The sequence below is a fragment of the Salvia hispanica genome, chromosome 6 (assembly GCF_023119035.1).
Source record: "Salvia hispanica cultivar TCC Black 2014 chromosome 6, UniMelb_Shisp_WGS_1.0, whole genome shotgun sequence".
NCBI lineage: Eukaryota > Viridiplantae > Streptophyta > Magnoliopsida > Lamiales > Lamiaceae > Salvia > Salvia hispanica.
Window position 1 is genome coordinate 12,086,493 of NC_062970.1, and position 61,947 is coordinate 12,148,439.

The 61,947-nt window shown below is 37.6% G+C and overlaps 3 protein-coding genes, 1 long non-coding RNA gene and 3 pseudogenes across 7 annotated transcripts; 5 read left to right on the plus strand and 2 right to left on the minus strand.

Annotated features, from left to right (window-relative positions):
• Window positions 1-10,369: 10,369 nt before the first annotated feature.
• On the plus strand, window positions 10,370-15,744 carry LOC125194698 (annotated as a pseudogene).
• Window positions 15,745-18,102: 2,358 nt separating this feature from the next.
• LOC125192625 (ran guanine nucleotide release factor-like) lies at window positions 18,103-33,557 on the plus strand. Of its 4 annotated transcripts, none has more exons than XM_048090250.1 (8): window positions 18,103-18,185; window positions 30,720-30,803; window positions 30,898-30,933; window positions 31,034-31,171; window positions 32,301-32,387; window positions 32,931-32,978; window positions 33,056-33,132; window positions 33,250-33,557. In XM_048090250.1, exons 2-8 carry the CDS (start codon window positions 30,729-30,731, stop codon window positions 33,395-33,397), a joined length of 609 nt encoding a protein of 202 aa, XP_047946207.1. In that variant the 5' UTR covers window positions 18,103-18,185; window positions 30,720-30,728; the 3' UTR covers window positions 33,398-33,557. The 4 variants fall into 4 exon arrangements, with proteins under 4 accessions (XP_047946207.1, XP_047946208.1, XP_047946205.1 ...); XM_048090251.1 differs by lacking the exon at window positions 18,103-18,185 and adding an exon at window positions 30,217-30,542; XM_048090248.1 differs by lacking the exon at window positions 18,103-18,185 and adding an exon at window positions 30,217-30,539.
• Window positions 18,477-19,113, minus strand: LOC125192627. The gene is made up of 3 exons (XR_007171439.1): window positions 19,080-19,113; window positions 18,954-19,001; window positions 18,477-18,722 (listed from the first exon to the last, which is right to left on the minus strand). It is a non-coding gene; the product is annotated as an uncharacterized LOC125192627 (long non-coding RNA).
• LOC125192626 lies at window positions 22,573-23,193 on the minus strand (annotated as a pseudogene).
• Window positions 33,558-36,640: 3,083 nt separating the features above from the next.
• On the plus strand, window positions 36,641-39,061 carry LOC125194700. Its single transcript, XM_048092941.1, has 10 exons — window positions 36,641-36,787; window positions 36,866-37,136; window positions 37,207-37,291; window positions 37,357-37,481; window positions 37,560-37,644; window positions 37,758-37,878; window positions 37,965-38,125; window positions 38,203-38,323; window positions 38,402-38,634; window positions 38,711-39,061. Exons 1-9 carry the CDS (start codon window positions 36,641-36,643, stop codon window positions 38,519-38,521), a joined length of 1,236 nt encoding a protein of 411 aa, XP_047948898.1. The 3' UTR covers window positions 38,522-38,634; window positions 38,711-39,061.
• A 3,197-nt stretch (window positions 39,062-42,258) lies between these two features.
• Window positions 42,259-44,955, plus strand: LOC125194701. Its single transcript, XM_048092942.1, has 4 exons — window positions 42,259-43,123; window positions 43,215-44,423; window positions 44,517-44,698; window positions 44,902-44,955. Exons 1-4 carry the CDS (start codon window positions 42,259-42,261, stop codon window positions 44,953-44,955), a joined length of 2,310 nt encoding a protein of 769 aa, XP_047948899.1.
• A 106-nt stretch (window positions 44,956-45,061) lies between these two features.
• On the plus strand, window positions 45,062-46,067 carry LOC125194702 (annotated as a pseudogene).
• The last annotated feature ends 15,880 nt before the right edge of the window (window positions 46,068-61,947 follow it).

The window sequence follows — 61,947 nt, forward strand, 5'->3', positions numbered from 1 at the left end:
TGCTGATGTCTAAGCACTTTGTTGACATGGAGGCCAACATATAACACTTAGCCATCTCATTCGCCTTGTGCCACCGTCTATGGGCATCTCGCGCGGCACTGCGTGGCGTGTAGCTTAAACCTTTGAAGGCCGAGGAGTAGTGAGCACGAAACTTGGCTTTTCATCGGCCATGGAGAACGATGTCCAAATTTTGTTTTCCATTCTATGTAATTTTGGCCACTCGAGTTTGTTTTCTTTAAGAATTGCAGAAAGAGGATTAAGAGACATGTTGACGATTTATTTAGTTTGCACTGCAAAACAAAATATTTACTATTTGTCATAAACTTATGTGAAGAAATTGAGTAGATTAAACCATAAAACTTTTCAAATTCTCCACCAGTGTAAAATTAAAATTTTGTACCCTCGACGCAGAGGTCAATACGCATTAAAATTTTAACATTTTTACTGGTCACAACACCGACGAATAGTCCAGAGACCGCAGCACGGCATGGCCGCCAAATATGAGAAGTCTACCTATATGAACTCGCTATTTCTTAGGATTATTGTCCCCACAGCATGGGTGGCGATAATATTAGAAATCAGCTTCATAAGTTGTGGACCAATCGATGGAGACCATATACAAACTTAGTTCGTAATTATTGCTTAGATATTTAAGTTATGGTTTTTCATTAATTATCCTTAGCCTTAGTGCAGATTAAAGGCTTAATTAAATTCTGTTGGTATTTAATTTACTGGATAATTAAATCTTTTATAATCTTTTAAACATCTTATTAAAGGATAATTTATTAATTACTAAAGTTTAATCCATATTCATGTCTTCTATAAGATTTATCTAAAATAAATAATTATTTATATCTTTTACGGACATGAATAAATAAACTTAAATTAATTCCTTATTAAGATTGGGAAGAGAATATATTTTATTATTTAATGAAATCCTACATATCTATCCTTATTAGGATTCTAGATATATAATATAATTTAGGAAACTATTTAATTAGAAGCGCATGCATAAATCAATTACATAATAATCAGATCTATTTAGCGGATTATTTAGACAAATTCTATTCGCGTAATTATCTCACGTATCATGCTGATAACTCAAATAATAACATGCTTTAAATTAATATGAAACCTAAAACATGTTGTTCTAAGGTTTAGCCATTATACCTTGATGATTCTCCAAAGAATCGAAGATAGCTAGCGCCTTCTCCACGTGAAGATCTTTAGTACAAAACCACGGATCTTCTGACTGGTTCCCGGACTGTGAACTGATATCAGGGTGGGCTGATCTCACCAGCGCACTAGGACTTAAATAGAGAAGACAGAAATCCTTTCCCACGGAGGAGAAAAATTCGACCTCTACTAGGAATAGAGAGGGCCGAAAATTTTGAGAGAAAAACAAGTGTATTTTCTGTCTCCTTTATTCTCCTATTTATAATAAGTCACATATTGGGCCCAGACAGGGATCTATGGAAGGCTTTGGATATGGGCTCCTCCAATTAGCTTTTTACTAATTAAATTAAACCCAATTTAATATAAGCTTAAAATTGGAATATTACGAGCAGCCACTACAGAAGTAATACTGCACTCCCCATCCAAATCCGAAATTACAAGTACTTCGGGTTTCCAATACTTTATATTTATTTCCCGCGCTTAAGATAGAAACATCCATTAATTAATTATTGTCTGCTATGGACTTAATTAATTAATATCTTATTTATTCCAAGAGAGGACTCAGCAAGAAAATCTTATTTATTATTCATAGAGTAATTAAACTCCAACTAGCTAGGTTCCGAATAATAAAACCTTATTTCAAGCTTCTCTTGAGGATGTTATCAAACGAGACTCACCTCGCGCACGATTCAACATAATAGCAATCCTAGCACCGCTAGATATTAATCACCACTACCCAATATACCAGGCTTATTGGGTTGCGAAAAACCCGCACCATTTGGTAAGTCAAAGTAGTGCATAATCAATACCGTATGCTCAATGCTAACGTACATTGATTGAGAAATAATTTACGAGACCTCGTCTTTCAGTAGATAGCATAAAGACTGTCTCGCTGTTAGATCCATTCAGTGCTATACCACACCAACGTCATCTTATTTCAGTAAGGCTTAGAAATAATCGGACTGACATTGCAACCTTTCACGATAGGTAGTCTAAGCCTATCTAGGTTGTGAAATTATTCTTTTTCTTTGTTTAGAACTGACCGTGTTACCTTAAAGTGGACGACGCCCACAACCGGTCTACTAAAACAAAGACTTAGACTTTGTTAAATTACTTATACATTTAAATATGCAATAAACATCCATTAAATGTAAAATATAACAACATTATGACAAAAATAATCTGTTTATTCATTTGGAAAATAAAATGAGAGTTTTAACAGTATTCAATCACTCGAAAGGTGATTTCTAGTATACAAACTCTAACAATCTCCCACTTATACTCAAAACAGCTTTCGAGTATACAAAAAAATGTGCACTACGTCTAATTCTCCCACTTATACTGAAAGCGAGTTGAGGTCTCGAGCGAGTCGAACTCCCATTCCTTCTACATGGCGCTCGAACGGTTTGACCGCCAATGCCTTAGTAAAAGGATCTGCCAGGTTGTTCTCTGACGCAATCTTGACCACTTGTATGTCTCCTCTCTGCACTATATCTCTGATGATATGATACTTCCTCTCAATGTGTTTGCTCGCTTTGTGAGCTCTTGGTTCCTTCGAATTAGCCACAGCACCAGAATTGTCACAATAAATGATGATGCTCTTGGGCAGATTCGTAACCACACCTAAGTCCATAAGAAAGTTCTTGAGCCATACAGCCTCCTTTGCAGCCTCCGAAGCGGCCACATATTCGGCTTCCATGGTAGAGTCTGCAATGCATTTCTGCTTTACACTCTTCCAAATTACGGCTCCACCTCCTAAGGTAAACACATAACCAGAAGTAGATTTCCTCGAGTCCTGATCAGCTTGAAAGTCTGAATCAGTATATCCCAAAGGGCATAGCTCGCCTGCTTTGTAAACTAGAACATAGTCCTTAGTCCGTTTAAGGTACTTGAGTATGTTCTTTACTGCAGTCCAATGTCCTTGGCCAGGATTTGATTGATATCTTGCTACCATGCCAACAGCAAAGCAAATATCAGGTCTTGTACAAAGCATAGCATACATGAGACTACCAACTGCCGAAGCGTATGGTATCCTTCTCATCTCTGCTATCTCAGATGCTGTCTTGGGACACATCTCTTGAGATAAATGGATGCCATGTCTAAAAGGTAAGAAACCTTTCTTGGCATCTTGCATGCTAAAACGACTAAGTACAGTGTCGATGTAGGGTTCTTGGGATAAGCACAACGTCCTTTTCTCACGATCCCTAAGGACCTTGATACCTAGGATGTGACCCGCATCTCCCATATCCTTCATCTCGAACTGGTTAGACAACCAAGTTCGAACTGATGACAACATCTTTTTATTGTTTCCAATTAGAAGAATGTCATCTACATATAAAACTAAGAACACCACATTCCCTTTTTCTACCTTCTTGTACACGCAGCTTTCGTTAGGGCATTTCTCGAATCCAAACTTATGAACAGTTTGATCGAAGCACTGATTCCATGATCTAGATGCTTGCTTGAGACCATAAATGGCCTTCTTAAGCTTCCAAACCATGTGCTCTTTGCCCTTGACGGCATAACCCTCGGGTTGTTCCATGTAGATGGTCTCCTCAAGACTACCGTTCAAGAACGCAGTCTTAACGTCCATCTGCCACACATCCCAATCCATGTAAGCTGCTATAGACAACAGTATCCGGATCGATTTGAGCATGGCCACTGGGGAGAAGGTCTCGTCGTAGTCGACACCTTCCTTTTGGGTATACCCCTTAGCCACTAGTCTTGCTTTAAAGACTTTAACTCGTCCATCGGGTCCACGTTTACGTTTGTATATCCACTTGCTCCCAATGGCAGTACAGCCTTCGGGTAGGACGGACAAATCATAGACGTCTTTGTCTATCATAGATTGTAGTTCCGAATCCATTGCTTTCACCCATTCGCAATGATCGATATCCGCCTGCGCCTCTGCAAAATTCCAGGGATCTGGTACACTACTGTCCGAGGAGTGATCCATAGATTCTCCCAAACCAATGTACCTTTCGGGCTCATGAGAGACCCTCCCACTGCGGCGCGGCACTACAATATTAGGTGTAGAAGTTGAAGGTTCGGGAATTGGTTGTACTATAGGTACTTGTTCTTGGTTAATGGAACTTGTGACTGAAGTAAGCTCTTCAAGAGCTACCTCACTGCTGGGTTTATGATTCATAACAAAGTCTTCCTCTAAGAATGTCGCGTGAGTACTCACAATGACTTTCTTGTCTCGGAGACTATAGAATTCATAAGCTTTCGAACCTTTGGGGTACCCTATAAACAAACATACCTCTGTCCTTGAGCCCAGCTTAGTTGGATCCTTTTCCAAAACATGAGCTGGACACCCCCATATCTTGAGATGTTCTAGATTGGGCTTACGCCCAGTCCACAACTCATATGGAGTAGCAGGAACAGATTTTGACGGTAAATTGTCTAAGATATGACTTGCGGAAAGCAAGGCATGTCCCCAAAACGAAATGGGCAGTCGTGCATAACTCATCATCGATCGGACCATGTTTAACAAGGTCCTATTCCTTCTTTCAGCTACGCCATTCTGCTGAGGTGTGCCCGGCGCAGTCGTTTGGGATTCAATTCCCTCTACTGATAAGTAGTCCAAAAACTCGGCACTGAGGTACTCGCCTCCGCGATCAGATCGCAGGCTCTTGATACGTTTTCCATGATGCGTCTCAGCATAAGCCTTAAACTCCTTGAACTTGTCAAAAGCTTCAGACTTAAAGCGCATCAAATAAACATATCCAACTTTCGAGTAATCATCAATAAAAGTGATGAAATAGCGAAAGCCGCCTCTTGCCTCGGTTGACATTGGTCCACACACATCAGTATGAACGAGTTCTAGTGCTTCCTTGGCCCTATTACCTTTCACTCTAAAAGGTCTCTTGGTCATCTTGCCTTCCAAACAGGATTCGCACGTGGAAAATGATTCAGTATCTAGCCCTTTAAGAAGGTCTTGATCCACGAGTGTTTGAATCCTCTTTTGGTTGGCATGACCAAGTCTAAGGTGCCATAAGTACGTTTCGTTCATTGAACTTGAAGGTTCTTTTCTTTTCTTTGAAATTTTCGATGCATTATTGAGTTCTAATTTGCGATCATTATATTGTGTAGATACGATTGTGTACAGATTGTTTTCCATGATACCACGACAGATATAAGAACCATCTTTCTTAATAACACAACTGTCATTAAAAGAAATCGAATATCCATCAAAAACCAATTTAGAAACTGAAATTAAATTTCTTCTAAAAGAAGGTATCAACAAAACATTCTTCATAATCAAAAATCTATCACTACTAAAACGCAAATAAACGTCTCCCACTGCAACGGCCGCCACTTTAGTAGCGTCGCCCAGCTGGACTTCGATCTCTCCATCATATAGCCGTCTTGTCACCTGCATTAAGTCAGGATCAAAACAAATATGATCAGTAGCTCCAGTGTCAATAACCCAAGTATGAGAAGAAGTCGAAGCCAAACATGACTCAACAACTAGAGCTTGGTGCATACCTGTAGCCTTGCTCCTTTTAGGGCAATCTGGCTTCCAATGCCCCTTCTCTCCACACTTGAAACACTTTCCGGTTTGCTTCTTTCCCGACCTCCTCTTTTTCTTTCCCTTAGCATCTTTAGGTGCGACCTGGTTTGTCACTTTCTTCTTTCCTGCGCCAGGCCTAGGGCCAGAGGAACGATGTGACGAACTAACCATCGCAGCCTTAGCTTGGTTCATGAGATCTTCCGCCGACTGAAGTTCAGTCAACAACTCAGCCAAGGTGTAATTCCTTTTGTTCATCTCAAAGTTGAGCTTGAACTGCTGGAAGCTAGGGGGCAGACTCTGAAGGATAATAGTAACTTGGGACTCGGCATCAATGACGCCTCCCAAAACCTCAATTTGATTGAGGTGGCTCATCATCTCGAGGACATGGTCCCTCACAGACGAGCCTTCCTTCATAGACTTGCACATGATACTCCGAAAGGCTTGAGACTTAGCCGTTCGATTCTGAGTACCAAAGAGATTCGTGAGATTTTCCATAATCTCGGTGGCAGTTGCCATGGCGGCATGCTGATGTCTAAGCACTGTTGACATGGAGGCCAACATATAACACTTAGCCATCTCATTCGCCTTGTGCCACCGTCTATGGGCATCTCGCGCTGCCTGCGCGGCGTTAGCCGCCGGCACTGGGGGCCGAGGAGTAGTGAGCACAAACTTGTACTCATCAGCCGTGAGAACGATGTCCAAATTTTGTTTCCATTCTATGTAATTTTGGCCCTCGAGTTTGTTTTCTTTAAGAATTGCAGAAAGAGGATTGAGTGACATGTTGACGATTTAGGTTGCACTGCAAAACAGAATATTTACTATTTGTCATAAACTTATGTGAAGAAATTGAGTAGATTAAACCATAAAACTTTTCAAATTCTCACAACTGTAAAATTAAAATTTTGTACCCTCAAGCAGAGGTCAATACGCATTAAAATTTTAACATTTTTACTGGTCACAACACCGACGAATAGTCCAGAGACCGCAGCACGGCATGGCCGCCAAATGTTGCCTAAGCACGACCATCAGATTTAGCATTACAGAATCTCGTTTCTACAACACACTCCCATAACAATGCTCATGTGTTGATAACAAGACCAAGCTATCTCGTAAATTCTGTTTGAACTTCTGAAACTTGTAATTTCTTAGGATTATTGTCCCCACAGCATGGGTGGCGATAATATTGGAAACTACTTTCTAGTCCATACTATTTACAAATGAGAAGTCCACCTATATGAACTCGCTATTTCTTAGGATTATTGTCCCCACAGCATGGGTGGCGATAATATTAGAAATCAGCTTCATAAGTTGTGGACCAATCGATGGAGACCATATACAAACTTAGTTCGTAATTATCGCTTAGATATTTAAGTTATGGTTTTTCATTAATTATCCTTAGCCTTAGTGCAGATTAAAGGCTTAATTAAATTCTGTTGGTATTTAATTTACTGGATAATTAAATCTTTTATAATCTTTTAAACATCTTATTAAAGGATAATTTATTAATTACTAAAGTTTAATCCATATTCATGTCTTCTATAAGATTTATCTAAAATAAATAATTATTTATATCTTTTACGGACATGAATAAATAAACTTAAATTAATTCCTTATTAAGATTGGGAAGAGAATATATTTTATTATTTAATGAAATCCTACATATCTATCCTTATTAGGATTCTAGATATATAATATAATTTAGGAAACTATTTAATTATTCTCATCTATATCATCTAGGATATAAAATATTCATAGATATAGAAAATAATCAAAATATTCCTAAAATCTGAGTCCATTCTCGTTCGCGCGTCGCCGATTGATCGCCGCTACGTCTCCTACTCGCTCGACTACCCTTTCCTGGATCGCGCGTAGTGCGATTCGTCTCGGCGCAAGCGCCGACGAATCGCACGTCTCGTGCGTTCCAATTATTTGAGTTCTTTGTTTCGATAGTTCTTGGGTTCATCATGCATAAGAATATAACAACTAAAAACAAGAACATGCTTCGAAAACAAAAACGCATGCATACATGAATTTCGCGAAATTTAAATCCAAATAATCAGAGCCAAAGACTGGCTCTGATACCAATTGAAGGGGTTGGCAGCGGAAGCGCATGCATAAATCAATTACATAATAATCAGATCTATTTAGCGGATTATTTAGACAAATTCTATTCGCGTAATTATCTCACGTATCATGCTGATAACTCAAATAATAACATGCTTTAAATTAAATGAAACCTAAAACATGTTGTTCTAAGGTTTAGCCATTATACCTTGATGATTCTCCAAAGAATCGAAGATAGCTAGCGCCTTCTCCACGTGAAGATCTTCAGTACAAAACCACGGATCTTCTGACTGGTTCCCGGACTGTGAACTAATATCAGGGTGGGCTGATCTCACCAGCGCACTAGGACTTAAATAGAGAAGACAGAAATCCTTTCCCACGGAGGAGAAAAATTCGACCTCTACTAGGAATAGAGAGGGCCGAAAATTTTGAGAGAAAAACAAGTCTATTTTCTGTCTCCTTTATTCTCCTATTTATAATAAGTCACATATTGGGCCCAGTCAGGGATCTATGGAAGGCTTTGGATATGGGCTCCCCCAATTAGCTTTTTACTAATTAAATTAAACCCAATTTAATATAAGCTTAAAATTGGAATATTACGAGCAGCCACTACAGAAGTAATACTTTGCACTCCCCATCCAAATTCAAAATTACAAGTACTTCGGGTTTCCAATATTTTATATTTATTTCCCGCGCTTAAGATAGAAACATCCATTAATTAATTATTGTCTGCTATGGACTTAATTAATTAATATCTTATTTATTCCAAGAGAGGACTCAGCAAGAAAATCTTATTTATTATTCATAGAGTAATTAAACTCCAACTAGCTAGGTTCCGAATAATAAAACCTTATTTCAAGCTTCTCTTGAGGATGTTATCAAACGAGACTCACCTCGCGCACGATTCAACATAATAGCAATCCTAGCACCGCTAGATATTAATCACCACTACCCAATATACCAGGTTTATTGGGTTGCGAAAAACCCGCACCATTTGGTAAGTCAAAGTAGTGCAAATAATTTCAATGCGAGACATTGATTGAGAAATAATTTCGCCTTTCGGTAGATAGCATAAAGACTGTCTCATTTGTTAGATCCATTCGGTGCTATACCCACACCAACGTCATCTTATTTCGAGTAAGGCTTAGAAATAATCGGATCGACATTGCAACCTTTCACAATAGGTAGTCTAAGCCTATCTAGGTTGTGAAATTATTCTTTTTCTTTGTTTAGAACTGACCGTGTTACCTTAAAGTGGACGACGCCCACAACCGGTCTACTAAAACAAAGACTTAGACTTTGTTAAGTTACTTATACATTTAAATATGCAATAAACATCCATTAAATGTAAAACATAACAACATTATGACAAAAATAATCTGTTTATTCATTTGGAAAATAAAATAAGAGTTTTAACAGTATTCAATCACTCGAAAGGTGATTTCTAGTATACAAACTCTAACAGTGGGTTCGTCACCACACCTTCAGGGATGAGATTGCCAGAGTGTGGTTGGCAGAGGCGGGCTTCTTTGGCATGCTAAATCTTCAGTTCAAGCTCAGCAGAGTAAAGGGTTTTCTCAAGAGATGGAACAGGGAGGTCTTTGGGAACATCTTTGAGATGCTGAGGGAGGCAGAGGAGGCGGTTGCTGTAGCACAGGCGGCTTACGACGGGGATCCGACAGGAGCCCATACGAGTGAGCTTAGCAGGTGCACCGCTCTTTACGTACTCTGCACTAGGATGGAAGAGGATTTCTGGAAGCAGAAGGCCGCCATTCGTTGGGCGACAGAAGGCGAAAGGAATTCCAAATTCTTCCATGGGTGGGTAAGACAGAAGCGGGTGAAGTCCCAGATCCATTCCATTCAGGCTGGCGATCAGACTCTCACTTCGGAGGAGGATATCAGACAGTCGGCTGTTGGATTCTTCCAGCAGCTCCTCACGACAGATGTTGAGCACTTGGAGCAGCCGGACCTAGATCTCTTGCACAGTCTCCCAGAGTCAGTGGACCGCGAGGGCCTCTGTGCAGTCCCCGACTCAGATGAGGTAAGAGCGGCGGTCTATGGCATTAGTGGAGACAGTGCTTCAGGTCCGGATGGATTCTCGTCCTTGTTCTTACAGCATTGTTGGGACATCGTGGGAACAGAGGTGGTGGCAGTAGTGGAGGATTTCTTCTTAGGAGCTCCTATGCCCCACAGCTTCACGGCCACGACCATCATTCTCTTGCCGACGAAGGCAAGCCCGGCGACCTGGGCAGAGTACAGCTAATTAGCCTTTGCAATGTGACCAACAAGATCATCACCAAGATCTTGACATCGCGTTTGGCGCCTTTGCTTCCTTTCGTTTTGGCGCCGAATCAGAGCGGTTTCGTCAAGGGTCGCTTGCTTAGCGATAATGTGCTCTTGGCCCAGGAATTGATACACGACATCAATAGGTCACTCATTCAGAAGGCGAACTCGCCTAATCTGGCCTCAAGCTAGATATGGCCAAGGCCTATGATCGAGTGCAGTGGCCTTTCCTCCTCATGGTGCTCGAGAGGATGGGTTTTCCGCCGGGGTGGGTTAGTATGGTCAACAGATGTATCTCTTCATGCTAGTTTTCAGTGTTGGTGAATGGGTCTTCGGCAGGTTTCTTCCATTCCACGAGGGGGCTTCATTTCAACAAATCTCCTAAATTTTGCCTCTGTTTCTTGATTTGATTTGGTTTGAGCTCATCACACAAGAAAACCCCACCACCCCTTATTCTTTTCTTCTGTAACGCCTACAACAATTTTGGGTTTCACTGCAGAAGAAATACACTCTGTTCGCCATTGTAATTTTGGATTTATGCATGGCTGCAAATCGTGATATCAATCAAGAAAATACTTGTTTAGAGCGGCATTTCAAGAAGAGGGGATTTTGAATTTGAATTTGATTTTGATTTTGATTTTGATTTTAATTTTGGTGTTGGATTGATTGTGTAGATGAGGAAATTGGATTGTGATGGAGCAGAATAGGTGGGACAACACATTATTTTGTCAAAATTCAAATGGGTTCTTGTCTAAATGGATTGTTACACATAGTTACATTGGAACGTGAATGGCTGATTTGCAGAGGCTTAGTGTTGTTGAAAGAGACATTGATCAGGTACCTACCGTGTCTTCAACTGTGTTTATTATAATGTTTGATGGGATTAATGAGCTTGTTGCAAGTTTGTGTGAAATTACATTGGAAAAGTGTTTTCTTTTTAGGCCATTACATCTCTAAAGAAAGGAGCACACTTGTTGAAGTATGGTCGGAGAGGGAAACCAAAGTTCTGTCCTTTTCGACTTTCCACAGTGAGTTGCTTTCCTTGATTATTGTACATTTGTTCATACGAATTTGGTGAAGATGAGGGATGTTGTTGTTTTCTGTGGTAATCATAAAATATGATCGCTGCTTGTCATTGCAACTCTAGATTATATTGATCTTCTAATTGGCATTAGATCATGCTTATTCACTCAAGCTGAGTCTGTGTATATTTCAGGATGAGTCTACCTTGATATGGTATTATGGAAAAGACGAGAAACACCTTGATCTACGCAATGTTTCCAGGATAATTCCTGGGCAGAGGACTGTAAGCGCCCATTGACTTTCTCTACTCTTATAACTCATGTGCAGAATATGGAGCCTTTAAGTTTGTTCAACCTAAGTGAACTAATCTGTTTTCTAGTTATAACTTATTGTGAACTAATGTACATTTTTCTCTTTGCAGGCAGTATTTCAGTGGTATCCTCGGCCTGAGAAGGAATACCAATCATTTTTTCTCATATATAATGACAGATCCTTGGATTTGGTGAGTTTCAGGTTGTTATCTTGTTACATGTATAAACCATGCACGGTTTCAACGGGTTGTTGATTGTCTCTTAATTCTAAGCATTTTATGGGGGTAATTATTTGTTGCCTCAAATTCTGCAGATACGTAAAGACAAGGATGAAGCTGAGGTTTGGTTTGTGGTTTAAAAGCTCTAATCGAGTGTGGTAGCCACAGGAAAGTAAGAAACGAAGCAAGGAGCGAAACTGCATCATCTGAAAGTCCTCGCATTTGGAGGCTTTCTCGATCAAGTTCATTTGTGAGCTCCATTTTCCATCTCATGTGTTCCATCTGCTCATTCTTTTTCCTTATCTAATTGCTATCCATTTTCGTTGATTTAGTTGGCTCAGGATATGAGCGAGCATCAACGATCAGATAGCACACGCAGAGCAGATTAGGAAAAGTATTTGCTGAGGTTTTGTCATTCACTGCTTCAAGCAAGAATCACCTACTTGCTGAGTCTCCTGCGCATTCTTTCAATCCGCATTCAGCTGGAGCCGCATAAAACTCAAATTCCCGAACTTCAAGGGCTGAAACAATCAGGGTGAGCCTCTCTAGTGCTCTAAGTTCATCGAATCAAAGTTCTTATAATGAGGATTTTGATAACTTGGGTGATGTTTTCATCTGGGGAGAAGGCACTGGCAACGGAGTAATGGGAGGAGATCTCACTAAAATTAAAGAATCGTCTAATAAAAAAACCGACGCTCTAGTTCCCAAGGCCTTGGATTCGACAGGGGTACTTGATGTGCAAAGCATTGCTTGTGTGCAGAGACACGCCATTTTAGTCACTAAACAAGGGGAGGCGTACAGCTGGGGCGAGGAAGCCGGGGGAAGGCTGGGGCATGGCATGGAAACAGACATTTTCCACCCAAAGATCATTGAAGTTCTTAATGGGAACACCATTGAAATGGTAGCATGTGGCGATTATCATACCTGTGCAGTTACACATTCGGGCGACCTCTACACTTGGGGTGATGGATCTTCTGGATGTGTGAAGACTTAGAAACGTGCAGTGCGGTGTGTGATATCACTCGATCTAACAGGTCCAGAGGATTCAACTAGACTTCAGAGGCTAGAAGATCATGAAACTATCAGACAGGGGTCGTTGGATGCACTCTATTTCTTCAAAACCTCAACCCACTATACTACAACTTAGCACATGGAAGTAAAGGATCGATCCCACGAGGACGAATGTGTTACGAAACTGCATTTGAGGATGTTTTGGAAAAAAGGGGGGTTGGCTGCTGCCACGCAATTTTGTGGGTCGAGAACTTAAAACTACTGGGTCTGAGAGATAGGAAAAACTTTACTCTACCTACTGGGTCTAAGAAATGAGAACGTACGGAACATGCATGACTTTAGAGAAACGAGATATTTTAAAATTCTAAGACAACTGGAGTTAACTTAACTAGACGGACTTTCCTAATTTGGACAGACAAGTATAAAGCGAAAAGTGGGAACAAGTTTCCTTAAACTACCAGGGTCTGGAAAAGCATGCAGAAAAGTAAAAAGACAAAGCAGATAGTACTGACAGGGTCTGGAGAACATGCAGAAAAAGCAAAGTACATGTGCAGAAAGTACTGACAAAAGCAGATCTGGTTCTAACTACCAACAACTTCATCTTCTTCGGGAATCAAACGAGAATAGCAGATAAAACAGAGTATTAAACACCATGAAAACAGAGCAAACTTCAGATCTAAACTTAAAACGAGAAATTAAAGCCTAAACTAACAGATCTACGCTACTGGACCTAAAGGATGCAGAAACAGAAAGTAAATAGCCATAATCATGCACAACGTAAACAACAAACACCAGATACACGAAACTCCAACTCAAATACACCACGATTCAACAAATCCAGACATCTCCATACGCAAATCCACAACCTCCATCAACAAACCAACAGATCTCAGCTCCAAACATCCAACAATAAACAAGAACGAAAGTAAAAGGCAAGAAATAAACATCAACTCAGCGAGATCCAACAAAAACCAACATAAACTTCCATAATAACGAGAAATAGGTTCAAATCCAGTAGATCAAAGCAAGAACTAGAGTTATGAAAAACCAACGAGTACTTGAAACGAAAACAAACTAAACAAAGCAAAATAAAGATTGTTTCTTCGCCTTCACAAGGCGGTGTTACACAGCAGCAAAATAACGATGAGAACCACGGTGGCCAGGATCACTCCATCTCCAAGTGCGCATCAAGTGAAATGAGAAATTTGAAGTGTGGAACTAAGGAATGGAACAAGAACTTGAACTAAAAGTGTGTAGAAGTGGTTGTCTTGTTCTTCAAGGTTGAGCTCTTTATATATGTGAGGCTCTGATCCCTAGGGTATCCCTCTGGTAATTAGACGCTTTTGCCCTTGAATAAGACTCTTTAAAATAATCTGCTCTTGCTCCATTCTGCTCCTGTCGCCAACTTTTAATTCTCCCAGGTCCGAACGACGACTTCTGATTTTTACTTCAATTCCATCTCTTTTGCATCTTCCAGGTCAGGTAACAACAACTCCTAGGCCCGACAGATTTACTACGCACCTGAACTCATAAACACAGATTAGTGCCCCAAATGCACAAAATTTTAACCCAAAACCAATGCATGAAACGAGCCTTATCAATGTGGCTTGCTTGAGCATGGAACTGATGTGAGTCACTGGATCCCCAAACGGGTGAATGGCCCAACAGACGGCTTCCAAATCACATTCGTCTCGTGTGGACCTTGGCATACGGCTCTCTCCTTACCTCAACCGGCCACTTGTTTACATTTGGAGATGGAACCTTTGGTGCATTAGGCCATGGTGATCCCGGAACCTGGGATTCCCTGTTTGCCAGCAAGTATGTCCAGACTTTCATTTACTGAGTCAATCAAGTATGACAGGACGTCCTCGTTTAGTGTAAAGCCCGAATTAGTTGATAACCGCATGTTTCCTCTTCGGAATGGGAATATGCTGAGGCCTAGCGCTTCTTCAAAATCGCCATCTAGCCCCTATGGCTCTTCACCGGGCTCTCTCTCATTTATCGTACATGATTCTAGAGTATTTTCTCAGTCACCTTCTCCAGTACTAGGGAAGAGGTCATCGACCCCATCACCCTCTCCATCTTTCTCATTTCGAACACTTGAAGCAACTCCCGATGAATTAAGGAGTAGCAATGATATCCTAGGCATGGAGCTCAAAAGTTTAAGGGCACGGGTAAGCTTCTTACTCCTGATGAGCATCGAACTTTGAATTGAAACTGTAGATTTCGTGTATTTTTATGGCTTTCGACTTAGTCAAAGCGACCAATAACAAATCGTTTTGCAATGATATCAACTGTTTTTCGTGTATTTTGCAATCGATTTAGGTGGACAGACTTTCAACCAAATCCAAGTCTCTAGAATCTGAACTCAAGAGAAAATCAGAGCAACTGAAGGAGGTGGCTGCACGAGCAGCAGACGAAGCTGAAAAAAGCCAGGCTGCGAAAGAAGTGATCAAGTCACTGACTGCTCAGGTTGGTTTTCACTATGTAGCAGATACGAATCTACTGATAAAATATCATTTTTTCTCGTTTTCTTATATCACTTGTGTAGAGAGTCTAACGAAACTGAGAATCCAAATCACGAGCAGTTTAAAGATATGGCCGAGAGAGGACCAAAGAAACAAGTTGTGTGCAGCCATAGTGATGAGCAGATGAGCAATGACACTAATGGTCCATCCAACGGGAGCGTTGTGACTGTCAAAACTTCTCCAAAGAAGGAGCCTAGTGGTAGTTCGTCTGCACCACTATCCAACGGCACTGAAGCCCAGTCACAGAAATCAGAGCGGACTATACAAGACAAGCCTGGCGTGTACATAACTCTTGCCCCGTTGCAGAACGGAACCAATGAACTCAGACGAGTTCGATTCAGGTAGTTTTCATGATTTATCTTTGGTTGAATTATTGAGGAATGATACCCTGAATAATTATGTTGTGTTCAATAGTAGGAAACAGTACACAGAGGAACAAGCAGAGAAGTGGTGGGCTGAAAACGAGACGAGGCTGTGCGAGCAACACAACATCAGAACGACGTAGTATCTTGGATCACAAGCAGCCTTTATGTTAGCTTGCTAAATTGTAATGTCTTGGTTTTGGGTGTCTGAATTTTTGCAGCTTTGCTAGTGTAGTAGCTGTAGGGCTATAGCACTAAATGAGAATCATATTTTTTCAATGCTTATAACAATTCAAGGAGGCTTTTATTTGGTATCTGTTTTAGCATAAAATAAGTAGAGACAAAAGAGTATAATAATTTTATTATTTAATAGAGCAGATTCAGTAATCCTATTGATCAAGCATCGACTTTGACAGCCTCCTTCTTCACAAAGACAGTAGCTTTTGCCATTGCTTCAACGGCTCCACGTTCCTCCTCCTTCACCACAGGTTCCTCCTTTTTCACCGGCTGCACGATGCAGGTATGAACAGGAGTGACACTCGGCCTCCTAATCGGGTTTAAGCACGAGTACACGTTGTCGACTCCAGCACATCCACTGCAGCAGTTCCTCGTATCCATTTTCTTGAATTTTACTTCTTTCTTCTCTTTAATTAAGCAGGGGATTTTGAATTCACGTTTGATTTCGGGAGAGGAATATATATTTATAGGAAGATTATGACTTTTTGAGTCTTTCTCATTGAATGCCTCATTCAGTACTAGAAACTAGAAAGGCATGCAAGCATAAATTTTGGACTCGTTGGCCTTCTACCGTTTCTTTAATAAGTACTATTAAGACTTGTGTAGAGAAAAATATTAAATAAATGCTTACTTTGAAGGCTAGTGCTAATATTAACTTCAATTAAATGCTAAATCGTAGCTTTTGAGGAAGAAGGATTTCGAAGGTACAAAACAAAAAATTAATCTAAATCATAAAAACACGGAGATTAAGAAATACTACCATATCTTATGTACATTAAGTTTTGAAATAATAGAGTAAAAAGAGAAAATAAAATAGGTATATCGTATTAGAAAGAGAATCCAAAAGTGAATAAAATAGAATAGAGAATTATTACTATTATATAAGGAGATGACTTTATCTTTTAAAACACCCCAAATAGGAATATGACTATTGATGTAAAATAGGGGAGTAGTATTTTTTACTTTTATAAATAACCAACCCAACTTAATAGTAACTTTATTTCCATATCACATATTCAAAATAAAATGTAGATTTACAATTAATTTTAATATATTTAAAAAATTTAAAAAAATTATAAATTGAAGTAAAATTACTATGTTCATAACTTCATATAATGGAAGTACTGTACAACATAATAAAATAAGAGAAATGAAGTACTTATTAATAGAAAATAAAGATTTCAAGTCACAAATTGAAAGTGATGACAGGAAGATAGCTAAAATAAATAAAATTAGTATTCCGGACAACATTTAATTGTCGCAATATATGTGCCCTATCAAGTCTTCTTATATGACAGTACGAGCTTCTTTATTGTAAAGTTGATTATTGTTTAGGATCATCTTGTTGATGAATACATCAATTTATAGATTTTTGATGAGAAACTCATTTTTCTCATTTATCAAGTGCGGTGGTATTTGAAACCAGAACTTGAGTCTAATGAAAGTGAAGAGGTTTTGTTCGAAAACATGTTTAAATTAGATTAAATAAATTGACATTTCTATATCATGAGTTATTTAGTATTATAGATTAAAACAATGCTTGCTAGTGTTGTCTTGAAAGGTGTATCAATGATTCACAAAAAGATACGAAGAAACACATATACGTGAATGGGATGAGAGAAACGTGTTACGTGTACATGTAAATGATAAAAGCATATCGTAAATGTAAATGATAAAAGAATATCACCAACTCGTGTCGTGTCTACTACACATAACTTTCAGTAAAGGCATTTAACCACGCGATGAAACCAAATGTGAAATAATTATGTTGCTTCCTCAATTGACAAATGAGCTTTATGTATGCTTTCACTTCATTTGTTCATTTTCTATGATTGCAAACTAGGTAGTTCTATATAAACGGTCACCTCAAGACTTTCACTAGGAAATATCTCAACATTCATCAGAATAGCTGCCTATAATTTCATACATACACATATATAATATGCTTGTTAATAAGAAAATATGGATCGACTCAAGATTAGACAAATGAAAGAGTTCTTAATTGATGTACTATTATGCCACTTGCCTAGCAGTTTCTAAAGACAAAATTTACCACGTCTTATCTAAGCTGAGTTTTTTTTTTTCACTATTTTTGATGGGATGAAGTATAGTTTAAGAAAATTATTAAAATTACTGGTACTAATATAATTAAAGTTCAAAATTTGTGAGTTTTTTTTTAACTATTTTTGATGGGACCAAGTATAGTTTAAGAAAATTATTAAAATTACTAGTACTAATATAATTAAAGTTCACAATATGTGGAATAGACGCCTAATCTTTGAATTATATTTGGGCCGTTAGAGAGCCCACATACTTGTATAGAGGCCCATCATTTCATAGTAAATAAATCACATTAGGGTTTGGCCCATAAAAGAGGACTATATAACCGGCCAGCAGATCGGAGTGAGGGCGTCGGCAGCGGGAAACGATGGTGCACGTTTCCTTTTATCGCAACTGTAAGTTGATGTTGTATCTACTCCGATACACTAACTATCACTGCAAATTTTATGGTTTGAAAACGTCTGGATGTTTCTTCCTGTATGGCTCTTCCTACATTTGTTTGTTCTACATTTGATTGATATTTTGCATTCGGTTTCTGTTTCTCTTCTTATGCTGCTAAGCTGCAATTTGTTGTATGAAAGATTTCTTCGATATATGCAATGTGATTTTTTTTTGCGGATTGTGGGAAGATGCTATTAGATTAGCTTTAATATTGATTCACTGCCAGCTGATTGATTTTTGCATCCTTGAAAAAATATTGTTGGTGTATTAGGATTCATCCCCCCTCCGAACTATAATCGACCTGTTTATGAAACCAAATTGCCTGTTGTTTACTTGCTATATGTGTAAGATCTATAGGCATCTAAAATAGTAAAGATGAGTAGTTTTTAATGCCTTACAAAAGAAAACAACAAATTTGGAGGAAAGAAAAATTAAGCATTCAGGAAGTCTCTAACCTGATGATCTGGAACTTGGCGCATGTTGCTTACGTCCTGCATAAGAGTGTGGGAGCTCAGAAGAAGAAAGGGATTTAGGTAGCGTTTGTTTTACACGGTGGCTGGGTTTGAAAATTTATGTTTTAAATGAATAGAAATAAGGAATAACGATAAAGAAAATATGCTTGAGGCGCAAATTAGCTAGATAAACCTGGAAATAACATATTTTAAGGTCCTAACCAAAAATCTTTAGACAATTCTCCTAGGAAGAAGAAATGGTAAGTTTACCTTAACTAGGTTTTGTGCATCTCATCCCTGTTTACCTTTAGATATGGCCTGAAAATGGAGCATAGTAACAATGAAGTTGGCTGATAAATTATTATAGGAATTAAACACCAAACACACAATGTCAACCTCAATATTCTTCAATCTCTTGCTAGATAATGGTTGCACCTTGTACCTAGGCACTAAGAAACAACTCACATTAAGTTCAAGGATCTATATCAGGCTAGCAGAACTTGAATGTCTGCAAGAAGCAGATGCAGAGGGATAAATTGATGCCAATCTTGAATTGTTTGCAAGGAATCCAGTATTGAAAATGTTTTTGATAGACATGTTCTAGAAATAAGGGGATAACGGGGTGTGTAACTACTAACACAGGATCATGCAAGAAAATAATATGTTTTAGGAGAGGTGCGTTTTAACACAAAACATATTTCTTTTAGGGACAGGCTCCAGAGGATTGGGTGGGCTGGTTAAGCTCTCTGTATCACAAACTAGATACACTATGATATCACTCTTAATGCACACAAAATAGTATCAATCAGTAAAAGGCTGTACAACCATCTGCCCAACTGCAGTTGTAATAACAGCAAGACTGTCGTAGTGCATCAGTCTCAAATACACCTGATTGTTCAAGCACCTGTTTTATTGAACAAGGGGATGCAACTATTATGAAGGAAACTCAGATTATACGTTTCATGCTTTTAATAAAATAACATGAACTGACATCAAATAAGATCTAGAAAATACTCCCTCCATTTCCCTCCGTTTCCTAAAGCTAGAAATTCTTTCCTTTTTAGTCCGTTTCCTAAAAATAGAAACTTTCCATTTTAGAAAATGGACCACACATCCACTAACACTAATTCAACTACTTTTTCTCTTCCTATTTCTAATGTTAACCATTTTTTCTTTTCATCTCTCTTACTTTACCAATTTTGCATTAAAACTACCGTTTCCAAAGTTCCTATTTTTAGGATACAGAGGAATAATGTTTAGAGTGAAAATTTTCATCTCATTCAATAAATTACATGACGACCGTGTTGTGCTACACTAACACAAAAGTTGAAATAATAGAATTACAAATGCAACATCACAGCGTCATTAACTTCAGTTTTCATAATTATGTTCTTCCTATCTGAAAAGATATAGGCCTTTAAATGAGCAAAATCTACATGACAAGCTAAAGATTAGAGAAAACTCGTCATCAGCTAGTAAATTAGTACAATGGTAATCAGATCTATAAAATAATTCCTCTACAGCAACCTGATTTCAAAGTTAAACCTGTATAAATTTTAGATATATTTCATCTCTAAATCCTCAAGGACAAATTAAAATCTTGAAAGACTCTGTCTGCAATTTCTTTAGGATAAAATTGAAACTCACAAAACTCAAAAAACCACTTGACAACACCATTGTACTGGAAAACTTTGTTCCAATTTGACCCAAGGTTGCATTTGGAATTGGAGCTAGAGATTTTAAAAAAAAAAGGTAGTAAATAATTGAAATCCCCTCCAAGTAACTTTAGAAAAGAGAAATTTAAAAAAGATGATACAAATTACAAACCTTTCCCAATCCAAAGTTACCTTTAAGCCCGAAATAAGGCCGTATAGATAACCTCTCTATCATCATCATGTAAACCAGTGCTATCACCAAAACAGCTAATTTGAAGCTAACATCAACCATGATAATGACAAACTTCTCTGACAAAGTTTTAAATAACTGGTGATTCACATTAAAGGGAAAGTTCAAATGTGGTAGATAATGGATTGGCGGTTAATTAAAACAACAAAATAAATTGACACCATCGACTTCCTAAACTTCACTAATTCGTTGGAGTAGCATGAGATGCAGACAATTGGGCCAATTCAGCCATGTAGCAGCATGAAACTCGAAATCTTACATAAATTATAAGGAAAAGGAGGCGAGATTAAGAACTCTAATTGTACCGTTGCTCCTTCAGCATCTTGCTCATTAGCCAGGTCTTGAAGAAACCACGTGGCACTTCCGTGATCCGCCACATCTGTCTTCAAGTCGAGGAGCTCAAATATCAAGCTCTCGTCACGCGTTGGATCAACAAAAACCTGCTACAGCAGCAATTTGATTTATAAAAGAGAGCAGATAAAATACAAAAGAAAACAACAAATTCGCAGGTCCTTAACAAATTAAACATTTATTAGAGGCTGGATTATTTCGGATATTTTGATGTTTGGGCAAGGGGTTTTTTTGGTAGAAGATGTTAATTGGGTTGAGATATTTGGGTTGGAAATATGATTAGAAGATGGGCTAGTATGGATAGTGGATTGATTGGAAAAAAAATTAGGCCCAGTAGAAGAACTAACCTGATTTGTGGAATTATTGTGTGAGCCCAACATAGAAGGTCCAGTAGCATAAATAATTCCATCTCCCTGCACTGCCAGAGGTCGACCCTCATTGAGATCAAACATATTATTTTCCTCCAAATCAGCAGCCAGATTCGTCCCCCCTATGCAAGAATAATTTTCTGCCATCTCAATATCAATAGAGTCAACCATTCCAAAAATTCCACTTCTAGAAGTATCTCCATGCAATTCAAAATTTTGAATATTTTGCTGATTTGATCGAATATCTTCTCCTCCACGCCTTGTCATTATTCTTCCACAATTTTCGGCAGATTGCAATCTCTCCAAGTCAAACTTTCCTTCCGTATTTTGAAATTCAAATTGGAGTGCATTAAGATTTGCTAAAATCTCTCCCTCCTTTTCGCCTCCTCCTTCATGCATGATAGTGTCTAGATTCATAGCTTGTTTAAGCAAAGCCTTAGCCTTGTGTGTAGCCAACGAAACCCTAGAAACCCTAGCATCCGGCGCCGCTTTCCGATCAAGAACGGACGGATTTTGAACATGAACATTAACGAAATGCCCATTTTTCTCATCAGCCAGATGCTGCTCTTCCATATCTTTACGATACTCCTCTTCATCATCAAGTAAATCCTCCTCCTCAAGGTCTTCCGCCGATAAAGCATGATCAGAATCTCCTAACCCTAGCTCCGACTCTGCCTCTGACCCCGACGGAAGAAGTGAATCTCTCGCCTCACTCCACATCTGATCAGATTCATCCTCCACCCCTAGAGAAGATATGCTATCCTTGCGCTGAAACGATTCCGGCAAGCGCCGACGCGGCGGATCCGCCACGAGTGGCCGATTGGAACCTCTCCGACCACCACCAAACACCGATCAGAATCGGTAGAACAACTCCTCGCACCCAACACAAACCAGATCTGAAAACGACACAACGAAAGACGGCCAAAATCCGCCGGAAAAGAAAAAAAAAAGACACGGGCGAAAAAGAAAAAGACGACTCAAAACCTTCCGGCCGATTTTCGGCCAAAAACACGACCAAAAAACAAAAAAAAAAATGGTGAAGACACTCTAATCACTAAAACGAAAAGATTAATCAGAAAAAAACTAACAAAAAACGGCTAAAATTGGTGAAATCGGAGTTGGAATTTCCGATGGGCTAGAGAGCATTGTGTGTTTTTAGTGTGTGTGATTTGCGTGCAAAGTGACGAATGGTTTATGGTTTAGAGTTTTTTTTTTTTATGGGCAAATACGATAATTAATAGTGAGAAAGACAATACTCTGCAAGATATAGCAAAGAGTTTGAGACTTGGTAACAATCAAAAAAGATTGTGCCGCATTAGCATTAAACAAAGAGCTAAATTAACCCTAAGGCAAACAAAAATATATTGTCGCATGAAAATCGCCACAATTCCAAACACAGAAAAGTAAAATATCACAAATTCATTTCTTCTTGCCTGCCTTAGCAGCATCTCCAGCTTTAGTCATCTTAACGCCACGGATTTTCTTCGCCCTGTTCTTTCTTTCCTTCATCTGCTTCCTTGATTTCTCAATCTTGGTGTCAAGACCATTCCTGATTAGCCTGTACTAAGGCTTGAATTTCTTAGCATTCTCAACAGAATCATAGATCAAGCCAAATCCAGTAGATTTGCCACCACCAAAATGGGTCCTGAACTTGAACACAAAGATGGCATTTGTGTCCTTAATTTCATACATCCTTGCCAACTTCTCCTTCAACTCGGCCTTAGAAACATTGGCCCTTCCCGGATGCAAGACATCGATGATAAATTGTTTTCTTGAAAGGAGACGGTTTGTCATGAACTTCCTGGTCCTGATAGTAACTGCCTTGTCCACCATTTTAGGTGTCGTTTAAGCAGATCATAGAAGGTCATGGCAGGTGTCTGAGCCCCCCTACCTGCAAGAAAGTCAGCTGTCTGGTTGCCCTCTCGGTGGATGTGAGAGAACCTAACCTGCAACTGTGAGAGCAAGATGCGAATGCGAGCCATATGATGTCTCACGTCCGCTGCTCCCCCGCGTCCCGAAGTGAACACCGCGACCACTGCTGTTTCGTCCATCTCTACCCAAACCTGTGATGAGAACCGTCTGAACCATGAACCACTCCCCCACCACCAGCCTGTCCCGTCGAGATAGTAAAGGCCCTGTCAGTGTTCAACTTGACCCAAGGGGGGTCTGGTGGATGCCAAAGCACACTCAGGGACCTAAGGACTCGCCAGCGAGGAGGAATTGTAGGCATGAAGTCGACAGCCGGGGTGCAACCGCGCCAATGAAGGGGGACTAGCACACTCGCTGCCACCAAGATCCGCAAATGTCGTATCACCTGCCAAAAGAAATGCTGCGGTGCTTGCAGCTATTCCTCTCCGTCCAAATGAACCAATATACCTAGCAAGGAATAAGAAAAGAGATGTGTAAGGCAAGGGCCTGTGAGAGGACCTCCACCAAAAACCTAATCTAAGTGGAATGTCGGTGCACGTGTGAATGTGTGTGCTAATATGAGGGAACCAGCCATCAAAATAATCCCAAACCGATCTCTCCAGAGGACTCGACACAAACAAATGCTGACACGACTCGATTGTAAAAGAAGAGACACAACACAGATACTTGGATGCGAGAGAGATACCACGGGTCTGAACAACACACTCAACCGGCACCTTCCGGAGGAGGAGGCGCCAAATGAAGACGGAAATGGTCGGGGTCAGCCCAGCATTCCACACCAAGCGAAGGCTGACATTTCTAGGGGACCGTGTCCGGATGAACTCCCAAGCTGAGGCCGTCGAGAACTCGCCAAGTATGATCATGCCAAAACCTAGAGACCTCAGCGGCAGGAAGATCAATCCCAGACGGACAATAGTTCCTAAGGGGGCGATCCCCGACCCACACGTCATCCCAGAAACTGATCCGCCCTTCGCCGATGGACCATCTAATGTATGTATGCACAAGACTCCTAATCCTAGTCAGACGATGCCAAATAGGACTATCATGCGGAGAATATGTAGAAATAAAAGCACGACCAGCATGGAAACAATACTTGCGCATAGTGAACTGCGCCCATAAAGAATCCTGAGCTAGAAATCTCCACCAGAGCTTGATGCTAAAAGCCTTGACGAGCTCCCGGAAATGGCGGATGCCTAGGCCTCCCTCGCCCAGCGGTAAACAAATCTTGTTCCCCCAGCTAATCCAGTGAATCTTCCTCTACTGCCCTACCATGCCCCAGAAGAACCTGGCCATGATCTGCTCCAAATCTCTCATCTAGTACTTGAAAGGCTCGACCACCTGGAAGATGTGGAGGGGAATGGTTACTAGGGTGCTTTTGATGAGAGCAAGGCGGCCTCCGAAAGAAATATGTCTATGAGACCAGCTGTGAATCCGGTCCACTATCTTCTGACAGATATCTAGAAGGTATTGGGCCTTGAGCCCCTCCTTATAGATAGGCACTCCGAGGTAGGTCATAGGCAGGAATCCCTGCTGAAAACCACTCACCTCTGCCAACTCCGCCGCCCAAGAGTCGAACTTTCTAAAGAGATAGAAGTGACTCTTTCCCTTGTTCACCATCTGGCCCGACACGGTGGTATAATGCTCAAGACAGTGTATCAGTTTCTCCACAGACTCTCTGTGTGCCCTGACAAAGATGACAATGTCATCAGCATAAGACAGATGGGATACGACCGGCGCTCTCCTAGCACATGTAAGGATGCGTGGCCACAAGCCTGTCCAGGCTCCTAGAAAGGTAGTCTGCTGCAAGCACAAAGAGCGATGGCGACAACGGATCTCCCTGACGAAATCCCCTCGTGGAATGAAAGAAACCTGCCGAAGACCCGTTCACCAACACCGAAAACCAGCACGAAGAGATGCATCGGCTGACCATACTCACCAACCCCGGCGGGAATCCCATCCTCTCTAGCACCATGAGGAGAAAAGGCCACTGCACTCGATCATAAGCCTTGGCCATATCCAACTTGAGAGCCAGATTAGGGGAGTTTGCCTTCTGAATGAGTGACCTATTGATATCATGTAATAATTCCTGGGCCAAGAGCACATTATCACTAAGAAAGCGACCTTTGACGAATCCGCTCTGATTCGGCGCCAATACTAAGGGTAGCAAAGGAGCCAAACGCGAAGTCAAGATCTTGGTGATGATCTTGCCGGAATCGTTTCAGCGCAAGGATAGCATATCTTCTCTAGGGGTGGAGGAGGAATCTGATCAGATGTGGAGTGAGGCGAGAGATTCACTTCTTCCGTCGGGGTCAGAGGCGGAGTCGGAGCTAAGGTTGGGAGATTCTGATCATGCTTTATCGGCGGAAGACCTTGAGGAGGAGGATTTACTTGATGATGAAGAGGAGTATCGTAAAGATATGGAAGAGCAGCATCTGGCTGATGAGAAAAATGGGCATTTCGTTAATGTTCATGTTCAAAATCCGTCCGTTCTTGATCGGAAAGCGGCGCCGGATGCTAGGGTTTCTAGGGTTTCGTTGGCTACACACAAGGCTAAGGCTTTGCTTAAACAAGCTATGAATCTAGACACTATCATGCATGAAGGAGGAGGCGAAAAGGAGGGAGAGATTTTAGCAAATCTTAATGCACTCCAATTTGAATTTCAAAATACGGAAGGAAAGTTTGACTTGGAGAGATTGCAATCTGCCGAAAATTGTGGAAGAATAATGACAAGGCGTGGAGGAGAAGATATTCGATCAAATCAGCAAAATATTCAAAATTTTGAATTGCATGGAGATACTTCTAGAAGTGGAATTTTTGGAAAGGTTGACTCTATTGATATTGAGATGGCAGAAAATTATTCTTGCATAGGGGGGACGAATCTGGCTGCTGATTTGGAGGAAAATAATATGTTTGATCTCAATGAGGGTCGACCTCTGGCGGTGCAGGGAGATGGAATTATTTATGCTACTGGACCTTCTATGTTGGGCTCACACAATAATTCCACAAATCAGGTTAGTTCTTCTACTGGGCCTAATTTTTTTTCCAATCAATCCACTATCCATACTAGCCCATCTTCTAATCATATTTCCAACCCAAATATCTCAACCCAATTAACATCTTCTACAAAAAAAACCCCCCTTGCCCAAACATCAAAATATCTGAAATAATCCAGCCTCTAATACCCTTTTGCCCAATAAGCGTTCGGCTTCTTCAAGTGAAAATGCCGCCCCTTTTAAAATTAAGTCCATAGCCCAATTGGAAAATTCTACCCAATCTGCCTTAGCCCAAAACCAAAAAAATTCTCATTTATACAAGCCCAATTCGACACACCTTGTAAACCAAATAGCCAATGCTCTGTTTTCTGGAACGAAACATGGCGGAAATGCGAGCTCGAATCCGCAAAATATTCAAGGCATGCAGAGTGTGAACACTTATCAAGCTATGCCCGACTTCCCTACCTTGGAGAATTGTTTGCATGCTTTGAAAAATCGGGAGGTTGGGAGTAACGTTCAGCCTTCGATCCCGGCCCCAGCCCGAACTACTCAGCCCTCACTGCCAACTCCTTCTTCCACAGCGGCGGTAAACAAGCCTTCTGGCCGTTGGGCAGACTTGGTTGACAAGGAGGTAGCCAATAATGGAGGAAGCCATAACAACACGTCGTCGGACGGAAAAGAGAACACCGGAGCAGCCACTGGAGGCCAACCGAATATTCATTTTGGACGATCGATGGCTGATGTCCTTAGGTCGGGGCAGCCGGTGGAAGGTCCAGTTTTTCTTGATCGTAACAAGGCTGAAAAAAGAGGCGAAGTCCGCATTGTCGAAGGTAAACCGTGTCTATATTTTTTGGCTAATGAAACTGTTGGGACTACCGCAGCGGAAGACACGGAAAACAAACAGGTCCTTAACGGATCTATTTAGGTGATTATGCATTCGACTCCAATTTAATGCAATAAACATAGATCTATAGATATAATACATCAAAAACACATAATCATGCACAATTGATGTAAATTTGATTGTTACCTCTTCTTAATCCATCATAGGATCGAAGTTGCTAGCTGCACCACCCGGAGATCCTTGGTTTATCGACCGTGAATCTTCCAACCTATTCCCTAGTCCTTGATCATCCATCCGTGTGGGCGGATCTTGAATAATCAATAATAGTCTTGAAGAGATCTAGGGAAACTCAATCACAAACTCGATATTGTCTTGATCTAATCCTATGAATTAGGATAGAACAAGAACAAAAACAAAACCCTAATTCTCCCACGTGCCAAGGCACGAAAACCGAGGCAAGGGGAGAGAGAAAGAGCCGGCGACGGCTACTAGGGTTTAGGGGAGGAGTGTTGTGAATGAATGGTGTGTTAGGGTTTCCACATCTCATCACTATTTATAATGGACTTGTTGGGCTAGGTTGGGGATCCATGGAATGACTTAAGTGTTGGGCTCACCCATTAGATAAATAACTAATTAAATCAAATGACCCATGATTTAATATATTATCAATGGAATATTATTTTGTTTCACTAAAGAATAATATTGCACTCCCACTTAAATCACCAAATTACAAATAACTTGGGTCCATTTTATTTTATAATATTTCCCGCGTTTAAGATTATCTTGATCCGTCAATTTAATTCTTTTGTCTGCTATGTGACTAGAATTAAATTAATTCTCCAAAGAGTTTTTCTAGTTTGAAACTTTATTTATTATTCGTGGAATAAATTACAACTGCGCAGTTTTTTGAATAATAAATTCCTTTTTCAAACACCTCTTGGGGATCACCCCTTAGGGATTTAATCATACCACACTGGGCACGCGAATTCTATGAAATAATATTCCAATACCTTCATGTTATTCAATTACTACCACCCAAGATATCATGAACTTGAGTTACGTACAAACTCTCACATATTGATAAGTCAAAGTGGCGTTTGATTGAATAAACAATATTGATATTAATATTATAGACTAGAAAATACTAAACTTTCTGAAATATATTCTTTCAGTAGATAGCAATAAAGAATACATTTCGGATTAGATCCTTTCAGTGCTTTACCACACCGGTGTTACTAATCTCGTCTTAGGTAAGAGAGAATTATCACAAACACCGCAACCGTACCAATAGGTAGCCAAAACCTATTTAGGTTGTGAATACGTTTTTCTTCTTACTAGATCTGGCCAAGTCCCCTACTGGAAAACTCATGATGAGATTCATCGAATTTCCCTACTTGACCTTCTTAGTAAAAAGCCTTAGACTTGTTTATTATATTTCAATAATAAACCATTATATTATATTGTTTATTCTCATAATTAGGTAAACAAGTGGACGTGGCGTTTCTCGTATACATGCACAAGCTGACTGTACAAAGGCATGTACGCTCGAAGCATCTTTTAGTATACAAACTCCAACAGAAACATCTACTCTTGCAGACCGTTTAGGACCCGCCATCGTTGGAAAATTCTCTCATTCCATCCCCTTTGCCCAACAAATTTATCATCGTTGCTCAAGACTCTTATCGTTGCAATATTAAAATAAAATATTTAAGAAGTTTGACTTATTTTAAACTTATTAAGATTCTCATTACCCAAGTCATTCAGTATTTCCATTTAAATTAAAAAAATAACCGCTATTTACATTCCGCCAAATATTACTTCCTCCATCGCACAATATGAGTCACATTTTGCCACTTCTGTCCATTCCTCAATAAGAATCACATTTCACCTTTCTCATAAATAATTAGGTCTCACATTCCACTAACCCATTCTAAAGTCAAATTTATGATCTAGCTACTTGAAGAGGATGCGGATTCATTCGCTAGAAGGGCTGAGATGTACTACAAGAAACGACCCGAGTTGATGTAATTAGTCGAGGAGTTCTACAAGGCATATCGTGCACTAGCTGAAAGATACAATCACGCAACAGGGGAGTTGCGCCATGCCCATCGGACCTTAGCAAAGGCGTTTCCTGACCAAGTACCTGTCGATATGGTTGAAGATTCGCCTTCAAAACCTCCTCGTATACCAACATAAAGACACTTCAACATTATCGTTGCGCTATCACTAACCTTAATCGGATTCGCACTACATTTGCCGGTTGGGTTAAGCTCGTCGACGCCTCACCCCTGCTGATGCTCGTCGATGAGTTCTCACAACAATGATGTGGAATAACATCCTCTTAGTTAAGTATCCCAGTTATGCCAATTAATGAGTTTTGGGAGAGCTTTGACGGGAATCAGGACCAATTTAGCACCTAATTTGCCTGCAAATTTCCGCCAATTTCATCCTTCACAAAGGAGAGGGTAATTTAGACCCTCAATATTTTGTTTCCTACCTACACTTATTCAACCAAACATAGCACACAAACCCAATCATCATAAACGGGCTCAACCAAACAATTGATAAGTCTAACAGCCTAAAGCCCATTATCAAAATGAGTAAAATTCTTGAACAACAATATACTATCTTATAGTCAAGTCTATTCTAACTCTATATAAATACATATATATAGAATACAAACTTAAGTTTATATTGTGTATACATACTGTATTTGTGTTAATATTTGTGAGGGGAACTAGACGCGCCCTTAAACAAACTTAAGTTTAAATACATGATAATATGTATACATATTTCAAAAGTTTTAGAAGTCTAAAAAGTAATAAAAAAAAAATGAGTAAAATTCTTGAACAACAATATATTATCTTATAGTCAAGTCTATTCTAACTCTATACAAATATAAATACTTAATAAAAAATATTTAAAATATATATTATACAATAACAATAAATTAGAAGTTCAGATAAACATGTAGCTAAAGACAGAATAATAGAATCGAATACCCAAATTAATAAACAATTTATTTTAAAAAATAGTAGTAGTAATTACAAAGTGCTATACTATTACTAATATTTAGAATTTAAATTAGTCCATTCAATCCAAGTATCCAACACACTAAATACCCAAACTAAATCCCAAATAAATTAATACTACTTCTCAAACCCTACAATAGCGCCTCCCTCTCTCTCCCTATAATCGGCGTAAATCATCAATCTGCCACAAGCACCGCCTCGCCGGAGCTCCGTCCGCCCTGCCTCGTCGTCCGTCCCTCCTGTCTCGCCGCCCGCCCCGCCTGCCTCCTTCCGCTCTCTCTGCCAATCGACGCCGCCACGCCCACCGCCGGGTTTCCTTCCATCCTGCTTAACTGTCTGTTTGGCCGGCTGCCTCCGGCTCTTCCGCTGCTGCTGCTGCCTACCTACGTCCCTTCCGCCGCACTTCCTCCGACCCTTCTGCCAGCCTCAATAATGTTGTACAGTACCTATTTATAAATATTTCAATCTTCTTTGAGAATTCTATACTTTAATTGAGCATTTTTTGTAAAATATATAAAGCTATTAAGTCTATCATAGCGTCATCGTTAAGCTACATTATTATCAATTTTTAAACAATTTTACAAAACCTATAAATTTCTCCTCGATTGAAGCAGCAGAATAAAATGCCTACGGATTTATGCACTCAACGCCCACTCTTTGGTGGCGCCGTCTCCTCCACCTTTCCGCTTCGCTTCCAGGTTTATATTCATTATATTTTCCCCCTTTTGTACTGCTTTTTAAAAAAAATTAATTTGTTAGATTTAATGAAGTTTCAATTTACTGTTTATGCAGGACGTAAGCAACATGCGCCAAGTTCCTGATCATCAGGTTAGAAACTTCCTGGACGTTTAATTTGCCTTTCCTCCGAATTTGTTGTTTTCTTTTGTATTTTATCGACTCTCTTTTATTAAGCAAATTGCTGCTGTAGGAGGGTTTTGTGGATCCATCGCGCGACGAGAGCTTGATATTTGAGCTCCTCGACTTGAAGACAGATGTGGCGGATCACGGAAGTGCCACGTGGTTTCTTCAAGACCTGGCTAATGAGCAAGATGCTGAAGGAGCAACGGTACAATTAGAGTTCTTAATCTCACCTCCTTTTTCCTTATAATTTCTGTAAGATTTCGAATTTCATGCTGCTACGTGGCTGAATTGGCCCAATTGTCTGCATCTCATGCTACTCCAACGAATTAGTGAAGTTTAGGAAGTCGATGATATCAATTTATTTTGTTGTTTTAGTTCACTGTCAATCCATTATCTAACACATTTGAACTTTCCCTTTAATGTAATCTCCAGTTATTTAAAACTTTGTCAGTGAAGTTTGTCATTATCATGGTTGATGTTATCTTCAAATTAGCTGTTTTGGTGATAGCACTGGTTTACATGATGGTGATAGAGAGGTTATCTATACGGCCATATTTTGGGCTTAAAGTAACTTGGGATAGATTTGGATTCCATTATATCAACTCTGGCGGTTGTTTGGATTGAGAAAGGTTTGTAATTTGTGTCATCTTCTTTTTTAAATTTCTCTTTTATAAAGTTACTTGGATGGAATTTCAATTGTTTTCTACCTTTTTAAAAATCTCTAGCTCCAAATCCAAATGCAACCGTGGGTCAAATTGGAACAAAGTTTTCCAATACAATGGTGTTGTCAAGTGGTTTTTTTGAGTTTTGTGAGTTTCAATTTTATCCTAAAGAAATTGTAGACAGAGTCTTTCAAGATTTCAGTGTGTCCTTGAGGATTTAGAGATGAAACATATCTATAAAATTTATACAGGTTTAACTTTGAAGTGGTTGTTGTAGTGGAATTAAGTTTAGATCTGATTACCATTATCATGTACTAGCTGATGACTGGTTTTCTCTGTTCTTTAGTTTGTAATGTATATTTTGCTCATTTTTTAAAAGCCTATTTCTATTCATTTCTTTTCATTCAGGAAGAACATAATTATGAGAACTGAAGTTAATGATGTTATGATCCTGCATCTGTAATTCTATTATTTTCAACTTTTGTGTTATGTAACACAACATGGTCATCATGTAATTTATTGGCAGAGATGAAAATTTCACTCTATAAATTATTTTCTAGATCTTATTTGCTGACAATTTATGTTGTATAAAAAACATAAAATGTATAGCTGATAAGTTTAAAATCTTGAGTTTCCTTCATAATAATTGCATCGGCTTGTTCTATAAACCAGGTGCTTGAACAATCATGTGTATTTGAGGCTGATGCACTACGATTTAGAGACAGTCCTGCTGTTATCACAACTGCAGTTGGTCAGATGGTATGTACAGTCTTTTACTGATTGGTACTAGTACTATTTTGTATGCATTGAGAGTGATATCATAATGTATCTAGTTTGTGATATAAAGAGCTTAACCAGCCCACTCAACCCTCTGGAGCCTGTCCCTAAAAGAAATATGTACCGAGTTAAAACGCACTTCTCCTCGAACCTCAGATAATCATTTCATATATTATTTTGTTGCATGATCCTGTGTTAGTAGTTACACACCCCATTTATTATCTCCCTACTTCTGGAACATGTCTATGGAAAACATTTTCAGTACTGGATTTCATGCAAACAATTCAAGATTGCAATCAATTAAGCCCTCTTCTTCTGCTGCTTGCGGACATTCAAGTTCTGCTAACCTGATATAGACCCTTGAACTAGTGTGAGTTGTTTCTTAGTGCCTAGGTAGTACAAGTGTACAACCACTAAATATCTAGCAAGAGATTCAAGGATATTGAGGTTGACATTGTGTGGTTGGTGTTTAATTCCTATAATAATTTATCAGCAAACCTCATTGTTGTTACGCTCCATTGTCAGGCCATATCTAAAGGTAGACAGGGAAGAGATGCACAAAACCTAGTTAAGGTAAACTCGCCATTTCATCTTCCAAGGAGAGTTGTCTCAAGATATTTTATTGGGACCTTAATATACGTTATTTCCAGGTTTATCTAGCTAATTTGCGCCTCAAGGATGTCGGTACTGATGTTCTGATTACTGCATATGAGCCCGTGATGATAAAGTAAGTAGATTCTGTATGACTGCCGCCCCAGTGCGCATATTGATTCTATCTCAGCTGCAACTGCTTTCTAGTATCTGCTCTTCTTCCCTGGCTCATCTTCTGCACCCCTTCTTGCAGCCCTTTGAGTGAGAGTGCTGCAACAGTCGGTGCCGGCTTAGCCGTGCCTGCTGCACAGTCCAGATGCATGCCGATGGAGGAGGTCTTCAGAGGTGCTATCTCTAGTTTCAAGGTGAATGACTGGAGCCTTTTTGGTGCCGTGGCTTGAGCTAGGCATCTTGCTTACGTTACGGTTTCCGCTGTTTGTCTTTTATCTAGAATCGTTGGCATTTCGACTATACATGTGTGTCTTTACGAAGAAAAAGTATCCAAGATAATAGTGTTATACTATATATTAATCTTGAGTAAAGGTCAAAATTGGTCCTGAATATATGCTCATTTTATCATTTTGGTCCTAAACTTTATCTTTTGAATTTTTTGGTCCTGTACATTTTAAATCGGATCACAATTGGTCCTCCATTAATAATTCCGTTAATATTTAACGGTCAACAATTTTAATCACAATTTTGACCGACTTAAGCAATTTTTAATTATTTAATTATCAAAATTATTTTTTTAAATAAAATCATAAATTATCTATTTCAAATCACATTCATCTTCTTCCTCCACTTTCATCAATGGTCGTGGAAGATTTTCACAAAAATATGCTGCTCAAAAAATCGACAGCTACAGCCACCATGAGCATAGCCACACCCCCACTCTCCTCCCTCTTTCAAACCCCCTTTCTCCTTCCCCAATCTCAAACCCTTCATTTCCCCTCACAAATTCCACACCTTCAAACCCTCTCCTCTCAGAATGAGCTGGCTCAACAAGCTCGGCATCGGCCTCCGCTTTGCCGCCGATTCCTCCGTCGAATCCTCCTCCGCCATAGCGCAGGGCCCCGACGACAACATCCCCGCTCCGGTGCAGCAGTTCGCCCAATTCGGATTGGGCTGCCATCGCAGATTTTTGCGCCGGTGGGGGATAACATAAAAGAGGAGGCCCAGCGGTGGAGCGGCGTCGTGCCAGAGAGGTAGTGACGGCGTGACGGGTTCACGGTGAAAATCTTCTGCTCCCTTCCCCATTGATGAAAGTGGTAGAAGAAGATGAAAGTGATTTGGAATAAATAATTTATGATTTTATTTATAATAATAATAATAATAATAATTTTGATGATTAAATAATTAAAAATTGCTTAAGTCGGTCAAAATCGTGATTAAAATTGTTGACCGTTAAATATTAACGGAATTATTAACGGAGGACCAATTGTGATCCGATTTGAAATGTACATGACCAAAAAATTTCAAAAGATAAAGTTTAGGAACAAAATGATAAAATGGACATATGTTTAGGACCAATTTTGGCCTTTACTCATTAATCTTTGAACAATAACATAAATGTACACTGATCAATAGTCAAGGATATGGAAATTCTCTTAAGCCGGCGAAAATGATAGATTGATGCCGGACACTTTTTATCAATGTTTTAAAAATCGGACCGGCCGGCGAACCGGCGTCGTTACTGGTTCAACCGGTTCACTGGTCGAACCATTGGTTGAACCGGAATATATAATAAACACATATATTATATATTATTAAGAAATTTAATATTTTTATGTATTAAAATAGATGATATTTATTAATTTAAGAAAATTTATTTCGTAAAATAATATTATAATTAAATACGAATTAGGTATTAAGTTTAGATAAAAATATTCATTGATGTCAAAAGCTAGGGTATATAAATTAAGTATGTAATATAAAAAATTTATTTATACTCCCTCCGTCCCGCTTAAGATGACACGTTTTCCTTTTTAGTTTGTCCCAACTAAGATGACACATTTCCTTTTTTTGGTAACTTTCTCTCTCCAATTAATACACTCAACCACTTTTTCTCACTCCTATTAAAATATCCATCTTTCTTTATCTCTACTTTAATACTTACACTCACCTTCTCTCTCTCCAATTAAACACTTTAACCAATAACTCCTAAAACCTCGTGCCGACTAAGCAATGTGTCATCTTAGCCGGGACGGAGGGAGTAGTAAATAATGAATCTTATATGGTACTAATAATAATATAGATGGTAAGTAGAACATCATTAAAATATAGAGGATGATAATTATTTATATTATAATTAACAATTATATTAAAGAATATAAAATTAAAATGAATTATTAGTTTTTGTAGATAAAAGTTTAATGGTTAATGTATAAAAATATTTGATGTTCAAATTGTTCAATGAGCTCATGTGGTGGAGTGGTAGAGGTCTTCTTATGTAGAAGAGAGGTCATGAGTTCAACCCCTACCAACAACAAATTTTAAAAAATTTTAAACAAAACAATATTAAACCGGTTTCCGGTTCACGGTCCAACCGGTCCGGCCGGCCGGTTCTGCCGGTTCACGGCGGTTCAATGCATTGGTGGTTTAAAGGAGTGAACCGGATATGGACTAATTAATATGTTTAGGCAAAGTTATACTACCACGTTATTCATTCATATATCATGATTAGTAAAAATGGAATGGGAAGAAGTTATTAATTTATAATAAGCTCAAAGGGGGAGTTTTGGGGGTATTTATGGAATTACCAAGGGGAATTTTGAGGATATTTATGGAATTACAATTCTTATACTAGAATGATAATTCTATTTACTACGTACATTGGGTTGTACATTTATAAATAAAGTTGTGCTTTCAGTATTTTTTGGCCTATATTCATATAATGTACTCCCTCCGTCCCAATAAATATGAAACATTTGGTTTCCGGCACAGGATTTTATGCAAGTGTTGTTTTGTGAGTTAATGAAGAGAGAGTAAAGTAAGAGAGAGGAAAAAGTAGAGAGAGTGATGTTTCCATTTTAGGAAACGTTTCATTTTTAGTGGGACAACCCAAAAAGGAAAACGTTGCATTTCTAATGGGACAGAGGGAGTAGATTTTAGTGTATAGTGGAAATTGCTTATACAGGTGATTTGTATAAGAAAAAAGGTATGTAATGAAAAATACAAGTTTAATATCATTGTGATATAAAATTATGCGAAAAAAATATCACAAATCAATTGCTTTGTTTTCTACTTCTAATATTTATTTTTTTAAATCACTTGTATAAGATATTTATTTTTTTAAATATAGCTTCATCATTTTGTATGATGAATGGTCGAATGGAAGTTTATAAATTGAAATAGGCGTTGCATATTAATTGTCCAGAAATAACTCCCATCATCATTATATATATCAATATTTGTCATTGCAGTTTAGCCGTTACTCCATATAAATTGCTCAAAAAATATCCCATCATCATAGTGTGCATCAAATGCACACTTATACGTGGAGAATTTGAGAAGTTTGAAAGGAGGCTCATGGTCCATTTTTTGCCCTATAAATATGACATTTGATCTATCTCCACATACCTACATACCTTATACAACTCAAGCTTCATCTTTTTGTTCTTCCCACGAGTAGCAAGGTTGATACCATGGAACCATTCCACACGTTGCTCGATGATCAGCTAACGAAAACTAATTCGATTATCAAAGTTCGTTGTATTCACATCTATGAAGTTGCCGCTCCTAGAGACAAAACCAATATCGTGAGTTTAGAATGTGTGCTTCACGATCGAATGGTATGTTGTTTTGTGCTTTTTAGTTATGATTTTGTAAGTTATATGAAATCATTAGCTATGGACTTTTTTTGTGTTCAGGGCATAAGGATTCAAGCAACCATTCCACGCATTCTACACGCAAGGTTTGGCGCACTAATGAGGGAAGGGGGTATTTTTCGTATACGCAATTTTCTCGTGAGGCAAAATCGTCCTCGCAATCCAGTTACAAATCATGCATACCACATTAAGATGATTTCAAGCACACAAATGTTTGAAGTTAATGAGCCTCAATTTCCAAAAATGCTTTTTAATTTTAAGTCATTTGAGGAGATTATGCAGATTGGTAATGTATGTGATGAACCACTTTTTGGTAAGTTTAGCATCTTTAACTTTACTTTACACTTTATTGGTCCACGGTTCTTACCTTTATATTTTTGCAGACATCATCGGTGTGGTTGTCGACACTGGAAAAATTGTTAAGCATTCTACATCTAAACTCATCGAGATCCGGCTATCAGATGCTGAGTAAGTGTTGAAAATGGTTTTGCTTTGTTATTTTTAGAACATATTTGAACCCCTTTTTTCCACAGCCATACCATGCTTTTTTGCACATTGTGGGGAGATGTTGTTGACTCCTATCTTCAACAACTGGAAAGAATTAAAGGAAAAATGCCTATTATTATTGTCCAATTTTGCAAGCCAACTTTGTTTCGCGGTAAGTGTCATTTTTTTTATTAAATATATGTAATTTTCTATTGCGACAAATTACTAACTTTAAAAAGTTTAATTTTAGGCACGATTCGTGTGAGTACGCACTTTAATACATCTAGGGTTTACATCAACCAAGATATGGTTGAGATTTCCAGTTTCAAAGAGAGGTAAAGCTTTTTTTCTTGCATTTTTAGAGTTTTGCTTTTAAATCACTTTTAATTGTAGTATTGCCTCTACGTGAAATGTTAATTCTCTTAACATCCACGTGATATCTTCATAGGATTTCCGGTGATGCCGCTTTTTTGTCTCAAGAAGCAATTTTTCGTTTTATTGATGCAAGGGTTTCTAATGAATTTGATGACTTGGTCGTAAAGACCCTTGCAGATGTACAAGAAGATGTGGTCATTTTTCCCCCTTTCTATTTGCTTTTTTTGATTCTTTATATATTACTTTTATTTCACTTAAAATTAAATATTGTATTCTATAGGATGGTTCTTACTGGATTTGTTGTAGAATTGAAAATGTTGAGTGTCACTATGGACAATGGTCATACATGGCATGTAAACAATGTGTCAAAAAGGCTGTGAAGCTTGAGAATGGGTTCACCTGTGATAAATGCGATAATTCTGATGGGATTGTCGTTCCGAGGTTTAGTATTTCCCACTGCTTATCATCATTTATATTTGTTTCCGCATTTGACCCGTCTACTTGCTTTCGTTTTGCAGGTTCCGGTTCATTGTGAACGTTGTTGACGGTAGTAGCAATGCCTCATTGCTATTATGGGATCGAGAATGTGTCCAACTATTAGGGAAAAAAGTTGATGAAATTCGACTTGGCCATGAAGAGGTATTTTGGTGATATACCAAATTATTTATGGACCTTTACTTACATGTTGATTTTATATATATTTTTTATTTTTTCTAGCTTGGAGCTGATGAATATATTCCTCCTGAGATTGAAGAAAAGCTCTTGGGGCAAACTTTACTTTTTAGAATCAATGTGAAAAAAATACTGAGTATTGGATTGATAATCCATACACTGTGAATAAAATTTGCAATGACCCTCAAATCGTCGAGAAGTATGCCCCTCCAACTTTGGACTCAAGGAGTTCAGATTCACGATTGGAAATTTCTCCCAGTTTGGAAGGGGCTTCTCCGGTAACGATTTGGTCCCAAATGAATTTTATGTTTTTTTTTTACACTTCCATGTACTAATGTTTACATTTCTATTCAGTTTGCTGGAACGGGCGTTGTTCTCCATGGCTCTGCCTCTGGTACCAACGACACTCGTACTGAATTGATTGCTAAAGATTCATTGAAAAGAATTTTGGATGTTGAAATTTTAGGAGAAACGACTGTCGTTGTTGGTGAGCAGAAGAAATTAATGATCAAACAGGAGAAGAATTAGTTTATAGAAAGTTATTTTCATTAGCTGAACTCCCATGGATCTGTTTTTTATTATGTTTTTTGGTATTAGCTATTGTTTTTCCAATTATTAGGTTGGCATCATTGCTTTAAGTGATGGGCAATGAGCTTTTGTTATGTGCATTTCTATATTATTATTATTATTGAGGTTTACTGATTACTTTTGGCCGCCTTATTGGAATACAACATGTTATTTGGTAAATGCCATACATAAATTCAACGTTATCGAGCAATTTTATTTTCTTCAAAATATGAAATATTTATTTGAAATAAGAAACAATATCAAACAATTTCCTCCTAACATGTAGAAGCAACTTAAACCCGCTAGACACCAACAAAGTTGATGGAGCTCCGGGAATCAAGCAATACAATGCTCCTAAAATACACAATAAAATGTAAAAAAGCTTGAGAGATGAGGGAGAATACTTTTAATATGTGTAATCAATGTACAATACCTTTTATAGGCACAAAATGAGAATATAGAAAGACACGACCATATACAATAAAATTAAGATAATGAAGGTTAGAAGAAGCGAAAAGCCAAAGGGCTTCTCATGATCACCTTCCATAACTCACGCCATTTATGTATTATTGTATATGAGTCGAAAATTTATATTTCAAAATTTCAGATTTGTGATTCCTTTTTTTTTCATGAGAAGCACTTTGATGGAGTGTGATGACAATAGGAATAAAATTAAAATTGAGGAATATGGATTGTAAATGAGCTTACTGTTTAGAGTATTAATTATTGGTAATTTAGTTTTTGTGTAAATGAGTTATAATTATTTGACCTTTTAAATAATAAAAAAAAGTTAATTGATAGATAAAGTTTTAATTAAAATGGCATTAGTATAGATGTTTCCATCTTTTGCTACATGTATAGATGATTATATTCAATTATATATGTATTCAAAAGTTTTACAATGGCATTAATTTTAGTTTTTTCACAAAGCTCACAAAATTGAAATTAATGTGTTTTAAAAAATATTCCGTTGTGCGAAAAATTGTAGAACTCAACAATCAACATAGTTGTTGTAATTTTTTAAGATGAAATAGGAAATCCTAAAAACAAAGCTAAATTGGACGAGTATGTTTTGTAAGAATTGTGTGCATTTAATGCACAATAGTGATGGAAATTCATTTTCTACTTAATATGCAATCATGTATTGAGACATTTCAATGGTAAAAAAAGTCTAATCGGTTGATAGAAATTACTGCATAATAATAATAATAATGAAAATGCAATTAACAAATTTATTGAATTACCTTAATTCCACTTTATTTGTAACTGTTATAATTATATTAATGCTAATATTCAATGCATTGTTATGGAGCACTAATTGCCATATAATAAGCATTATTTATCCAACTTTTACATTAATATTCCTACGCAATCAACTTATTGAGATGCTAGGGTTGAATTTTACCAATAAACAAAGTTGCCAATATTCCTTAAATCATTTAGAAAAAGTGAAAAGTTTTGTAGAGTTTTTATGATAAATAAGGGAAAGTGAAAAGATTTTTGGTGATAAATGAGCGAAAATATTTTAAAATAGGATCCTTATATTTTAACATATCTTAGGAACTATCTATTAAACGTATTAATATAACTGATAGAAATCCCAATCACAACATTAGCTATAGCACTAAAATAGTTTTAAACTTATATATGATTGGTTAATTAAGAGGTGTTATGGGTTTAGTAACGTTTTGTGATATGAATAAGTTTTTAATAACCATTACAATTCTTGAAGTATTTAGTTTACTTTTAGTACTGATTTTTTTTCTCCAGAACACAGACAATGGAAAAACAACTAAAATCTTTACAACCGAAAACGGCTTCTGCACAAGAGGAAATTGCTAAATCCATTTCAGTGGAGCTTCACAACACAGGTTTGCTTTCAATCTGATATGTAAGTGTTTTAAATATTCCTTGAATGGTCATCTTACTGAGTCTAGCTTTGCATTTCATATTTTTAGCATCCGTATATGTATTCCATTCTTTCTATTACATTCCTTATACCTCTGAAACACAATTATTTGATTAGATAGGATACATGTATAGCTTCAACAAAATACTATTTTGGTTCCAATAAACAATACCGTTAGGTGAATAGATGCTTGGATAAATGCTAGGAATTTTTTTTTTTTGATTTACCGTTCACATAGCCCGATTGTAAAGCACTTTCTTAATATGAGCATATAACTATATTACGGAGGGAGATTTTTATTGATATTTGGCTCATTTGTTGGTCATGATGAGTATATTTTAAAGTTGAGGGTTTAAGATTTCAGGTTTCAAGGTTTAGGTTTTTAGTGGATAGGATCACTATATTGCAATAAAATGAAGCTCGACTAGGAAGTGTCTCACCAGTGCAATCTTAAATTATAGGTTTTGATAAATAATATCTTAAATCTCATTAGGAGAAGTGGTGTACATCCTTTAGGTTTTTTTTGTGATGTAAATTTGCTTTAGTTATTAGTCTAACAGTCAGAGTCAGAGTCATTTTTCTGTTTTACAAAATGTATTGTATTATTTTCCACATATTTATATTATAGGCGGGCCATATTAGACCTTTAAACTAAAAACAATCATTTTTCTTAAAAAAAAAGGTGTAATCTATAGAGGGTTTAAATGATTCATTTTCTAATTTTAAATGCAAAATGGTTAATTCATATTTTCAGGCCATATAATTAGTTTACACTAATAAAAATTATTTAAGTTAGGCAGGCATTAAAAAATGTAGTGGCCATACCCCATACATTGTTAAAATTGTTTACTTATAATGATTTTAAAATTCAAGTAGTTGTTTAAAAAATTGTAGTGGCCATACCCCATGCATTGCCGTGTAATAAATTTTATTGAATGTGTACATTGTTTTATTTTTATTGGCTCACTTTTGTTTAATGTTTTGTAGAATTCTGGGATATTGGTGATGCTTCATTTCTATGTTCATTCTGTGGTGCATATTTTTGGTATGAAGAACGATTGGGCAAACCGTCTAAAGCAAAGAAACCCAAATTTTCAAAATGTTGTATGAATGGGAAGATTGAGATTCCTAAGCTTCTTCGTCCTCCAGAAGTCTTACATGATTTAATGTTCTCTAAAGACTTGAAAAGTGTCCACTTTTTGAAAAATATTCGATCTTATAATTCAATGTTTGCCTTTACTTCGTTGGGTGGTAAAATTGATAATAGCTTAAACATCGGTCATGCGCCTCCCATTTTCCGTTTGCATGGCCAAAATTACCACTTGATTGGCAGTTTGTTGCCGTTAGATGGTTGCTCGCCAAAATTTGCCCAATTGTACATGTTGCAAATAATCTTCATCGCGAAATAATATCAGATATTCAAAAGATGCTGGACGAAAATAATGCGTTAGTAAAAACATTTCGAAGGGCCAAAGAAAAACTTCATGAAGAAAATAATAAGAATGTCCATTTGAGGTTGCTTGGTAAAAGAGGTAGAGATGGGAGAACTCATAATCTTCCTTCTGTGTCTGAGGTTGCTATTCTTATTGTGGGAGATTTAGATGAAGCTTTTGGTGACAGAGACATTATAGTAGAATATAAATCTGGGCGATTGCAGCGTATAAATGAGATCCATCCTTTTTATCTTCCACTTCAATATCCTCTTTTATTCCCATATGGTGAGGATGGTTATACAGATGACATTCCATTTTCGAAATCTTCTGGACATGATTCTAGGAGTCGAATTAGTCCAAAAGAATTTTTTTCATATCGGTTACATGAGAGAGTTGATGAGTGTTCTACCATTCTTTTCTCACGGCGATTATTTCAACAATTTGTTGTTGATGCATATACTATGATTGAGGCAGGCCGTTTAAGATTTGTACGGACCCAACAAAAAAAATTACGTGCTGAGATGTACAAGGGTTTGGCTGATGCAGTTTTGAGAGGAGAGACAGATGGCTCAAAACATGGGAAATGCATTATTTTGCCTTCCAGTTTTGTTGGTGGCGCTAGATATATGATTCAGAACTATCAAGATGCTATGTCTATATGTAGATGGGTGGGGTATCCAAATTTGTTTATTACTTTTACTTGTAACCCAAAGTGGCCAGAAATTGTAAGATTCCTTGACCCCAAAGGCTTGCAACCAACTGATCGGCCTGATATTATATGTCGGGTTTTTAAAATCAAATTAGATAATTTAATTAGGGATCTTAAGAGTAAGAGACTTTTTGGGGATGTAAAAGGAGGTACGTTTGGTTAAATTGTCTCAACTTTTTAAACAGTATTATATATATATATATATATATTTATTTATGCTTTCAAATTTTTTCTATGCAGTTGTTTATACCATCGAATTTCAAAAGCGTGGATTACCTCATGCACATATTTTGCTTTTCCTAAGCAAAGAGGATAAACAACCTGATTCTCGACGTATTGATGAGATCATTTCTGCTGAAATACTTGATGCCCAAGCTGATCCATACTATTATGCGAATGTCAAGGAATTTATGGTTCATGGTCCTTGTGGTATTGTTAGAAAATCATCTCCGTGTATGGCTAACGGAAGATGTACGAAATACTTCCCCAAGAGGTATATTGCAGAAACTAATTTTGATGATGATGGTTATCCTATTTACAGGCGTAGAGATAATGGTCGTGTTATCTTGAAGGATGGGGTGTCTTTGGATAATCGATTTGTAGTTCCTCACAATCGTTTTCTTCTTCTGAAGTATGGAGGTCATATTAATGTGGAATGGTGCAATCAATCGCGATCAATCAAGTATTTGTTTAAGTACATAAACAAGGGTTATGATCGCGTGACGACCTCTTTTTTTGAAACTGGTTCTGATGGTGTGGAAAAAAATGTGGATGAGATTAGTTTGTTTTATGATTGTAGATACATATCATCCTGTGAAGCCGCTTGGAGAATATTTGGATATGACATTCAACATAAGGATCCGACTGTTGAAAGATTGAGTTTTCATCTACCAAATGAACAATATGTGGTTTTTGAAGATTCTGAGCCATTGGAACGTGTCGTGAATCGCAACACAGTGCGTGAAAGCCAATTTTTGGCTTGGATGGAAGCAAATAAAAAATTTGTGGAAGGAAGAAATCTCACTTACGCAGAATTCCCCACGAAGTTTGTATGGAACACAGATACTTGGACACTTAGAAAACAAAGGTATTCTATCGGGAGAATGTTTTATGTTCCTCCTGGTTCTGGTGATATGTATTACTTGAGATGTTTACTGAATGTCGTTCGTGGTGCTACATCTTATGAAGACATTAAGTGTGTTAATGGTATTCAGTATGCTACATTTCGAGATGCTTGCTATGCATTGGGGTTGTTGGACGATGATAGAGAATACATTGATGGCATTACCGAGGCTTCTTTTTGGGCTTCGGCTCATTCAATACGATTGTTGTTTGTGAGTTTGTTACTATCAGAAACCCTTGCACGGCCAGATATTGTGTGGACAAGCTGTTGGAAATATTTGTGCGAAGATGTTGTTCATAAACAACGCAAACTCTTACATCATCCAGGTATTTTATTTTTTTAAAAGCGTAGCTTTTATATGCGTTCATTATAATGTTTTTGGTTTTTTTACACTACATGGACTTTTTAAATTATTGTAGATTTGTTGTTGGGGGATGATGAGATTAAAAATTTAGGATTGCTTGAGATTGAGAAATTGTTAGTTAATGGTGGGAGAACTTTGCATGACTTTCATTCTATGCCATATCCAAGGACACAATCGTTGGAAAGTTCTAATAATAGATTGGTTACTGATGAGCTATGTTATGACCGGGAAGCCTTGGCAAGAGAGCATTTAATCTATGTCTCGAAGTTCACCGATGAACAACACCACGTGTATGATACGATAATGTCTGCTATCGATTCTAATCACGGTGGATTATTTTTTGTTTATGGGTATGGAGGCACAGGAAAAACTTTCATTTGGAAGACATTGTCAGCGGCTATTCGTTCAAAAGGTGATATTGTTTTGAATGTGGCTTCCAGTGGTATTGCTTCACTATTGTTACCTGGTGGGAGAACAGCTCATTCTCGGTTTAAGATTCCTATCAATCCTAATGAAGATTCAATCTGCAATATAAAACAAGGTAGTGCATTAGCTGAGTTGATTGTGAGAGCAAAACTTATTATATGGGACGAAGCTCCTATGGTTCACAAACACTGTGTGGAAGCTGTTGATCGGAGTTTGCGTGACCTTATGAGAGTATGCAATGAGTTGAGCATGGAGATGCCATTTGGTGGGAAAACTGTTGTCTTGGGGGGTGATTTTAGACAGATTTTACCAGTTGTGCCTAAAGGTAGCCGACAAGATATTGTGAATGCTACTATTAACTCATCATATCTTTGGAGTAGTTGTAAAGTTTTGAGACTTGACTAAAAATATGCGAGTTCTTGCTACTAAATCTGGTGAGGAAGCATCGAAATTGAAGGAATTTTCTGAGTGGATTGCATCTATTGGAGATGGAGTTATTAGTGGTCCTAATGATGGTGAAGTCAGTGTTGATCTTCCTACTGATATTGTATTGCCCAATAGTGGTGATCCTCTACAGAACATTGTTACATCTATTTATCCTTCGTATATGAACAATCAAGATTTGAGCTGCCATTTGCATGATCGAGCTATACTTGCTCCAACGTTAGATGTGGTTGACTTGGTTAATCAATATATGATTTCTTTGGATCAATCGGATGGCCGTGTTTATTTGAGCTCAGATAGCATATCCAAGTCTGATCAAAATTCTAATGGTTTTGCAGAGATACATTCGATAGAATTTTTGAACAATCTTAAGTGCTCTGGTACACCAAATCATGAGTTGTTGTTGAAGGTTGGTACTCCTGTTATGTTGTTAAGAAACATAGATCATGCTAATGGATTGTGTAATGGGACACGATTGATCATTACGCGTTTAGGTGATCATGTTTTAGAAGCTAAAGTCTTAAGTGCTGATAATCAAGGCCATAAAGTGTTGATTCCTCGGATGTCATTAACACCTTCTGATCCTAGGTTGCCTTTCAAGTTTCAACGGCGACAATTTCCTTTGTCGGTGTCATATGCTATGACAATTAACAAGAGCCAAGGTCAATCTCTTGCGCATGTGGGATTATTTTTAAAAAAACCTGTCTTTAGCCACGGCCAATTGTATGTCGCCGTGTCTAGAGTCACGAGTCGTGAGGGATTGAAAATTTTGGTTTGTAATGATGAAGTTTCTGGGACTATGTATTCTACTATTAATGTTGTTTACAAGGAAGTTTTCCAAAACTTATGAATGAATGTTTTGTAATTTCGGGAAGCTGGAGTATAAGTAAGAAGCCATATCATATTTCAGTATTTACTTTGTTTTATTGCTAAGTGATGTTATTGATGAAGTCTTTGTTTCTTTCATCTTCAGGGTCAAGAGACATGAGCCGGCAGTAAAAGAACCCATAACATTTGATGCAAACAACACTATCACAATTTCTCCTGTGAACTTCCTGTAAAATCCGATTCTATAGTTTATTTGATCCCACCTCTCTACAGGTACATTCCTCTTGTAGGTTACTAATCATGCTTACACCCTTTCCTTCTTTCTGTTGATTCAGGGGACTGCCGAAGTATGATGGTTGTTGTTTCAGTATCCATATTAATAGTTTTGATTGTTTTGTTGTAGTGTTTCACTGTTGAACTAAATGCTTTATCACATGTTGACGATGTGTGTTTGTACAATTTTGAAGAAGAAGAAGAAGAAGAATGAACATCACCGAATCTGGATTTGAAATTGATGAGTATTTTATTGTGATAAACTTTTGCGGATTGTGATTTTTAATATTGAGCTTCTTGCACAATTTTATATCATGAACTTTTGAAGTGCAAATGCAAAGTTGCGATACACGATCTATAATTGATTTTTGTTTGAAGTACAAACTAGCTTGATAAAGAAGATGTCGCCGGCAGGATGATGAAGTGCTAGGGACTATTATATGTGAAGGTAAAGCTTGAAGCATAAGAAATGACATATATAGATTTTTTTTTTTTTACTTAAATGAGTTTATTCGTAATTATTTCTTGCTTTTTGATTGATTATTTCTTGATTGATGGTCAATTATTAATTGATTTTTGATTGAGAGAATTATTGAATGCTAATTGATTTTTAAGTAAGGGGATTGATGAGTTGTTTTGTAAAATAAACATTACATATAATTTGAATTTGCAATATTACTGAAAATAATCAATAAACAATCGGTGGTGGAAAGCAATTTTGAATTTTCAGAATTACCAAAAATAATCAATAACATAATTGAATTGCTTCGTAATTAATGGATTAATTTGTGATTAATGAGAAATGACATTGATTGCTTAGTAAGATTAATGGGGTTATTCTTTTAAATTTTTTTTTTTTTAATTTTATCGCTTCCTGATTCTCAATGATTAATTAAACTTTAGTTAACATTTTATTTAATTGAATAATTAATTAAAAAATTAAAATTGATTAAAAATTTATTATAATAAAAAATTTAAATTAATTGGATCTATAATTTTAATCATATAACCAAGCATTTTATAATGATAATCATAGAAATAATCTAACAACTAAACAATAATATAAAATTCAATACTAATTCGTCATAGAAAAAGTCCAACCTTGATCAAATATGTAATGAGATTGATGAGTATAATGGGTCATTTAATATGCACCATACATAAATGAATTTTTAATTTTCTACATTCCCAAAAATAATTAACAAATGTAATGGGAATAAGATCATTAATTGATTAATGAGATTAATTATGCTGTTTGACTGACTTTTTTTATTTTTTCCGTTTCTTCGTTCAATAATTAAATAACTTTCCATTCTCATTTACATTAATTAAGTAATTCATCATATTCATTTAAAAATTTATAAAATATAAATCACTATTGTTTTTATTTTTAAAAATTATTACATAATTTGAAGAAAATAAAATGGACCGTGCATAGCACGGGTGTGATACTAGTTTATAATAAGCTCAAAGTTTTGCCCAACTGTAACCTTGTCGGTAATAAATAATGAAAGGGCCCTTTAGCCATCAACCCATGTTCTCAATATTGTGTTCTTGAGCTGTATGATTTTTTTCATTGGACGAAAAATACTAGTGTCAACTCATTACATGTATTATACAAAATGGTCTTACGATTATTTGTTGGAACTGATTATATTTGGAGTTGGAGTCGGATTTTACTTTTGAAATAGTACAACTGAACCCTTTGTACCAAGCTTGGATATCAATTTGCCATCGAAATTAAGGTGTTAATTAGAAAATAAAGCTTTTTAATTTAATATTATGTTGCCCAAATTTAGAAATCATGTTAAGATTGGCAACAATACTAGTATTTGTAATTTGAAAAGGGAATGCAAATAAGTCTAGCTAGTCATTAAATAAATTGAAAGTTCATCTTTTTCTTGCTGTTTACATTAAATTTGAATGTAACGCGAGACTTTTGAGAAATAAAAGACCAAAATACATTGTGAAAGTAAATAGATTTAGGAATAAGGAAAGGAAAGAGATGGGTAAAAATAAAATGAAGAAGATATGCATTAATTCCGACAAATAGTTGTGCATGATTAGATAAATTAGTTAGAGGATGGTAAGCCATCTTGATCATCTGTCTCCTGATTATCTCCCAACAACCATCATTGACCTAATCTCCATGCCCCCCATCAATTCATCCATATATATTTATATCTCCACAAATAAGTTTTCTTTCCCTCAATATCAACCCAATAAATTAGGAGTAATTTTGAGAGAAAACGGCTGGTAGATTTAGCAAGTTCTCGTTGAAAATCGCACTAGTTTTAGGCCGAAAAAGGTACAATAAATTGAACTAGCTAGTGTTTTTATGTTTGTAGTGTTTATCATCATTTTTTGATGATATCCACACACACACACATAATGTAAACAATAGTAGTAGCAAATATAATTAGGATTTGTATTTCTCCATTAGTGAATGAATAGTGAAACTGTACCCGAAAGCAAAATATTGTTTTTTCTCAAGGTTTCTAATTAACTATTTCACATGATGGCGCCATATTCCTAATCTAGATAATAATCTCACTTGTCGTTCAAATTATGAATTTGTGGATAAGATTGTGCCATCAATTAATAGTACTGTTTCCTTCAAGTGTGTGTCCTTACATAGGTTATATGACACTAAATATTTAAATGATACTGTAAGAAGAATATGGAGCAACGAATTATTGAAATAATGGAGATATCAAGCACCGTCAAAAAATATTTTTAATTTAGTGCTTCATGGATTTCTAATGAAACATTAATAGCATATATATTGTGATGAATAACAATCATCGAATCAGAAAATGATGAGGCCGACGATTATAGATAATTTATAAGCAAGATATTTAGTTTAACAATCAAATCTAGACAATTAAGTTGGTGAATGGTGAATGTCTTAATTATTTGTCTTCTACGTGCCATGAAATCATGGATTATTATGTTGAACGAGTGTGATTAGAAGCATATAATGTTAGGAGCTTGATCATGACTAACTGTCGTGTAATCATCTTTAGTTAGTCTACAAATATCTCATTAATAATTAATGTCTTAATCTCCATCCCACGGTCCCCCTCGATATGCATGTTTTCATACTAATATTCATGTCTTATGTGAAATAAATATGATTAATTAATATAATGGGCCAAATAATCCAAAAAGAAAAAAGGGAAAACAAGAGTGCATTCGTGACACAAGATCAATCAGGAATATATTTCAAAGCCATTAATAAATCTTCTCAACTATGTAGTTAACAGAGAGTTAGAAGTGACAATGATTGCATTTATGAGATAATGGTTTGATATTAATAACTATACATTTATTTTTCTCAGGCTTAATTCCAGGCTTAAAATGTAGGGTCCCAGTCCAGTTCATTGTCTCATTGTAGATTAATTGAATGATAAAGGGCAATGCACGTGGAGTCTGAATCAAGAAACTGTCAAACGCTCATTTGTAAATGCCTTATATCATAAATTTCAAATAAAAGTACACTTGAATTCATACTTTTTTTCTGAGTTTTAGTTTTCACCCCCTCTGTATATATATCGTACTAGATGATCATACAAATATGTTTCACTACCTTAATTTCGCCTTCACTTTTTACTGCATGCATATATATACAGTAAAGATTGAAAATTTATAGTACTAAGAAAAAGCAAAAAAGATACTATTTGAATAAAGAAAAGATAGGTTAATTTGCCCTAGCCCACCACCCATATAATTCCCACTCATTATGTTTGTTGCTTAAAGCTTGCCCTCTCTATCTCTCTCATTCTTTCATCACTTCCCTTATCTCTTCATACCCTTTTTCTTCCCTCTCCTAAAATGTAACACCCCACCTTTTCGAACCCTAATTTTCGAGTCTTAAAATTTTGCATTAAATGCTTTTAATGCTATGAAGTATGTGGATTAATTGATGAGTGAATTAATTGCATGATTTTCTCTATGACCTAATTGCGATTTGGAGTTGCGATTGAATCGAATAATCAAATGTGTTGAGTATTGATAAGTCGTATTCTAAGCCTTGGTTACTGGTCAGTATGTAGTGAAATGCATGTATTATCTGCCAGTAGCGGACGCAGAAAATTTTAATAGTAGGGGCTTAATCATATACTCCATCCATTTCATAAAAACAGAAACTGTGGTAACGGCACAAGTTTTAATGCAAAACCTGTAAAGTAAAAGAAAATTAAAAAAAATGGGTAAAATAAGATATATGAGGAGAAAAAGGTAGTGAAATTAGTGTTAAGTGGATTGTGGGTCCATTTTCTACAATAAAAAGATTCTATCTTTAAGAAACAGTTCAAAAATGAAAGAATTTATATTTCTTGTAAATTGATGGAGTATTATACTCTTCTATCCAAGGTAGTTGAGTTGTATTCCTTTTTGGGTTGTCACAAGGTAGTTGAATCATTACTTTTTTGGCAAAAAATTTATCTTGTCTCATACTTTATTCTCTTTTCATCTCTCTTACTTTATTATCTCTGTTATTTTATTTTCTTCACTTTAACATTTAACACATCAATATCCTAAATCATGTGTCCAAAAGAAATTTCCAACTATCTTAGAATGGAGGAAGTATTATATATATAAAAAAAATAATACTTATATCATAAAAAAAATCATATACACTAGTCTAACCCATCATAAATTTAACATAGCTAAAGGAATTAAGGAAGTTAAGGAAATGATTTACGGGAGAAGAACTTGAAAAGTAGAAAAAAGAATCTTTGTTAAGCATTTTAGCTATATTTAAAAGTAAATTTAACAATTTATGCAACATAACAAAAGGAATTAAGGAAGTTTTCATTGATCAAAATTTATAGCGTGGATAAATTTCATAATTTTATAAGAAAACATTAATTGGAGCTCAAAAGTCAAAATGGTACTTTTTAAATGTGACTTTCAATATTATATTACTAACTTCTTCCCCAAAGTTTCATCAGCCATTTTCTTCTTTCATTATCTTCTGCAAATTTTCGATTATCAAAATTTGTTCAGCCCCTTCACATAATTCAATTCCAGAAATTTAGTCTTCAATTATATTGGTTTGGGAAGGGCTGAAAACTGTTATCATTAATATTCAAAAAATTTATAAATAGAAAAAATATGAAAAAAAACTTGTTGGGGAGGGCTTAAGCCCTTCCATCCCTCCACCTGTGTCCGCCACTGTTATCTGCAAAACAGTTGCTCAAGTGTGCAGGATTAAAGGATCCAAGTCAGTAGGAGACGATTCGGGTGACGCAAGTGAAAAGGGCGCTAGAAGGGTGCAATACTGACCAGGATGCATGCCAGAAAAAAGGCTCGAGATGGAGAAGGAGGATAGCTGGGATGATCATTGACAAGGGCAAAAAGGTCAAAACGCAGAGAAAGTCTACCCTAAAAGCAAGGGCAAGCCTCCCTATAAAAGAAGCCACTTGGAGAGAGAGGAAGAGTTCGCCCCTTTAGAGTTGGTTCCTTAGAGTTCGGTTCGAAGTTCTCGGTTCAAAACACACTTAGTAGAATTCTCTCTAGAAGATCAGTCCTTCAGCATTGTCCAATCTCTCGTTCCTCGCCACAGCCATGGTCACTTGACGTCTAAGAGTCTGCCGGAGAAGTCATCGAGTCCGCCGTTCCAGCCAGTTATCGTAGTAGTGTAGTAGTATCATCGCCCGAAGTGGCCAAACAATCGTTACTTTGCTTTCTAGTTTAATCTTTACTTGTTTTCATCGTTGGTTTTGTTGCAAACACTCATCGTTGTTGCTCTTTTGAAGTACTTTGTTATTTTCCAACATTTACGTTATGAAGTTTCTATTTCGCATGTCGCTTTGGTTCGAGTTTGCTTCATTCTGCCTAGGAAAGTTAGATCTAGTTATTGCTTTTAATTTCTGAGTGCTTTCTTATCTGGAGTTGTTGATTTGAAGTTGCAGTTACGTTTAGTCAAATTTCGTGCATGAGTTTCTTTTCTACGCCGTGATTACCACCTTGCATGTCAGTCAGTAGAAGTAAAGTTGCAGTTTCACCGTTTAATTTAAGTTTGAGCATTTTAATCGATGGATCTTGAGTTTGAATTTATGAATCTGAAGTTAGTCATGGTGTTTGTGTTCATATGATTTTTGTCAATGCTTGGTGAAGAAGAAAACGTCAAAATCAACTTTAGTTGGACCTCTTTTAATTTTAAGTTACTTTTGCTTTTGTTCCCTACTTTTCAGTTGTACTATCCAGACCTGTCAGAGAGCCCCCAGCCACCAGATACACCTTGTTGTCTAATTTTCCTCTTTTAGTAACTGTCTACTTTCCATATGTCTCTGAGACACCTTGTCCCCTACTTTCACGAACACCACCACATGCCTGTTATTTTCACGCCTACTAGTCAGTAGAGTACCACCTTTAATTCTTGTCTAGGTAAAATCTCAACCCAAGCGTGGTAGCTAACCAAAAACACCCAGGAAAGTCACCGCAGTTATCAAAACGTGTCCATCCTCGTGGGATTCGACCCTTACCTCCATTATACTAATCAGTAGAAGTGGGTTGAGGAAACTTGTTTGAAGCCAGGTCTCGGTTGTCGTACCAACGACTCAGCTGGGTCGGGAATCTCTTCCTGATCAGTTGGATACACTCCAAATTACATACGAAAACCCGAGGAATGTACCTAAAAGAAAAGGCTATCAAAATGGCGCCGTTGCCGGGGATGGATGGCGTTCATATCTGTTATTGTGTGTGATCTTTTTGGTGTACATCCTGTTTATAATTTTTCTTTTCTTTTTGTTTTCAGTTTATGAGATGTGGCTCGGCTCCTGGCCAGTGGACACCAAGGATACTTCCCCGAGGAACAATACTCGTTACCACTCGTTCTGGCCTGTCGACAGCACTGTCCGACCTAGGCATGAGTAGCGACGAAGAAAAAGAGGAGCTAGAGTACCAACTCCCGGAGCTTCCACCCCAACCAGTAAGAACACTAGTGAGAATGGCTGACCAAGGTGAGGACGATCCCGAGCTCGCAACACTTACCGCACACGCCGACGGAGATCCCCCACAAGCCATAGTGGTTACCCCAAGCCAGACCGCCTGTGATGTGAAACCCCACGTTATCGCAATCCTACCGACGTACTGTGGGAAGAGCTACGAGGGACCATACGAATTCTTAAATGAGTTACTGCAAAATCTGTAAGGCACAGAGGCGGCCAGCGGGAGCAAGCGAGGACGATTACAGATTGAAGGCCCTACCTTTTGTCCTAAAGGGAGAGGCCACGCCTGCCAGCCGACTCTATCAATACATGGGCCGATTTCAAGTCAGTTTTCCTAGCCGAGTTTTTCCCGTCTTCAAAGACAAGTGCATTGAAGAGGAAAATATCGTGCATAAGGCAAGAATATGATGAAACCCTGAGCGAGTACTGGGAGAAGTACATGAGTCTTCTGGAGTCATGCCCCAACCATCGCATGAAGGAGATAGAGGTGCACCACACCTTCTATGAAGGGATGAACAAGGAAACCAAGGATCTGGCGAATTCATCATCTGGAGGTGATTTCACCCAGTTGAGAGTAAGTGAAGCCAAAAAGGTGTTACGCAAGCTGTTGAATGCGAAGAAGACGTACGACAACGCGAGAGATGGGTACAACAGAGAAAGGGTAGCGAGTGCTTCGGCTACTGACCAGGAGGAACGGATGGATTTGAAGATGGAGGAATTAAAGAAGGAGTTGCTGACTACAATCAAGCATAACACTCCACCACCTTCTCCGACTGGAGGCCAAGAAGCCCCAACACTACCATATGATCAGCCGGACAACCCGCTGGATGTGGAGCAAGCAAATGCCGCAGGATACTACAATTCCAACGGGAACTGGGTTCCGGGGAATACGGTTTCCAATGTCTCCTGTAGTGGTCAATTATCACGAGTAATGAGAAAGTTATGGCCTTTTTAATATTATTAAAAAAACCCAAAGGAGCTGCCTTTGGCCGTTTCTCAGAAAAACGACGGAGAGATAATCCAATTTCGAGAGTGCCAACTGTTACCCATGGAATACGGTTTCCAATGCCTCCTGTATTGGTCAATTATCATGAGTAATGAGAAAGTTATGGCCTTATTAATATTATAAAAAAAACCCAAAGGTAGCTAGCTGCCTTTGGCTGTTTATCAGAAAAACGACGGCGAGATAATCCAATTTCGAGAATGCCAACTGTTACCCATGGAATACGGTTTCCAAAGCCTCATGTAGTGGTGGAATGGAATGAGGAGAGATATAGCAGTATTTTTGGAGCGTTGCCTAGCCTGCCAACAGGTGAAGGCCTTACATCAACGACCGGATGGAAAGTTACAACCACTGGAGATACCCGAGTGGAAATGGGAGCACATCGCCATGGATTTTGTGACGGCCTTGCCAATGACCCTAAAAGGGAACACCGCCATTTGGGTGATCGTAGATCAGCTTACCAAGTGTGCGCACTTCTTACCGATTCTTATAACACATGGGTCGGACAGGCTAGCTCGGATCTACATAAAGGAAATCGTACGATTGCATGGAGTCCCAGTAACGATTACGACTGATCGTGACCCGAAGTTCACTTCAAAATTTTGGATTAGCCTACAGCGCGTGCTTGGAACACGATTAAATTTTAGCACGGCATTTCACCCGCAGTCCGATGGGCAATCCAAGAGGACGATACAAACTCTCGAAGATATCCTAAGAGCCTTGGTGCTCGACCGAGGCGGAAGTTGAGAGACCGCACTACCCCTGATCGAATTCGCTTACAACAACAGCTTCCAAGCAACGATCAACATGACGCCGTATGAAGCACTATATGGAAGGAAATGTAGATCACCGCTCTACTAGGATGAAGTTGGCGAGCGAAGGGTACTCGGACCCGATGCAGTCGAAGAGATAATTGAAATTGTTCGACAAATTCGTGTGAGAATGAAGGAAGCCCAGGACAGACAAAAGTCATACGCTGACGTCCGACGAACTGATTTACAATTTCGCGCCGACGATAAAGTTTTTCTCAAAGTATCCCCGTCGAAAGGGATAACGCGTTTTGGTGTTAAAAGAAAGTTGAAACTGCGTTTTATCGGACCTTATGAAATTCTTGAAGAAGTACGACCCGTAGTCTATCGATTAGCGCTACCGCTAAGCCTTGGGAACGTGCACAACGTTTTTCATGTGTTGCAGTTGCGGAAATACGTATTCGACCCGAAGCACGTGATTCACTACGAAGAAGTTGCCTTGAATCCGGACATGAGCTACGAGGAACGACCCCAGATGATCTTGGACCGTAAGGTTCAAATCTTGAGAAACATATCTATTGCCTCTGTTAAAATACTGTGGAGAAATCACGGGCACGAAGTAGCCACGTGGGAACTTAAGGACAAGATGATGGAACTGTACCCGGAACTCTTCCCATGAAGGTACCAAATTTCGGGACGAAATTTCTTTTAAGAGTGGTAGAATGTAACACCCCACTTTTTCGAACCCTAATTTTCGAGTCTTAAAATTTTGCATTAAATGCTTTTAATGCTATGAAGTATGTGGATTAATTGATGAGTGAATTAATTGCATGATTTTCTTTGTGACCTAATTGCGATTTAGAGTTGAGATTGAATCGAATAATCAAATGTGTTGAGTATATGACGTGGTTGTTGAATAGTCAAAGATGTGGAATATATGACATGGCCGTTGGGAGGTCAATGTGTTGAGAATATGAGGTGGAATAGTCAAAAGGGTTGAATTTGTGATGTAACCGTGTGAATATTTGGCGCGGGGTGAAATAATATTGGGGCGAATTATTCCCTAAGGGATGAGTGATATTAAATAGGATTTTCATTAAGATCATACACACTTTATTTGGAATTTTCGACCCTTAGCGTTATTGGAGAAGAAATCCTATTTTCTTGGATTTAATTATTGCTTGGGATAATTATCCAAATTAAATCTAAAGTCCAATTATTATCTAATTCCTCCATGGAATTTTCGACCCTTATGCTCACATCATGGAGATTTTTGAAAATCTCCTATTTTGGGAGGAAGGATTATTTTATTATAATATTTGATCCCTTATTTATTCTCTTCCATGAATAAATATAATATTCTAGCAAATCTTGCCAAATCTAAGGAGATGTTGCCATCCTATTTAAATTAGGATTTTAATTTGATTCCTTGTGGGAAAACTCAAATTCACGCCACTTTCATATTTTTATTGGAAGGATTTATTATTTTATTCGGCTCCATGATATTTTATTATACTCCGTGAAATACCAGATTAAATCATATGCTAATTAAATAGCATAGATTTCGAAAACCCTATATTTCTCTACCCAAATTCACGCCAACTCCCTCCCCACCAAATCTTCTCAAATCTTTTATTTATTTAATTATGTGATTATTCTTGAACTCTATAAATAAGAGAGAAAACCCTAACCCTAGAAGCAAAATCACGCCTCCTCTCTCTACTTCACGCCACTTTACTCTCCCACTCTCTCAATTTTTCTTCTACTTTTCTCCAAGAGTTCTTCATCTTTTGAGAAGAATTCAAGTTGAAGCCTCAAGAATTATTGAAGAATCGAGATTCTACTCTGTTTCTAACGATCGTTTATATCAAGAAGAGGTATTTTGATCTATCTTTTCTCATCTAACCGATTAATCGGTGTTTCTGAACCCTCACTTTTCTCTTGGATGCTTCCGCTGAAATATGAAACGTTATCTTCTTATCATTTGATTGAGTTGGAACTATCTCATTTTGTTTAGTATATTGAGACATGATACATTTTGGAACGCATTAAGCCCCTGTCGTTTTGAGCATGAATTTTTGGATATTTACTCTTCATTGGAATTAATTGTTAGGGTATTACTTCTTCTCATACCTAGTTGTTCATTAAATACTTTGGTCAAACCCCTTTAAATGAAACTCTAGCCTATGTTCTTTGTTGCATTTAAGTCCGCCTAGGTAGCGATCGTCGTATTTATTATACCCTAGAAAGGCGGTCGTTACAGTTTGGTATCAGTGCATCAGTTCTTTCCGCTCTGGACCCAAGAGTCTTATTGAGTTAAAGTCTAAGCATGTGTAAATTGACTAAGTGATAATCGTCGAAGGCTCAACACCAAGACTCGTCTCCGTCCAACCACGAAGAATGAGGTAACAAGTATCTCGATGAATATTGATTTGAATTATGAAATGTTGGGAATTGCAATGGAATAGAAGTTAATGTGACGTTTTGAGATTTTGCTTGGAGCATGATATGATGAATATACATGAATGTGAAATTGCTAAATGCGACTATGCCAAAATGATGAATGATGTGAGCAAATGAAAATGTGTTAGACTTCTATGAGTTGGATAGATGAAATTCTATATGATTGAAATTACATGAATTGTGAAACGTGAAGTATGATTGTAAACTTGTGTTGGTTGATGTTGAGATTTGATATTACGTCTACGGAACTGCTAAATTAACTCGAAGAAAATACATGTTGCTTCCATGAACGACACAACTTTATGCCTATGTGGTTGAAATTTCATGACTATGAAACTGTGAAATGCAAAGCATGGTACGCGTGTAGTTGCAAGTTGTGATTGGGATACGGATGAGCATGAACTGCATGATTTATGAAATGCGATTCCATGGATGATTTGATTGACTAAGTGTTGATATTCACGTACATTAATGTACGATGCTTGATATGCTATGGAACATCAAATGATTTATGTGGTGAAATATGCTATTCAAATAAACATGTTAATTGTGCAATATATGGATGACGTTTGTGTGGTGAAAATTCATGACCGATGAAGTACGAGGTATTGTATAGAACCACTATGAAAGTGAAATGTGAAATTTTTTAACTTTGTTGCAAACGTAGAAGCCCTATGAAGCTTGGGTAGCATTTAAGTAATTATCAAATATACATTGAAGTATGAGACTTCAAGCTATGCTTGAAATTATAGAGTGCCTAAGAAGTAGGACAGGTTGAACGTGCTAGGACTCAGTTGCAAGTTGACAACTGCAATATCACTTTCCTGAGTGATACAACCAAAAATATATATATTTCAAACTTGGTTGTATCCTTACAATGGAGAGATTGGCGAGATCATACCTAAGATCTAATAAAACTATGCAGTCTTGCATACCATGTGAAAGTGGCGAAACGACACACATACGACGACGTTTATGACACATTAAGACCACGTGCATAATGACAACGTATTTCGAAAATAACCTTGTGACTTGGCCAGAAAACTTTGAAGATGCGACCATCAATTATCACGAGTAACGAGAAAGTTATGGCCTTTTTAATATTATTAAAAAAACCCAAAGGCAGCTGCCTTTGGCCGTTTCTCAGAAAAATGACGGAAAGATAATCCAATTTCGAGAATGCCCAACTATTACCCATGGAATACGGTTTCAAAAGCCTCCTGTAGTGGTCAATTATTACGAGTAACGAGAAAGTTTTGGTCTTTTAATATTATTAAAAAAAAAAACCCAAAGGCAGACTGCCTTTGGCCGTTTCTCAGAAAAACGACGGAGAGATAATCCAATTTCGAGAATGCCCAACTGTTACCCATGGAATACGGTTTCCAAAGCCTCCCCGTAGTGGTCAATTATCACGAGTAACGAGAAAGTTATGGCCTTTTTAATATTATGAAAAAACCCTAAGGTAGCTGCCTTTGGCCGTTTCTCGAAAAACGACGCATAGATAATTCAATTTCGAGAATGCCCAACTGTTACCCATGGAATACGGTTTCCAATGCCTCCAGTAGTGGTCAATTATCACGAGTAACGAGATAGTTAAAGCCTTTTTAATATTATAAAAAAAACCCTAAGGCAAGCTGCCTTTCTCCGTTTATCAGAAAAACTACGGCGAGATAATCCGATTTCGAGAATGCCAAGTGTTAACCATGGAATACGGTTTCCAAAGCCTCCTGTAGTGGTCAATTATCTCGAGTAACGAGAAAGTTATGTCCTTTTTAATATTATGAAAAAAAACCCAAAGGCAGAAGCTGCCTTTGGCCGTTTCTCAGAAAAACGATGGAGAGATAATCCAATTTTGAGAATGCCCAACTGTTACCCATGGAATACGGTTTTCAAAGCCTCTTCTATTGGTCAATTATCATGAGTAACGAGAAAGTTATGGCCTTTTTAATATTATGAAAAAAAACCCTAAGGTAGCTGCCTTTGGCCGTTTATCAGAAAAACGACGGCGAGATAATCCAATTTCGAGAATGCCAACTGTTACCCATGGAATACGGTTTCCAAACCCTCCTGTAGTGATCAATTATCACGAGTAACAAGAAAGTTATGGCCTTTTTAATATTATAAAAAAATAACCCAAAGGTAGTTGCCTTTGGCCGTTTATCAGAAAAACGACGGCGAGATAATCCAATTTCGAGAATGCCAACTGTTGCCCATGGAATACGGTTTCAAAAGCCTCCTGTAGTGGTCAATTATTACGAGTAACGAGAAAGTTATGGTCTTTTAATATTATTAAAAAAAAACCCAAAGGCAGACTGCCTTTGGCCGTTTCTTAGAAAAACGACGGAGAGATAATCCAATTTCGAGAATGCCCAACTGTTACCCATGGAATACGGTTTCCAAAGCCTCTGTAGTGGTCAATTATCACGAGTAACGAGAAAGTTATGGCCTTTTTAATATTATAAAAAACCCTAAGGTAGGATTTTGCCTTTGGCCGTTTCTCAGAAAAAACGACAAAGAGATAATCCAATTTCGAGAATGCCCAACTGTTACCCATGGAATATGGTTTCCAATGCCTCCTGTAGTGGTCAATTATCACGAGTAACGAAATAGTTATGACCTTTTTAATATTATGAAAAAAACCCTAAGGTAGCTGCCTTTGCCCGTTTCTCGGAAAAACGACGGAGAGATAATCCAATTTCGAGAATGCCCAACTGTTACCCATTGAATACGGTTTTCAAAGCCTCATATAGTGGTCAATTATCACGAGTAACAAGAAAGTTATGGCCTTTTTAATATTATTAAAAAATCCAAAGGAGCTGCCTTTGGGCGTTTCTCAGAAAAACGACGCGAGAGATAATCCAATTTTGAGAATGCCCAATTGTTACCCATGGAATACGGTTTCCAATGCCTCCAGTAGTGGTCAATTATCACGAATAACGAGATAGTTAAAGCCTTTTTAATATTATAAAAAAAACCCTAAGGCAGCTTGCCTTTGGCCGTTTATCAGAAAAACGACGGCGATATACTCCAATTTCGAGAATGCCAACTTTTACCCATGGAATACGTTTTCCAAAGCCTCCTGTAATGGTCAATTATCACGAGTACAAGAAATTTATGGCCTTTTTAATACTATGCAAAAAACCCAAAGGCAGATGCCTTTGGCCGTTTCTTAGAAAAACGACGGAGAGATAATCCAATTTCGAGAATGCCCAACTGTTACCCATGGAATACGGTTTCCAATGCCTCCTGTAGCGGTCATTTATCATGAGTAACGAGATAGTTAAGGACTTTTTAATATTATAAAAAAAACCCAAAGGAGCTGCCTTTGGCCGTTTCTCAGAAAAACGATGGAGAGATAATCCAATTTCGAGAATGACCAACTATTACCCATGGAATACGGTTTCCAATGCCTCTTGTATTGGTCAATTATCACGAGTAACGAGAATGTTATGGCCTTTTTAATATTATTAAAAAACCCAAAGGAGCTGCCTCCTTCCGCCATTGCAAGTCTTCTTAGCGGCACGAGTTTTAAGAAATGTTAAAAAAAGTGAGAGGAAAAAAAATATTGAAATAGGAGTTCCACTTGTATATATTAATTTTAAATTAAATGTGAGTGGAATGAGTCAGTGGAAGATGAGATCCTATTACCATTTATGGTAAAAGTGAACCAAGACTCTTATTCGCAGACGAATTAAAATTGAAAAACGTGACTCCTATTCGTAGACAGAGGGAATCCCTCTATGTTTTTGCACTAATATATTATAGTAAAGGAGTCGTTTATATGGATATTGAGATTCATATAACATTGTACTCCCTTTCTAACATACTATACTCCAACTAGTGTACATGTTTGAGCCTTGATTTTGGAGTCATGTGTTTACAACATGATAAATAACGAATGATTGCAAATTATCCGGGAAAACAAATTTAGTTTTTCAGAAACAATTTTCTGAATTTGATTTGAAATGTAAACAGGGGAAGCATTGAAGGAGGAAGAAAAAAATAATGAATGGGTTCCCATATATGAGGACAAAGATGGGGACTGGATGCTTCTTGGAGATGTTCCAGGAATATGTCCTTCTAACTTATTTATTTTTCTTAGTTCAATAATTAATATGTGTTTTTAATGTTATTTATACTACCTTTATTACCTGTCGTGAATAATATTTTGGCTATTTGGGCCACAAGATATAACTAATTAAAGTAGATTACATTCTCTAAGCGTGACCGGCAATTAATCTTAGGTTATAATTTTGTCTTCTAAACTTTATTTATAAAAACTAATAATAAAATAAAATAGATCAAGAAATTGTGTTTGTGAAATTGAGAGTACAAAGTTGTGCA

Bases quoted from the DNA above. Each gene is read 5' to 3' on its own strand.
- LOC125194701 (XM_048092942.1), top strand. From the start codon at position 42,259: ATGCTGGACGAAAATAATGCGTTAGTAAAAACATTTCGAAGGGCCAAA. The intron at 43,124-43,214 runs GTACGTTTGGTT...TTTTCTATGCAG, and splicing joins TTTTGGGGATGTAAAAGGAG to TTGTTTATACCATCGAATTT. The intron at 44,424-44,516 runs GTATTTTATTTT...AAATTATTGTAG, and splicing joins CAAACTCTTACATCATCCAG to ATTTGTTGTTGGGGGATGAT.
- LOC125192625 (XM_048090250.1), top strand. From the start codon at position 30,729: ATGCCTACGGATTTATGCACTCAACGCCCACTCTTTGGTGGCGCCGTC. The intron at 30,934-31,033 runs GTTAGAAACTTC...TTGCTGCTGTAG, and splicing joins GCCAAGTTCCTGATCATCAG to GAGGGTTTTGTGGATCCATC. The intron at 31,172-32,300 runs GTACAATTAGAG...TCTATAAACCAG, and splicing joins AAGATGCTGAAGGAGCAACG to GTGCTTGAACAATCATGTGT.
- LOC125194700 (XM_048092941.1), top strand. From the start codon at position 36,641: ATGGAACCATTCCACACGTTGCTCGATGATCAGCTAACGAAAACTAAT. The intron at 37,292-37,356 runs GTAAGTGTTGAA...TTTTTTCCACAG, and splicing joins ATCCGGCTATCAGATGCTGA to CCATACCATGCTTTTTTGCA. The intron at 38,324-38,401 runs GTATTTTGGTGA...TATTTTTTCTAG, and splicing joins TTCGACTTGGCCATGAAGAG to CTTGGAGCTGATGAATATAT.